This window comes from Vicia villosa, linkage group LG1 (genome assembly GCF_029867415.1).
Source record: "Vicia villosa cultivar HV-30 ecotype Madison, WI linkage group LG1, Vvil1.0, whole genome shotgun sequence".
Lineage (NCBI taxonomy): Eukaryota > Viridiplantae > Streptophyta > Magnoliopsida > Fabales > Fabaceae > Vicia > Vicia villosa.
This window is the reverse complement of record NC_081180.1, coordinates 76,043,337-76,115,425: the sequence shown is the minus strand read 5'-3', so window position 1 is coordinate 76,115,425 and position 72,089 is coordinate 76,043,337. Positions and strand designations below refer to the sequence as shown.

The window sequence follows — 72,089 nt, the reverse complement described above, 5'->3', positions numbered from 1 at the left end:
CATCAGCCCAAAAGTACTTAGGTTAGCTCATCTCACTTATCATAGTCCTTGCCAATTCTTCCAAAACACAAATTTTACGCTCTAAAACACCGTTTTGTTGTGGAGTCCTAGAACATGAGAAGTTATGAGCAATCACATTTTATGTGCAAATTTTTTGAAATTGATGATTAACGAATTCACCACCATGATCACTACAGATAGTGATGATTTTCAAGTCAAAAACATTTTGGACAGTCTTAGCAAAATTAACAAAAGTCTCAAATGTTTCATCCTTATGGGCTAAAAATAACGTCCAATTGAATCTAGAATAGTCATCAACAATTACAAATCCTTATTAGTTTCCTCCTAAACTTCTTATCCTCAAAGGGCTAAACAAGTCTAGATGGAGAAGCTCAAGAGATTTTGATGTCGAAACAACCTTTTTCGATTTAAACGACACTCTTGTTTGGTTTCCCATTTGGCAAGCATCACGTAGTTTGTCTTTTAAAAACTTCACTTTTGGAAGACCAATTACTAGATTCTTGGATGCTATTTTATTTAGCAAGTAAAAATGCACTTGACTTAAGCGTCTATGCTATAACCAAGAATCTTCACCCTTGGCTATTAAACACTTATTTCCATGCACTCTTAAACAATCCTAGAACCCTTAAACACAAGGTCCTTCATTTCCTTACACTCAATTGACATGAAGGGATGGTCTTTTGACTAAGTTAAATCGACTCCAAAAGTTTTGTGAATATGGTAGACGACAACGATCCAAAGGGAGTGTATAATCAAGCACTTATTTTCAAAGGTTGCTAGGGTGAGAATATGGACATTAAAAGGTCTAAAAAGGGGGAGTGGTTGAGTAGACTAAATCCCTTTTAGACAATTTCAAAAACATTTTAGGTCTCATGTACGAAATCATAGATTTTTTAAAAAGGCGCAGAAGCAAAACTTAAAGTGAGAGAGTTTGGAAGCATCTAAATGAAACATTCCATATGAATTGTAAGTGATATTCTAGAAGCATTTGATTGTTTCAAAAGCAAGTCAATCACAAGGCTACACAAGTAGTTTTGCATCAAAGCTATTTTAAAACTCATAGCTTATAGATTCTATCAATGGACAACTTAATCCAATGATTCTTCACATGCACAATAATTCTGCTATAAATGTTCGTATGTAGCTATCAACCCTTTAATCCTACCGATTTCTTATTTTGAGCGATTGTCATAGCTAAGTATTTATTGGACAACTCCTAACTTTGTTTGCGAGCAATCTTTCTTCAAATCCACCAAGAATGGACAACTTCCAATCCTGCCTTACAGACAATTGATATTTGATCTCTCCAAAGTCTTTCATGGATTATATTGAAACACTCTTCTTGATGAATATCAATGATACCAAACTGGATTCAAGAAATGATATTTGCACTTGTTACAAACAACAAACTTCATACAAAACATTAGATAATCTAATGCACCATTAGTCTCCTTCAATCAAGAGGTTGTTTGTTAAAGAATAAGAGAAAATATCATGGTGTAAAGAAGAACCCACTAAGAAGAGAAGACAAAGCAAAACACTCACTGTCTCTATGGGTCACACCATAGGTTTCTCACACTTACACACTTTCATCAAAGAAAAAATTTATTTATATGAAATGTGAAAAACGGGTTTTTGAAGCAATTATTCAAATCAAGTGAAAACCATGATTCAAATCAAATTTGGACTCTTGAACTTGTTGATTCAAATCAAATGAAAATTATGATTCAAATAAATTTGGGCAGGGGAAAAATGAAGTTTAAAAAGGGAAATTGATTCAAATTAATATATGTACTTGATTCGCATCACGTGAGATTGTGATTCGAATCATGCCTATTTTATGATTTGAATCAATTCCACCAGAGATTTTTCCCATATTTCACACAGCTCATGATTCAAATCATATATTCTTCTTGATTTTAATCAATAAACTTATATTTCAATTTTGATAATCTTACTTGTGATTCAAGCTATGCTTGTGGAAAAGACAAGATAGCAATCTCATGGCCTCAAAAACCAAATACTAACAAGGATAAAAGTATATTTATTTCATGAAATAAAGAGGGTCTCATTGCCCCGTCCTCCTTTTTTAAGGGGCGGGGCAAGGTTTTAGGCCGACACCCTCAATAATGTCCGCTCCATCCCGTCCCTTTTTCCGCGAGCTTTTGCGTGGCGGCCTAAATGGGACGGGCATGGCCGTTTTTCACCCCTAGATCACAAGATGCAGTTTTAACAATCACCCCTATATAAACCGACTATAAGTCACATAAGTGTATTCTTCTCGTTTACACTTGCATAATTCCACCTCTCTCAAACACTCACTTGAGCCTTGAAGTGCAAACATTTTCGATACCCTTTTTGTTGATCACCCGATGCCTCTAAACCTCTATCATAAAATAGTTTCTTATCCTATTGATTTGTATTTCAGTTACTTTGATTTGTCACATTTGTAAATGTTTTATTATTTTACACTATTAACTTGAATGTTACGAGTTTATTCACATATTATCCTTTTCAGTTTAAAAATGTTGAATTTATATATTTTCCAACATATTCTATCAACTTGTATGAATATAATTTTTTTTTTTTAAATTGAACATGGTTAATAGGCAAGATGACTTCAGGCCCAACCCAACCAACTAGAGAAAATGGGCTTTAACGAAAAGATACGAAGGTTGAACCACAAACCCTTTACCGTTTCCAACCATAAACACACCGTATTCATAGGGAACCTTCCTATACAAAATCACTCATCAACTTTCCCAGAAACAAAAAAAACTCCATTTATTATTTCTTCTCCAACACGCTTTCCCCAAATTCATCATTATACGACTCTTTCAACCTTTCACACTTTTCCTTTTTCTCATAAATAGAAACAAAGAAAAAAAAGATCACGATGTTGCGGTGATCATAAACGATGGTCAGTTTTGAATCCGTTATGGAACCTTCGGATTCAGCGATTGCGTCGCCTCTTTCTGCCATAGCCGACGCTTTTGAAGAGCTCGTCGAAAAGGTTAAGGATTTTAAGAACGGTTCCTCCGATCATATTCGATTGGATACTTTCTGCGAAATCGCTTCTCTTGTTACCGTTCTTTTTCGTTGTCTTGGTCTTGCTTTCAAATTCGCTGAAATGGAATACGTTTCCAAGGTATTTATATATCATTCATCTAATCCATCGTAATTGTGATGTATTAATTTTATGGTTGAATGATGTTGATCATCGTAAAGCTTTGATCCTAATATTGTGGAGTATAATATTCAAATATGTCTGGAAAAAATTGTGTCCGTGTCTAAAACTGACCTTGTCAATTGTAATTATGTTTAATTAATTAATTTTTTCAAGTTATTATCGGTGTCTGTGTAGTATTTTCGGTTTTTGTGCTTCATAGGTTAATTGTTAGGAGTACTTATATATGTCTGATGTGATGCAACCAAATTAAGGTTGTTGGAGATATCAACAGCTTAGTAATGAGGACATTATCATGTTTTGTTTGATTTTGAAAATTTTCAACTAGTAATAGTTTATTATGTTTTTTTTTGGGTTTTTCTTCTAATGATGATTGTTATGATCAGCTACATGGACTAGTGGAAGCATCAAAGAAGTATGAGATGCTACAAGATATAATTGACCATGATGTGGCTAATGACACGGTGAAAACTTCAGGAAGCTATTCGCGTAATCTACGCAGAGTTCGGCAGGGTCTTGATCTCGTTAGAGCGATATTCGAACAGCTTTTGTCAACAAGGTAAGGAATTCTGTTTATACATGTATGATGTATCTTTTCTTGTCTTTTGATGAATTATCCATGTTTTTTGTTTACTTTTCTGTTGAAGGTGGTTGCTTTAAGTTGCTGAGATAGTAGTTTTTTTTTAACATTTTCAGTGATAGTTCTCTGAAAGGAGTGGCTTCAACAGCATATGGAGAGGTTTGTGCGCCGTATCACTCTTGGACAGTCAGAACGGCTGTATATGCTGGGATGTATACACTTCCAACGAGAGACCAATTGTTTGTGAAGCTCAATGAAACAGGTAACTTGCATTTTTTGTTATGTTCAGTAGATATCAAATTATACATATAACGTATTATGTTGGTTGCTCTTATTCAAATTGGCATTGCAATATAAGAAGCATAAATCAACCTTAATACTAACATGTGAGGAGACATAGTCGACATCTTAGTTTAAGATGTCATCCTAATTCTAACATGTGAACAACTAGATGGTTAATATATATTTTGAGGAAAACCTAAAAAAACTATAAGAAAAGTTATTAAAAAAATCTCGAGATTAACTATTTGGATAGAAGCATGGTTCTGGATAAAATATTACTGCGGAAGTTGATCCATGTAGCTGATAAGGCTTGGTTGTTATTGTTGTTGTTGAATTGTTTCATTGGGCCAAAAAAAATTATCTACTTTATTTGTGGTGTGAAACAAATGTGAACTCTTTTCTGAACAAAAAACAAAGGATTTTAGTCTTAAGCAAATTGGGGACCATTCACATTACCATTTAGATGTTATCTTATTGTTTCAATCCTTCTTCATCTTACATAGACCTAAGCTTTTATTTAATATAAATGTTGTTGCAGAGCAAACAGCGGAAAAGAAGATGAGAAGGTACATTAGTGCCTCACTTCCAGTTATAGAATACATTGATAAACTATACCTTTCTCGAAGTATTGTATTGGACTGGTGAGTTCGTGTAGCAGGCTGTGATGTGCTCCATTAGTATAACAAAACTATTAATCAGTTTTTTGGTGCGGCTATTTGGAGAAAGGGAGACACCCCCATAAAAAGAGGAAAAATTAGGATTTTTACTAAAATGATGGTTAGCATTGATTTACTGTTTTCTTTTTGTATATACATAATTTACTTAGAGGACAGAAACAGTGATTTTTTAATTCTCTTGAAAGAGAAAATAAATGAAATGTGGAAAGGTTATTTAGTGCCTTATTACTTGGAAATATCCCTTTTGTTGACTTCAAGATCACAATTGTTTGCTATTTCATATATACCTTTGTAACCCAAACTCACCCTCTTGATCAGTGATGGTTGAAGAAGGGTTCTGCAAGATGTCCAACGAGTAAGGATCCTCTCCATTTCTCAAAAGAAATGAAAGTGTCCATTACTATAGTTTTAATGTAAATAAAAAATATATTTGCACGTAATTTTTAAAAGTTGTGACATTAATTACACATTTATACATTAAAACTATATTAATGGATATCTCCATTTGTTTTGAGAAATTGAGAGGATCTTTACTCATGTCCAACTCCTTTGCACTTAGAAAAATATGTTTATTTGCCCTTCCAGATATGAAATTCCAAGAGTTTTGTCCAAGTAAAATTGTTACTCTAGAATTTGAATTACTCAGGTCACGAGCTCCCCCGAACGTCTCTGATCTGATTAGGTGATAAATTTCTTTCTAAATAAATATGTCATACACTTTTTAACAACTATGGTAATTGCACAAAGCTCCCTAACATAAGAGGGTTTCAAAAGCGATTTGAGCAATGTTAGTCCAAACCAAGGCATCCTTGTTAATAAGTTCTAATAATGGGACTTCAATGCCCGCACAACTAATAAATCCATGTGAGCATGAAAAGTGAAACTAGTGTTGCAATAAAAATTGAAATACTGATTTTTACAAGAAATTGAAATCTATGAATTCAAATACGACTTCGACACTGATACGGTGACATCAGTAATAATTTTAAAAAATGAATAAATTAAAGGTAATCACTAGTGTCGGTGCAAGTGTCTGATGCTGACACAGACACAAACACATATTTTTAGAGGTCGGTACTTCATAGATTCAAATACTAAGGACGAGTGGAGAAATGTGTTGGAATGATGTGATGATCTATGGTGAGATACCATGGAAAGGTATGTATGGTAGTGTATTTATTATGGGTACACTAATAAAGACCATGTTTGCGTTATGGAGCACAAGAAAGTTTTTTTATTTTTTGAGTGAAGGTCCATTTTAGTCCCTCACAAAAAATACAGAAGACAGATTAGTCCCTGAGAAAAAAATCCTTATTAAATCCTTACGAAATTTAACTGAGTCATGTTAGTCCCCAACTAATATTTTTTTAAACCGGTTTTTTTTCTTACTTTTGAAACGTAACTGGATTGCCAATGAAGACCCATTTTAGTCCCTTACAAAAAAGAGAGAGTCCAAATTAGTCCCTAAGAAAAAAAATCCATATTTAATCTCTTACAAAATTTAATTGAGCCATGTTAGTCCCTCTTTTAATATTTTTTTCAAAGAATTTTTTCCTATTTTTAAACCGTGACTGGACTTGACAAGATAGATCTGCTTTCAGAAATTGGAAACTCAGACAAGATAAACCAATTTTCTTCCAACACATCATGTGTATTATTTTCGCCACAAGTATTATTTACAAAAGGAAAAAATTAGCCTAAATCACCCCAGTAGCAGAACTTAACATTCTTAAAAGATCATTAACAACTGAAATAATAACAACACATAATACACAAGAATACATAACAAGAAAAATCGTAGTCATCCATCCATAAGCCTGATAATAAACCCAACAAAAAAAAACATCGTGGTATTGCGATGATTTATCTACAATCCATTCACAAATAATTTCAAATCGACTGTCGTAAAATAGGAGTTTAGTCACAGTTTAAAAATAGGAAAAAATCGTTTGAAAAATATTAAAAGAGAGACTAACATGGCTCAGTTAAATTTTGTAAGAGATTAAATAAAGATTTTTTCAGGGACTAATTTGGACTCTCCCTTTTTTGTGAGGGACTAAAATGGATCTTCACTGGCAGTCCAGTCACGGCTCAAAAGTAAAAAAAAAACCCGGTTTGAAAAAAATATTTGTAGAGAGACTAACATGACTCGGTTAAATTTTGTAAGGGATTTAATAGGGATTTTTTTTCTCAGGGACTAATCTGTCTTCTGCAGTTTTTGTGAGGGACTAAAATAGACCTTCACTTTTATTTTTTTTATTTTGACATTTAAAGAGTCGATGTCTTTACCCAGCTGCCTAGTTAGGTATTTATGGATGTGAACATCTCATTGAGGATTCAGTGGAGAGACGGATTCTAATGCCTGTACAACATACATGTTTCTTATATTTGACATTAAAACATACAAGATACATGTTTCCTATATTTGACATTAAAACATACAACATACATGTTTCCTAGATTTGACTTTAGAGAAATGACAAGGATGCGTTTTATATTGGAAGTGAGATCAATCCAATAGATACTTAAGTTATCTTTTGAGGGAATATTGTTCAACTCATTTAACACATGGCTTAACATATCCTTTCACGAGATGCATCATGGAGGAAGTGGGTTGAACTTGATCACATGCTCGTCATCTGACCTCGTCGCTTACTATCTAGGTATTCCTAATGTTATTTAAAAGTCTAAGAGTTTGGTCTATTCAAGGTCGTTCGAGAAAGACAATTAGTCGAGGAAGAAGACGAGTTTGAAAAAAAATAATGTGTCTCTTTCAAAGAAAGAGGATCCTACAGTTTTTGAGCAAGACACCCATCTTATTAATGGCCAAGATATAACCGTTCTTAAGGAGAGCGAACCTATTCCACCTAATAATTAGATATGATTGATTGTACTTTGAATATTTGTATAATGGCGTCCATTTTGAGGTTTTTTTATGCAATCGTGCCCCTTATGGGCCTTTTGACTCATTGAACCACACCCTTTCGAGTTTTTTTTTTTTTACTTATGCAATCATGCCTCTTTTGATAGATTTTTAATTTATGCAATTTTTACTATTTCAACAAGAAACATCTGGCGTTTTGTTTGTCTTTTAGTTTTCTTGCATTATTTGAATTAATTTAAGAGTTTCATAGTTCCAAGCGAGCTTATGCTTGAAATAATACTTCGGAAGGAAATTCTTTTCACTACACGAATGCATGCTTCTAAGGGTATGATGTTTCCATGAAGGGTACAATGATACTTGAGAGGGTGCAACGATACTCTAGAAGATGCAATGATACTTTGGAGGGCACAACAATAATGTGAAGGTTGCAATATATCTTCATTTCTTGACAAACTGTGATCTTAGTAAATAAGATGTCTCATTAAAAGTCTATGAACTTGTAGGGCAAAAAATGTCACCCTATTTCTTTTATTGATAAGTTGAGCAAAAAATACAAATTGTGGTGGCATGAATCATCACTATATTAACTATAAAAAAACAAACTAGTTGTAATAATGCCTCTAATTAACTGAGTTACAGGACTTGGGGATGGGGTTACCATCCAATTCTTCCAACTTATAGGTGCCATGTGTCAACCTTTCTTGTATTATGTAAGGTTCTTCTCAGTTGGGGAGTATGCTTCCAATTATGGTGGGTGTTATGACTTGTGTGAGCACCAAGTCGTCTTCCTTCACGTCCTTTGGAACTATTTAGGAGTCGTATCTTCTTGCATCTCTTTGCATTGATGTATAATCTTGAATATTAGCAATCTTGTGTGCTTGTTGAGTACTTATCAATCGCGTTTGAGATATGTTTCATTTTCTTCCTAGGAAATTTTTTTTCGCCGCCACGTGGACATATAAAATTCTACTGGTAATATTGTGTTGGCGCAATATACCATCTTGAATGGCGTTTCTTCAGTGGAGTAATATAGTGTAATACGATACGACCATAAAACCTGTGGCTTTCACCAAAGATATTTTTAATCCCAATTGGGGGAGAGGGGAAACATAGGAGAGATATAAATAATATGTCAACAATATAATAACAATAATTTAGAAAATAGGAATACCCATGCAGCTCTTCAAACCATATGCCTTTTGTCTCATCGAGCTTTTTTTTTTATTTCGAAGAGAATGACCTTGTTGGTAGAGTCAACTTGTCCTTTGGCTTTGGGATCTATAATAGAAACAAATTTTATTTGAATTTCGAGTTGGTGATAAAACCTGACCACGATAAAGTTGTCAAACTAGGTTCTCTTTTCCGAGACAATGCATTTCTTCCAAAAAAAGCACCTTACTATGTCTGTCACGATCTTAGATAACGCCTTCACCTCAATCCACTTGATGAGATAACCGCATCCACAAGTACGAATTTTAGTCGCCCTTATGTTAAAGGGAAATGACTGAGAATGTTCATGCCCCACTGGTATCATGGCCAATGTGAGGTTACATAATGTATAATCTCTACCAGGGAGTAATGTAGGTTCAAGTGTCTTTGGAATTTGTCACATTTGTTGACGTAGTCGACATAGTCCTTCATCATGATTGGCCAGTAATATTCAACCCTCAATAGTTTGTGAGCCATAATCCTCCCTCTGATGTGACTTCTAGAGATGACTTTGTGTACCTCTATCTACACCAGGGCGGTTTCACTGCCACCCAAGCATCTAAGCATTGGGGTGACCATTCCCATCTTGTACAATTTTCATCAGATCTTAGTATATTTTGCTGGAAACTTTCTTATATTCTCCTCTTCGTCTTTGTTTGTAGGCAATTTTTCGTTCTTCAAGTATTAAACAAAGAGTGTCATCCAACTCTCGGTGCCTATAACATACACATCATTTACTATTTTCTTAGGCCAATGTTTCTTGTATAAACATCTTGTTATGATTGAGCTTCTTAGTAATCGCAAGCATGGACAATAGAATAACTCTTGAGTTTTCTTCTCTAGGTACATATATTACTTCAAAAACTTAAAGTGTTTGAATAATTCTTATACCTTTTGGAGGTATTTTAAACACTATGTATCTTTTACATGATAATTTCATGCAACCTGACTCATCACTCATTGAGAATCTCTTTGATCTCCAAGGTTGGACATGCCAAACTCTCTTGCCAAGGCCATGCCTGCAATCAAAGCCTTATATTTTGTCTGATTATTGCTAGCTTTGTACTCAAACCTTAAAGATTATTTTATAAAGATGTTTTCTGGGCCTTGTAATATAACTCTTGATCCACTTCCTTTTAGTTTGGATGCACCTTCCACTTACATGATCCATACATAGGACTTTCTTGCGGGTTGAAGAGCTGAACTCGACCCAGAAACCGTCCAACACTTGGAATTTTATCTCGCCTCTAGAGAGGAAGTGTGTGCCATACTCTAACAATTCGAAAAACCAAGAAATCATTCTTATTTCCAAACTTGGCTTCTTCAATACTTGGAAAACTGGATAGTTCATTTTTATTACAAATTTGTGCCCCTAAAAATAAGGCCTCAATTTTCTTTCAGTAATCACCACTGCCAATGATGGTCTCTATATATTTTGGTATCTTAACTCAACTTCCTTAAAATTTCACCAACCAAGGGATTTTTAATGTGGTGAAACTCTCACAAAAAAAAGGATTGAGTACTCACGGCCTATACGTTCGATATTTTATGAAAGAGTTGATCCACGTAAAACTTGACCACTTAGGGATTGAGTATGATGAAACTCACCTAAGAGGTATCAAGCATAAATACTCTACACATTGGACTCTCTTGAAAAGAAGTTGGTTTACATTAAACCCTCCCACCAAGGTATTTATTATGATGAATTTCTCCATAAGAGGAATTTATCATGTATCGTCTAAACCTCGAAATAACGCATAATTTTATATAAAACTCTCATCTTAAAAACATTGCTAAAAGGTGTAATAAGACAAAAATGAAGAATAAAAGGAGGAAGTATGATTTGATAAATATTAATGGAAATTGGATTCTTTGCATAATAATATGACTTTTTACACAACATTCTCTACAATGCAACATTATCATAATATATGTTTTACACTGTAAAAAATGAAATTACATCAACAAAAAATGGCATATTTGAATGAGATTCCTTTAACAAAAGGAAATTAAACAAGTTTTTCATTAATAGTGGACTTAAGATAAAATACTTCTGAAAGGTCCACATTTGAAAACATAACACACTTATTTGATATCCAAGTCAAAACTATCTTGAAACTTCACAACTCCATCTAGCTTTAGGCCATCAATTTCAATAGTTTTTTTCCCCACATGTCATCATGGCTACAACCAAGATTTCTTTATGAGTATTAACTTGTATGAATTTCTCCTTCAAGGATGCAAACTCTCTCAAGTTCTACCATTGTCTCGCTCATATCTTTACCCAACTTAGCACGAGTAAAGTAACCAATTCCACCTTAAGGTTCTTCATGATTTTCTCCGCCTTGGCCTACATATCTTTAAATTTTTTGAAGACCAACTTTATTTTTTACTTTCTGGCATTAAGTTCATCACGGATAGTAAGCAACTATCATCACACAAGCCTTATTCAAACCCAACTTATAGCCTCATGCCTGAGAGGTTCTGGACTGTTGATATACTCTTAAGCATTTCACTTATAGACTTTGTGCTTGGGGGATGTGGACAAACATAAAAGTAAAATTATGAATTCAATCAAAACCTTTATTAAAAACATATGTCTCATTCTAAATCTTGTAGTCCATGATCCAATCCCAAGTATGCAGGTATCTAGAAACATGTTCTCACCTTAATAAACATGTATTCCTATTCAATTAATGCCTCAATAAACATGTCTATTACGAGGGGGCTACTAACTGCCATTCGTTAAAGATGGTCTCCTTATAGGCTATGACCGAGATAATAATTACTTCCATAATATGAATATGTGATTTAACATAATCATGATCATCCACTAGATATCTTAAACACTAAATAGTCAGAGATCTGATAATAACATATCGCTAGCAGGACTCACCATTCAATAACCTAACAAGAATAGGATTGCGTTTGTATTTTATGATTATATTGGATTTATTTCTTTGGTGGTCAACAAATGTAATTGAAAAACACTTTCAAAATTATTATGTGCCACCATTTATGGTAGTTGAAGAAAGAAAGCTTTATTTGGGGTTCAATTTAGGTTAGTTTACAAGGTTGACTGACTCAATCCCCATTAGTGGTAAAAATCATAATAAGTTTGGTGTAATAGGTCAAAAGTCGTTAGCCACGGTACCTCATAACTAATTATAACCACTTAATGGTAAAGAAAATAAATCCACTAAAAATTTACCAAGGCCCAAGAATAGTGGAACTTGTGGACATAAATAGGAACATTGAGGTTCTTAACCATTTTCCTACTATAAATTGAAATAAGTAGGCTGACTTAGTTGGTAAGTCTAATTCCTTAATGACTTTATTTTGGACAAAATTATGGGTATTCCCGATATCTATAAAGTTTGACATAAGCTTGTTTTGAATATAACCCGACAATATTAAATTTAAGCAATAAAGTGTCTATTAGGGCATTAAGTCATATTTGAGACGATTTGAAATCTAAGTTAGGTTCTTTTTCCCTGTAAAGGTTTTTGTCACTAGAGGTTAGGTTCAAATTAGTATTGTCTTTCGTGGGTGATGCTTAGTCAGGTTCAAGAATTAAGAGGTGAAACTCTTGTTTGTAGTGGGGTTAGGTACAAGTTTGTTGTCACAATTATAACACAAACCATTAGCTCAATTTTCTTGTAATTATGCTTACTAAACAAATCACATGAAAAGGTGATGTAGGCTTTACTTTATTGGTCGTATTGTTGGAGTCTCCTCGCTTATCTTCTTCTTTGTATGATGAGACGTACCTGCAAAAAAACTTTTATGCGTAAGTTAGAGAATCTGCTAGCAAAAAACATAACAATGAATTAATTGCATGCTTGGGGGACTTTTATTTATACAATTATTAGAATCTAATTTGCTTAAGGAGGTTTATATCCCTATTGAGGCGATCTCAAAGATCGTTGATGGATAAGTGTAGGCTAGTCAACACATCTGACTCAAAGACCATGATATATATTGAGTTAGATTGATTAGGTCCGCCCCATTACAAAAGCTCCAAAACCCTTTGAATGTTTTAGTAGGTAACACACCTAAGAAATATTAAGTGTGACAAATTTAAACAAAAAAAAGGTTTGAAAATATCCGAGTTGAGAGGATTCATTGATGTGAACATATTATTGGAAGTCTAAGAGATATGTTAGGATACCATGTCAAGGGTTCACGTGAGTTTGAAATTTGTGACATGACATGTGTTTGCCATATTAAAGATATGATTATTAGGGATGACAAGTTGACAACAGGTTGGGTCGGGTGCGGGTTTCACACTACCCAAACCCGCATCCGAAATCAAAACTCGAACCCGAACCCAAACCCATATATTGTTCGGGTGACAAAATAACACCCACGCCCACACCCGTTGGGTTCGGGTTTTTTTACCCTAACCCGAACCCGCGACAAAATACATAAAATATATATTTTCTACAATTTTCCAACAACTTTCCACAATATATATATATATATATATATATATATATATATATATATATATATATATATATATATATATATAAACGAGTGTGATTTCGGGTTTCGAGTGCGGGTTTCACACTACTCAAATCTGCACCCAAATCCACACCCAATCCACTCAGGTTTTCACCCGTTGATTCGGATTTGGGTGCGGGTGGATCCCGCAGGTGCGGGTTTGTTTGCCATCCCTAAATTGATTATCGATCAATTAAAATAACTCTAAATAAAAATAAAATCCAACATATTCAATGATCATTTAAAAGAGAAGACAAAATCCTAACTATCAAAATATGAAAAATCAAATAAAATTCAAAGGAATCAATAATAAATTAATTAAGAGAATATAAAACTCTAACAATAAAAATCTTGGTCAGAAAAAAAGAAGAGTAGAACTTGAATTTAGAAACTCTTGAAGGCTTAAACATAAAATCGCACAAGTGATAAGTGAAGTGACTTCAAAGTTCTAACAAATTAAGACAATTTCATAAAGAGGATTCAATAATCTTTTTAACATTTTTTACAGCTTAAATAAAAATAACTCTCTTTAGATCTATATTTAAACTCCGATTCATTTGAGAGTGTTGATTATAATAAACTAGGTTTGTAACCAAAAAAACAAGCTCATCAATATTATAAAGTTGTATCTATCGACCATAATAAATAAACAAAACCTTTACATCGGTGAGATCGTTGAACAACAAGCACTACTTGTATATAGAGAGAACTTAAAAGACTAACCACTTCATAGCTACCCCTCAGGCCTCAACTCCCCCTCGTCGTCTCCGCCCCTCTCGTAAGTCATTCCATTCAATTTTCACTCTCATTTTCCAAAATGAACGCACATTCCACTTCGATAATCTCCATGGCTTCTCCATCTCCGTCTCTCCGCACCTCAACTTCCCTCCCTTTCTCCACTCTCATCCTCCCCCGCACCTCCTCCCTTCGCCGCCGTCCCTTCAAAATCCAAGCCAAGATCCGCGAAATCTTCATGCCCGCACTCAGTTCTACCATGACCGAGGGTAAAATCGTCTCGTGGATCAAATCCGAAGGCGACACTCTCTCCAAAGGTGATAGTGTTGTTGTTGTTGAATCAGATAAAGCTGATATGGATGTTGAAACTTTCTATGATGGAATTCTTGCTGCTATTGTTGTTTCCGAAGGTGAAACTGCTCCAGTAGGTGCTCCGATTGGTTTGCTCGCTGAAACTGCTGAAGATATCGCTGAAGCTCAAGCTAAGGCCAAATCCGTCAAATCCGGTTCTGGTTCTGGTTCTTCTCCTTCTCCTCCTCCTGAAGTACCGGACACTCCTCCGGTGGTTTCTTCTCAGTCTCCTCCCCCGCCGCCACCACCGATTAAGGCTGTTTCTGATGGTCCGAAGAAAATTACCGCCACACCTCAGGCGAAGAAGCTTGCGAAACAACATAAAGTTGACATTGCTTCAGTAAACGGGACTGGTCCGTTTGGGAGGATTACTCCGGCTGATGTGGAGGCTGCTGCAGGGATTGTGCCGTCAAAGAGTAATGCACCTTCGGTGGTAGCTTCTGCTCCGGTGGCGTCGGAGAAGCCGAAAGCTGGTTCTTCTTCTGCTGCACCGGCTGCGTTGCCGGGTTCGAGTAATGTTGCTTTTACTACTATGCAATCTGCTGTTGCTAAGAATATGGTGGAGAGTTTATCTGTGCCGACTTTCCGTGTTGGATATCCGGTTACGACGGATGCTCTTGATGCTCTATATGAGAAGGTATAAATTTGAATTTTGAAATTTGGTATATGATGATAATTATGATGATGACATTGTTTGATTTTGAAATTCGATATGAAGATTATAATGGCATTGTTTTATTTGGAAATTTGATGAATGCTGTTGATGACACTGGCATTGTTTGATTTTGAAATTTGATATATGATGATACTGGCATTGTCTGATTTTGAAATTTGATATATGATGATTATGGTAATGATGATAGTGGCATTGTTTGATTTTGAAATTTGATATATAATGATGACGGTAATGATGATGATAATGGCATGGTTTGATTTTGAAGTTTGATATATGCTGTTGACGGTGATGATGATGATGATGATGATGATGATGATGATGATAATGGCATTGTTTGATTTAGAAATTTTAGTGATGTATGGTTGAAATTGAGCATTATTGTGTTGGGACTTTGAAATGTGATGTTGAATTATTTATGTTCAGGTGAAACCTAAGGGTGTTACTATGACTGCTATATTGGCCAAAGCTGCTGCCATGGCACTTGTTCAGCATCCAGTTGTCAATGCTACCTGCAAAGACGGCAAGAACTTTCACTATAACAGTAACATTAATGTTGCTGTTGCCGTGGCAATCAATGGTGGTTTGATAACCCCAGTTCTTCAAGATGCTGATAAGGTCTGAATTTGGATTTGTTTGTCTGTTTATGTTTTTGTTCAATTTCATTGGTTGATTGTTTTGTTGTTGTCTTGTAGTTGGACTTGTATCTGTTGTCCCAAAAATGGAAAGAACTAGTTGCAAAGGCTCGTTCAAAGCAATTGCAACCTCATGAGTATAATTCAGGTTTGTTTATTGTTGTTGTTGTTGGCAATTCGATTTCTATGTTACTTGAATGTTCTAACCCGATATTATTTGTGCCTGGTTGGTTAAATGCAGGAACTTTCACGCTTTCCAACTTGGGTATGTTTGGAGTTGACAGGTTTGATGCCATTCTTCCACCAGGCCAGGTTAGTGATTATTTCAAGGATTTTGATTTATCATCTTCCTTATTTGTTAAATTGAGAGATTATCTGCCTAATTTTCTAGTAGTTTGAACCTTATTTTTGGGGAGGTTAAACATTTTTTCGTTTTTTTCAGGGGGCTATCATGGCTGTCGGAGCATCAAAGCCTACTGTTCTGGCTGATGCAGATGGATTCTTCAGGGTGAAAAATAAAATGCTGGTGAGTTATATAGTATATTCTTTTCTTTCTGTTTACGCATTCATGATTCGAACAAAAGATAAAACCCGGGTTAACATAAGCAAAAACTTCTGTCATTGCACCATGGTCATCATATGAATGCATAAACCTTAGAAAGTTAGAATACATTTGCATTTTGGCACACTAGCAATATAATTTTCAGAAGGGTTAACTGTTGTAGGGTCATAGCCTAAACTTTAGATTATATCTGGGTGGTGTTATGCTTTAGGAACGTATTTTTCTGCAGAATTATTTTCCTGGCTCTTTTTAAACATTCACCATAAGCGCACCCTTTCTATTTTCTATTTCCTGAATTTCTGATATTCAACGAGGAAACTCACCCATAAGCGCACCCTTTGTATTTTCTATTTCCTGAATTTCTGATTCCTTCTCCTCTTACCCAAATCAACCGAAGTTTTTAATATCCAGAATGCTTTTGTTCTTATCTGGCCTAGATCATATAGTCTTTCTCTCTTGATGAAAGTATTATCGAAACTTTTCACACTCTGTCTTGAGCTTTTTTTATTGATAGGGTTCACAGGAACCTTATTTCAGATAGCTCGATTGATTCCTAGGGGCTAAAGTGCATTTTAAAATACCACATAGGCTGATTTTGTAGTTTAACATATTTCTTCTGCTAAGTTTTCCTGGGCACGGTAAACAACTGGACCTGTTTCTTATATTCATTGTCGCATACTCGCATAGGACCTACAACCACGACTTCCTCTGTAATGTTTTGTTTTTGTTTTTCCTTTTGAAAAAAAAAATCTATACACCTGATTCTCTGCAAACAAATTCCACTGCCGTGTTTGGGGTGTGAACCAAGAAACCAACAATTGGGAATGTCTCCAAACCATCATTTTGAGTGCAGTGTTATTTCCTTCATAGTCAGTTAAATGGATATCCCCTTTTAGCAGATATTGTAGAGAAACACACTTTCTTTTGTTTATTTTTTATAGCATTTTTTGTTTGTTTATGATATAATCTTAGTTGTAGAATTAAGAAAATAAATAATGGAAAAGTTAGAGTAAAGTTAGAGATATGTCAATAAGCCTTTGAATCAATTTCTACCTCACTTTGGTGATAAAAGGTAGAAAATATTTTTCTTTCTTCATCTGGTATGCATCATATATCATGAATCATAAGAAGCACAATGACAAATACTCGTTCTGATGGTTCTCTTATGTCGTTTTTGATACGAACTATATGGAATCATTTTTTTTTAAATTTCCCAGGGTCAAATTAATTGATTCTTAACTTTCCTTTTTTAGGTGAATGTAACAGCTGATCACCGAATAATTTATGGGGCTGACCTGGCTGCCTTCCTTCAGACATTCTCTAAAATCATTGAAAACCCAGAAAGCCTAACATTATAGTCATTCCTCACTGAGAGATATATTTAGTTATACGAGACAGTGTTTCTTGAGAAGCTGTTTGCTCATTTCTTAAACTTTTTGTACTTTCTCTTTAGACTTTCTTTTTTTGTTATACTTTACTAGACTTAAACTTTGTGCTTTTTTCATTGCACTTTCTTTTTGCACAAGATTGCAATACAAACTTATAAGTTAGAGACCACAATTTAATTTTCTACTAATAAGTTCAAGTGTTTGGTGTTTAGATAAGAATATACCACAATTTTCTACTGGAAATATATTTCCGATATGCATTCCCACACACATATAATTCATTCGTTTTTGAGATTTACCCTATTTTCCGGTAAAATTTATTCTGAAAATGCACTTCGAGTATAAATCGGAAATGTAATTTCAGTTCCTAATAAACAATAACATAATCTCTTGTTACCTGGCGCCTTTATTATCATATTATCCAAATTTATTGTTTTTATTGGGAATTATTAAAAGGGAACAAAACTTAAAAGCTAGTCCACGAAACACAATTCTCTCTATTCGCTTCATCGTTTTCCTTTTCCTTTCTTCATTTCAAGCTTTTATTTTTCAACAAAAATCCAAACAATATAAAACAAAAGTTAAGCCACAAAATATTAGGATAATTTCTTTCCTGACCCCCTATGGGGTGATTCCCAGCGAAAACTCCTAAATACCCCTACTTCGGACTTCGGAAATGCATTTCTGAAGTAAATATTTTTCTAGATTTTTCTAGAGTTCGGAAATGCATCTCTGAAAAAAATTGAGATTTTGGTTATTTCATATATGCATCTCCGAAACACCAAAAAAATAGAGATTTTGATTAATCAGATATGTATATCCGAAAATATCCCAAAAATTATTTTTTTTGGGATATTTGATTAATTCATATATTATTAAATTGATATAATTTATAAGTTATAAATAATAATAATGATAATTATCCTGTTGATATTTCTATTCTAATTTCAATTAAAATTAATAAATAAATTTCATATTAATAATTACTAAAACTATAACTAATACACAATAATTATGATTATATAAAAAATTAATTATTCAGCAAAATTTTAAAATAAAATAAATCAAATAAGAATAAAATTATTTATTATTTTATTCATATTTTAATATAAATTTCAAATTACATAGTTTTTCAAAATAATAAATAAAAATAAAAAATAAAAAATTATTTTAATAATTAATTATGATAAAAAATCATTTTTCATTTAGTTTAAAGAAATTAAAAGAAAATTTTGTCTTAATTTTATTTAATGAATAAATAAATTATATATTTAATTTTATATAATTCAAAATTTACTTATGAAATTAGAATATTTTTAATTTATATAAGTTAGTAAAATAATTATTAACTTTAAAATCGATTAAGAAATTTTGAAAATTAAAATAATTTTATATAAGTTAGAGTGTTTTTAATTTATATTTGTTTATAAAATATTTTTTTATAACTATAAAATTGTTTTTGAAAATTAGTTTATAAAATAATTTTTGTCTCATAAAAAAAATAGAAAATAAATATCTTTATTATTATTATTATTTTTTTTTTTTATAAAAATAAAATGTTAGTTTAAATATTATTAGATTAATATTATTATTATTATTATATTTGATTATAATGATATATATTTAATAATTTATTCTAATTAACACAATTAATTATACTATTAATTGTATTGATTCACCTTGATTTTAATTTCTTAATAATTATTGATTTTTTTTGGAAATGCATATCCGAAACAATTCAAGACTAATGCATCTCCGAAGGCACCTCTCTCTCTAAAAAAAAATGTTGATTTCGGAAATGCATCTCCGAGAACACTTTTTTATTGGTGTTTTCGGAAATACATCTCCGAAAACTTTATTTTTGGTATTTTCGGAAGTGCACTTCCGAAATCAACTTTTTTTTTAGTGAGGGGTGCCTTCAGAGATGCATATTCGAAATATAGAGACATTCTGGAGATTTTGACACGGGAGACCAAAAAAATTAGGGGTCAATAAAAAAATTCTCAATATTAGACTCGTTTCTCTCCTCTCTTTCCCACTCGCTTTTCTTTGTTTTTCTCACTCGAATCCTATGCTTTTCAATATCCGATTCCGCCATGAATGAGCTAGCTCAACGAAAACATACAAACACAAAACCCTTTTCAATACTATTTTTTGGTTGTATATGTTATTGTTTATTAGGAGCCGATAATACATTTCTAGCTTTATTCAGATGTGCATTTCCAGTTTTATCCTATAGGATATAGGATAGAATAAGAGATGCTCTAATATATTAGGTCAATTTATTATTTGTTAGATATATGTTGTACATTAGAGGTGGCAAAACGGGCCGCCCGCTCCGCCCGCCGTCCGCCCCGTCTTATGTCCGCCAAAAAGTGAGCAGGACGGGCATGCCCGCCAAGTTAAATGGGCATAAAAGTCATGCCCTCCCCGCCAAGATGGCGGGTTGGCGGGCGGTGGGCTTACCCGCATATTTTTATTTATATATATTTTTAATAGATTAATAGGCTTTTTTACCTTTTAATTAAACTTTTCACTTATTTTTTAAAACAATTTTTTATAAAAGCAACTTTTTAACAAATTTACTTAAAAAATATTACATATATATTTATAAATAAATGTATAAAATAAACCATCAAGAATTGCAATTACTAGAATTAACTAAAAAAAGAGTGAGTTTTGAAGGAGGGGCGGGTATGGCGGGCGACAGGTTTTGGCGGGGCGGGCTTTGGCGAGCGGCGGGCCTAAATTCCCAACCCAACCCGCCATTTTTGGCTGGTGCGCGGGCCGGCCCGACGGGCCACGACCCATTTTGCCACCCCTATTGTATATTACCTCTGACTTATTATTTTAAAGTATTATAATAATTTTAGGGTTAATAGTTGTTTACCCCCCTATAATATGAGCGTGTTTCGGTTTACCCGCTACCGTTGCCAAAGGCAGGTTTTGGCAACGTTTTTTTTGAAAAAACCGTTGCCAAAAGGTAGGGAGGGGGGAAAGCAAAATTCGCTAACATTACAGGGGGTTGAATTACTATTAACCCATAATTTTAATATTAATTAAAAATTATAATTTGTAATTTCAACATTCAAAAATTATTTTAAATTAAACGGTTTTAAATTGAATTGTGAAGATACATTCAACTCTTCAGAAAAAAAATTGAATTGGATTGGATCAGAATTTTTAATTAGTCTTTTAAAATTAAATAGTAAATAATTTTACTTTTGAATTAGATGGTTCTTTTCCCTTAAAACTGAGCTAAACTGCATCGTAAATGTCCTAATTATTATGCAAAACTCACAGGATCCGTATTTGTTAGGGAAAAGAATAACTAGCCTAGAGTTCGAGGACTAGGAATCTCCTTAGAATAACGAGAGAAATTGTGATATATATATATATATATATATATATATATATATATATATATATATATATATATATATATATATATATATATATATATATATTTCATGACACAGACTTGTCTCAATTAAAGCAGCTAAACATTGTTTAAAATCTTTACATCTATCAATATAAGCTTATCTATGTTTGATAAAGATTTATTAGATGCTCTCCAATTAACCATTCATACCAATGGTTACAATTTCAAACCTGGTAGTGAAATTATGGCTATATGTTAAGGGTTTATTACAAAGTTCTTACCACTTTAAACCCTAAAGCTAAACAAATATCGTTTCCAGGAACTACTACTTTAGTTCAAACTAATTTGCTAACATCTAATGTTGCAACTAATAGGTTGCTAAAATGGGATGAAATTAATTTTCCAGAAACCTGGAACCTTCCTCGGGCCATTAAACCGGAACCTATCCTTAATAAGGATGTTGATCAAATAATCCAGTGTAGTGAAGGAGATTTAGAGATAAATTTTAGCTCTAAAAGAATTATTAGAATACCTAGATCTATGTTTGGAAGACATTCTGTGAATTCTATAAATGAATTTTACTCTGCTCCTAGTCAATTAGCTAGACCCTCAACTTCTCAATTAAGAGAAGAAATAGAAGTCGTTGAAAATATAAGACTTAGCAAAAATAAAATTCCCCATGGTATATATCAAAAACCAAATCCTCCTAGAGTAGAATCACCTACTCCCTCAGATATGGACTTCCCGTTATAATGTTAGATTATTCTCCAGGTAGTAATCTAAGAAACCTTGTCAATAACGAGTTTTAGCATGAAAGGTACACCCAATTTATGAATGGAATATTGATGGATTAAATGACAAGCAAATCGTGGATACAATACATAGAATAATTATGTATTCAACTTTTTGTAAACAACATGAAAATTCTAACAGAGATATTGCCTCCTTCATATCAACTGGATTTGTTGGTCAATTAAGAGGCTGGTGGGATCATTATCTCACTGAAAGTCAGAAAAAAGATATTCTTCACCATAAGAAAAATTTTAAGTCCGAAGCTCCTGGAATCGGATTAAGTGGTATTGCCACCACATGTGAAGAAGATGCGGTTTATACATTGTGTCTCTCTATCCTTCAACATTTTGTTGGAACCAATATCCCTGTTGGAGAAAAACTTCAAACTCTACTTCAGAATCTAAGATATCTTTCTCTTACACATTTTAGATGGTATAAAGATACCTTTTTGTCTAGAGTTTACCAATTAACCCTAATTCTATCCACTGGAAAGTCAAATTTATTGATGGTTTACCCCATTTCTTTTCTGAAAAGGTTAGAAATTCTTTAAGAAGTAAAAATGATGGGATAAATATTAATTACCCTGAAAGAAGTTCTAACCATAATTTCTTTTTCCGATTCATTAGGATATTTTCTCTGAAAGAAGTTCTTTAAATTTCCCATAGACATTTGTTGGGAGCTTTGCTCTTTGACTTTATTATTTTGGTCTTCAGCTATAGCTGCTTGAATTAGAATAATTTTATTATGGATTTCTTCAGATTTGAAATATCAATATATTGAAGACGTTTGATTAATGACTCAGCTAAACCATTTTGTGTATGTACATAAGGAACAAGATGTTCCACAGTAATTCCAATTGACATGAAATATTTATTAAATGATACATATGTAAATTCACCATCATTTCCAAGTCTAATTTTCTTTATACCATAATCAGAAAATTGAGCTCTAAGTTTAAGTATTTGTGCAAGAAATTTTGCAAATGCCATATCACGACTTAACAATAAACATACATATGACCATCTACTAGATGCATAAATTAATACCATGAAACACCTGAATGGTATTGGCGGTGGGTGGATTGGTCCACACATATATTGTAACACCCCATTTTTACCCGACAAATATATATAAATCAGAGTTTCAAAATTTCTCAATAAACAAATGAGGCGTCACATAATCAAAACAAAACAAATCAACTCGTCGCATAAAGCGGATACATAACACCTTTGAAACAGAATAACTTATTTTATTAAAACACAGCGGAATCACTTAAACAAGTATTCAATAAAATATCTTCAGTTATTTTATCATTTTGTTCCACCAAGATAACACAATTAAACAGCAACGTCATGAATGACATAAATCGTTTCCCCCAGAGTGCTACGTATCAGAGCGACAACCGACTCGAGTAACGACAACTAAATCTTCATACTTGAATACCTGCACGTTACCAATATAAAGGCAACGGCGAAACAAGAGAAAGGGGTGAGATATCAAATCATATAAGTGGGCGTATGATAATTTGCATACTAGGATTCAGACATATAAAATCATTACATCGCAAGTATCAACAGTTACCATACACATCATACTTCCACAGTTCATTAATCTCACATACTTTTCATCGTACAACAAGTCATAATCATGTAAATAGTATCATCCAATAAATTTCACATATTTAAGTATGCACGAAGTTCAATCGTATAATACTCACAGGATTCAATACTATTATTCCAAATATATACACAATTCATCATTATCACATATTCACACATTCAACCAATTATGTATCCAAACATCACCAATTTCAATTATCACATCTCATGTACACATAAAAATCACATAAATGCATATATTCAAACATCACATGACCTCAATGTGACTCAATGCAAGACATGTGACGCTATGCATGTGGTACCCAATGTGGACCCAAAGTTCCACCGCTTCCGATTCATATAGAATCTAGCCACACTTCAGATCCGGACAAGATCGAAGCCACCAAATGTAAACATATAGTTTACCGCTTTCCGAATTCACTCTAGAATCCAAGCCGCTTCCGATCCGGACAAGATCAAAGCTACTACGCATGTTTCCAATTAAGGATCAACGTAATCTACGTCTATTTCCATTCAAGGATCACCGTCTAATACCATGTGAACCCACAGTTTTACCGCTTCCACAATAAAGCCGACTATGCTATGAATGAATGTACAATTAACAACAATATATACAATTAAGATTATCTCTTCAATCTTAACTTACCGCATACCACAATAATCCAACTCTATGAATTATCCACCAATTGTACACAATATTCACAACACATAGATATTATTCACATATAAAAGGCCAATTAATCCATTACGATTCACAAAATCCAATTAACACTAGTAACCATACTATCTCATGTTAATTCTCATTTTGCCAATTATATATGAACATACACTTTTAAAATCAAGCAATTAATCATTAAAATTAATGCTATCCAACTACTCACATAGAATCAATATCAAAACAACATCATTGGCATAGCAATATATATTTCTCAACATACATATTCAAGCCAAAACACAATTACGGATAAATTCTCAAAATATCGTACTTTACCGACAAACCTAATAGTTGGTCTAATTCCAAATTATATTCCAATCAATTAAACACATTGAAATTAATTCAACTATTAATTTAATCAACCAATTAATAATCACACTATATTAATTTAATTCACTTCAATTTCTACTCCATTTCTAATTTCTAGCATTCTATTGCTCAAAACCATTTTAATTGAAAAGAATATCGCGCTAGCTTTCTAACGCCTCGAACGGAGACTCAAACGGAGTTACGGTTCAAAAGATATGAATTGTTAAAGTTCCAATGAAAAAAACAAACACCGACGTTATACACTGACAACTCTAAACATGTCAGAATTACTCAAAACAAATAAAAATATGACTCTTAATAATTCAAAACAACTCTAACAACTTATTGTCGACTCTAACAACTCTATTGACAACTCTAACAACTCTATTGACAATTCTATTAAATTATTATAATTTATTTATAAAGAATATTTAAACCAAACACAATTTCAGTCGATTTGTAAAATATCACAATTTCAACAAAATAACACCACCATGTTAATCTACTAATTAAACTTAGCTACTACGTAAATTTTTATCAAATTCCGAACAACTAATTATACCGTTTAATTCCGCTATTCGGTCAATGGGACTGTTTTGAGTACATATGTTCTTGCTACTGTTTCTACTCTACCTTATATATATATCGCTACAGTACAACATAACATGGAATTTTATTTTCATTATGCTACTTATTGTTTTCTCGATACACTATGAAACAAAGTGAGATAAACTATGGTATTTTTATAATTAAAAGTAAAAACAAGAAATGAAAACAAATGTCGTTTTCACAAACCAAACAAGCTGTTAAGTCTTAGCAATAAAATAATTCACTGTAGAGTTTTAAAGGACATGCCTTCCAAACATTTTGAACTACATGATACGAAGACACTGAAGGCTATATGATTAAACCATTTCAAGGTCAATTGGATAATCTAGACTCCTGGAGAAACATTGGTAATTTCCTCATTTATTATTCGGTGTTGCATGACATTATCATATATATACATGACTCAAGAATTAATTAGTTTCATGAATCCAACAATTAAACAAGGCTACAGTACCATCATCAGTTCATATTCATGAAGAACAAATTCCAACAGTTCATATAAACATAAGAATCTAATTCCAATTTCCAGCAACTATCAACACAAGTTAATGCAGTAATTTACACACCCAATTCCCCTACATACAAGATTTCATAAGCCCCACTATAGGAAGAGAACCCCACCCTTACTTTATCAATAGAAGCAACTCAATGGGTCTCTAATTGCATCTTTACTTGACACCATGAATGAAAAATCTTCAAGCTTCTTCTTCTTCTTCTCCATAGTCTTGCCTCTTTCTCTTCTATTCTTGTTTCTTCATTATGACAACTCCCTCTTTCCCAAATCTCTAAAACCCTAATATAAAACCAATTGGGCTTAGTGTTTAAATCCTGAAAATTATATCTCGTACCCCTACATTTATCCCAATACCCCTACAATTTTAAAAAAATCCCAATTTTGTCCTTATTAAATTTTTAACTTTTCTTGTTTGTTTTTTATTTTTCCATTTTTACTGTATGTACGGACGAAAACATGCAGAATTCTAGTGAGTAAAATCCAAAACCGGACAACCCAGGGATGGGTGTTCCGGTTCCTTTTTTTTTCAATTTTACTGAACCGGATATCTCAAAATTGGGTGTTCCGGTTTGTTACTTTTTACTAACCGGATATCCCCTATGTGGGTATTCCGGTTCTTTTTTTTCAATTTTTTTTCCGTACAAAAATCTTCATACAAATACATGAATTTATTAATATAATATATAAAATTGCAAAAGTTGGAAAGGGATCGAAGAGCAATAACGAACCTGAGACGAGATTTACCCCAAGGCTGACTATAAGCTCTTCTACAAAATCTCTTCCTCTGAATACTTCACTCCATATTTCTCTCCAATCTTTCTATATATCTACAACACAATAAATAAATAAAAAATTTAAAAAAACTGTCAATAATTAAAATTAAAAAGAATAAAAGAATTGAATAGTGTGAAATTGGAAGAGAAAGAACCTGAGCCATAGGCTGAGAAGGAAGAACAAGAGTCCCAACAGCATCAACAAATTAAAAAAATTAAAAAAAAAATGAAAAAAAAGGTAACAAACCGGAACACCCAATTCTGGGATATCCGGTTCAGTAAAATTGAAAAAAAAAGGAACCGGAACACCCACCCCTGGGTTGTCCGGTTTTGGATTTTACTCACCAGAATTCTGCATGTTTTCGTCCGTACATACAGTAAAAATGGAAAAATAAAAAATAAAAAAGAAAAGTTAAAAATTTAATAAGGACAAAATTGGGATTTTTTTTAAAATTGTAGGGGTATTGGGATAAATGTAGGGGTACGGGGTATAATTTTCTTAAATCCTCTCTTTATTTAATATTCTCCAAAATCAATTTAGGCCCAATAAGAGATATAACTCAAATAATCAATTATATCACTTATAATAATAATTCCTTCAATATAATAATTCCGACTTATAAATAATATTATTCTTAATATTATTTTCCGACTATCCGACTTTAATTTAATAATTCCAAATATGCCCTTAATATAATATCGGCCATCCAAATTCCACTAAATCCATATTTAAATCCTTCAATAATTTAATTAACCAATTTAATTAAATTCGGGGTGTTACATATATATCCTTGAATTCTTTCAAGAAATGCAGGTGATTATGTCTGAATCTTGTCTGATGAATGCTTTATTATTAGTTTTCCAAGAGATTAAGCTTCACATGGTCTATCTTCTTTGGTAAGTTTTAAATTTTTCAATGGATGACCATGTGTACTTTCAACTATTTTACGCATCATTATTGAACCAGGAAGACCTAAATGGTCATGCCATAAAGTCACAATTTTGGGATCTTATTTTACTACTAAATTGCATTCAATTTCATGTATATATGTATAATGTAATCTAGAAGGCAATATTGGTAGTTTTTCTAAAGTTTTCTTCTTTCCCAAAACATTAGAAGTAATATTAATTTCTTTCACATTACCTTCAGTTAAAGTTTCAGTATCATATCCTTGACGATATATGTTATTAAAACTCAACAAATTTGTCTTTTGATTTTAGAGAGTATAAAGCATTACTAATGACAAATTTTGTTCTATTTGGTAATATGAACATAGCATTACATGTTGCTTCTATCAAATCAGTTGGACCTGAGATTGTATTTATTATACCATTGGTAGGTTTTATATCAGTAAAATATTACTTACTTTTGAGGATCGTGCGGGTAGTTCCACTTCCGGAATGCAAATGTCTTTGATATTTTCCATGTCTAGCCTTCTTAAAAATAGAAATAAGATCAAAGAGAGTGTAAATCAATAAGACACATTCATCATTATATATAAAGCAAATATTACACAACCTACACACTCTTAAATAAACCCAAAGTAAAAATATAAAAGTAATATAATTACACCATAAATTATTCAAATACATATTTTTAAATAGTTACTTAATTTCTTTCACCTCCCTCAAAATAGGTATTATCATTTATGGGTTCAATCTCATTAAAATTAACTTCTTTTCTTTTTTCCTCTACGAATGCCATTTGTCTTTTACACAAATGCTCTGGTGTTCTACACACCTTAGATCAATGGCCTTTCTTCCTCATCTGTAGCATACATCCTCATAATTCCTCGAGGGACCTTCTTATATATACTTACCCCTTCCTCGGCGATTCTAATTATTTTGGTCATATCTGGGAGATCTATAATTATTCATACGACCTCGTCCACGTCCTCTACCATGAAAATGGTTTCGACCGTGGAAAAAATTCCGACCATGATATCCTCCTCGACTGTGGCTATCAAAACGAGCAAGACCATTATTACCATTAGAACAAACATGACCACCACGTCTCTTAAGACTATTAAAGCCACCATGTCCACGATTAAAGGTTGTGGCATTAATTTCAGGATATGTTATCGTTCCTGTGGGTTGTGACTGGTGATTGTTTATACAAAGTTTGTTATTTTGTTTTGCCACTAGAAGGACTGCGACTAAATTAGAATACTCAGCAAATTTCCTCATTCTATGTTGTTGTTGCAATAATACATGGGATCCATGGAAAGTTGAAAAAAAATTAACTTTTCGTTTTCAGTTATAATTGTGCCACAAAATTCTAACTTTGTTATAATCTGGTGAACAGCAAAGTTATATGAAACAACACTTTTATAATCTTGGAACCTTAACTTGTTCCACTGATCCATTAATGAGGGTAACATGACTTTCTTCCGATGTCCAATTCTATCTTTAAATTTGTCCCACAAATCTTGGGATTTTTCGAATTTGAGTGTTTTGTTTGCAATCCATCATCAAGATGGTGTTTGATTATTCTATTCACTTTTGACTTTTTCTTTGCCATTTCATCTGGGTCGTCTGTTGATTTTCCATAATTTTCTCCTTCAAGGATTTTGTTAAGTCCCTCACATGTAAGGTACTCTATTAAATTGTTGTTCCAAGTTATGAAGTTGTCTCCAGTTATGTTTAGAATTTTGAATTGATGCTTAAGATTTGACGTGATTATATCTATAATTCATATTAACACAATCAATATCTAACGCATAAACCAAAAAGAATCAATAGATTTAATAACAACGATTACAAAAACCATGACCATGTTTTATTCACAAATCTTTATTAATAAATCAAGCTAAGACTAAAAACCACCAAATCTAAATCAAGCTAAGACTAGTAATGGTAAAATAATAAATATCATTAATACTACAAAATCTTTACCTAAATCTTCATGCTTGATAATACCGATAAGGAACAAAATAATGACAAGTAGAGTGATGAATAAAAGAAGGAATTTAGCCATTTGAAGAAGATGTATAAATATTTTGAGAATGGTGTAAAAGTAATGAAAGAAGTTAAAGTATTTATAGATGTAATTTTGAAAATTTGTCGTTGTATTACCGTTGGGGAAAAGGAAAAAGAAAAAGGTTAAGTGTGATAAAAAAATATCTAGCCAAATTTTAAGTGTGTTAAATATCATCTAACCGTTATAAGTGTTATAAATAATTATAAAATATAACATATAAGGTAAATGAACACATATGATAAAAAAAATAGTATATGCATATGAGGTTTTAGACCTCCACTATATATAAAAGTTAGTATTTGCATATGGGTTTTAAACCTCCACTAAATATAAAAGTTAGTAACTTCATATGAGGTTTTAAACCTCCATTAAATATAAAGGTTAGTAACAACATATGAGATTTTAAACTTCCACTAAATATAAAGGTTAATGACTATATATGGATTTTTAAACCTCCACTAAATATAAAAGTTAGTAGCTGATAGGGATGACAATGTGTAGGATTTGCGCAGGATAATATTTTTCTTATCCGCGGTTTGAAAAATTTCTCGTATCCAAGCCCATACCCACATGGGCACCAATATTTATACCCGTACCCGTACTCTATGGGTACCTCAATACACGTGTCAGTATTCGTTTACCCGCATTAGTAGTAAAATTAAATTAATTAATTACAAAGAGAAATGTTTCTTTGTGCGAATTAGTATGAAACAAAACCGAAGAATGAATTATATCTCCTAATCTAATTATAATATCAAACTAAAAGAAAACGAGGAAAAAAGTAGAATGGTAACACTTATGTCTTTCAAGATAATTTTTGCCAATGAAGGTATTTATACTAGTAGAAATATTACTATTATACTAAGTAAATAATTGGTATTACTATTTTATCTTTTGACAAATTATAAATCACCAATAATTTATCATTGTTATTTTAAGTTTGACAATTTAGATTAATATTTTTAAATAATAATAATTTTCTTAATTATTATAACAAAATGAAATATATTTGATCTGAAAAACCTTTATATTGATTAATCAAATGAACAAAAGTTATTGACGGGAAATAGCATAAAATCCACCTTCTTTTTAAATTATACATCTTTTGTATTCTAGTATTTTCTAATATCTTTCTTATAATTGAGGAGACTTCTTTCTAAAATCTACTCTTATAATACTTATTACAACTAGACTTGAAATTGCTTTAAGGATAAAAGAGTTGTATTTATTATTTTGAGATAACAATGGAACCATATAAATATGATACCTGTATTTATCTCATATATGTGAATATTTGTCAGATATTCATTAATTTAGAGATATCATCAGAGATATTTATGAATATTATTTTTTATTTTTTTGTAATAATATAATTAATTAAATTTTATTATCCTTTTTACAGAAAAACATTTCCAAATTTAACACATAATAATAAAAAATAAATCACATTCATTTTATTTCTTCTTTTATCTAATAGTTATATGATTCAATAAAATAATAGTAATTTCATATTTAACATAATCATAGTAATAATTTTAGATTAAACAAATTAATGTTTAAATAATTTTGATAATTATTAACAGATACAAATACTCACGGATATAGTATTATCAGATCTGTATCCAAGCCCGTAAAAAATAGATAACTAAATATTCATTTATTTTACTTATGAATACCTATTAAATTATTTAACTCGTATCCGTCACGAGTTTTACCCATAGATACTTAAAGATGAATTTTTTTATCATCCCTAAATTGGATGACTTCGAAAAAAGGAAATTAAACTTATCAAAAATATTCTCATATAAAAAAAAAGTTGAATTCACGATCTTTTGATATATTAACCAACTAATTATCAACTGAGACAATCTTCAATGATAAATATTTACATTTAAATGAAATGTTAGGCTATATTGCTTTTATGATAAATATTTAATATAAAAAAAAGAAAATATTTTTTCATATTTTATTTCAGCTTAAAATATTGAAGAGAACGAGTTTTTTCTACTCATCCAAAATGTAAAAATAATTAAAACAAAAAATAATTCTATGTAAAAATATCAATTTAAGTTATTGAATAAGAGGATTATTAATATAAAAATAAAAAAAATATTTAAAAAAAATATTTTTAAGGGATTGAAATTGAAGTCTCTTTCGATTAATTTTTTTAGGTTGGATAGCAAACTTAAAAGCATCAAAGGTGTTAAGAACACTCCATAAATCTTATAGGTGAGTGAGAAATATGAAAGAGAAAAAAAACTTTTATGGCGAAAAATTTATGAGAGAACAAAAACTTATTAGTATTTTTATACAATGGGACAAATACAATATGTGTTCAACACAAAATACATGCATGGTAAAAAATTAAAGATATATGATTTTAATAGGTGACATATAAAATACATGCATAGAAAGAAAATGAAAGAGACGTGATTTTAAAAGATGGCATAGAAGAAAATGAAAGAAAAATGATTTTAGAAAGTGACACCTAATGTTATAATTGAAATGGCACATAAAATTACATGGCATGTAAAATGTTGTCAAAACTTACATGTACGTTCGAAAGTAGCCTAACCGAAAGAGTTTGTTGAACAGAGGCGTGGCTTAATGATTTAATTGTAAATTGAAAAATATAATAACGACAAGTAAATTTATGAGTATGAATCCCTCTTTTACTTTTACTATTTGTTCACAAAATGTCCTAAATATTAAAAGAGAATATTTTATTATTATAGTAAATTATTAAAATCAATTTTTTTCACCACTAATATTTGTTGAAATTAAATTCAAGTATTTGAACAATTCTTTATCGCTACACAGTGACAATGAAGAAAACAAGAAAGAAAGTTTGAGAAAAAAAATGGTTAGGGTTTACAAAAATTTAAAGGAAGAAGATGATGATTGTGGAAAACCTCTTATTCACTTGCAACTGCAAATTATGTAAATACTCAACTTATTACAAAATAGGGGTTACTCCCTCTATTTATAGTTTTAGGTTTGTTTTCTCCCTAAGTCAAAGCCCAACACATAAAAGCCCAAAATACCTATTTTAGACTCAAGTCGAAATACTGTGTTGCTTCGACACTTCGACAACTACATACAACTCGATAGACTAAGCTTTTCGACACATATTATGTCAAGTAACATGCTGCTTCGACACATCTTGTGCCAAACAACATGTTGCTTCGAAGATTATCCTTCCCTTTAGTTACCTGCTCTCGAAGATAATGAAACCTCATTTTGATGTGTTTGCTTGGTTCATGTGATATCGGATTCTTCGCCGAATTGATAGCTGACATGCTGTCGATATTCATGGTAACTGCTCCATGATCTTCTGCTGTAATCTCTTCTACCAAATTCACCATCCATGTTGCTTGACATGTACAAAGAGAAGCAACTATGTACTCTGCTTCACACGACGATAGTGCCACTACTGGTTCTTTTCTCGAACTCCAAGCAACTGGTGCTCCACCTAGCATAAACACATAATCAGCTGTGAATTTTCGATTCTCAACATCACTACACTAACTTGAGTCAGTGTAACTGATCCGCTGTCGCGCGCAGATCAAAAACGAGTATTTTTAAAACTGTAGTTTAGCAACAATGACTCGAGTAGCGTATCGCAAGGATTCTTGTATTATTATTAACTAATTAAAAATCGAATTGGGGGCTTATGGTTTTAGAATAAATTTATAAAACAGAGTGAAAATTAATTAAAATAAGTGATTATATAAATAAGCTAAAACGACAATTCTACTGAATCGGTTACCGACTTATCACTTGTTCAATAAACTTCAATCCCCTAAGCGGATTCTATTCCCCTACCGATTACAACACCAATTAACAAGCGAAATTGACATTATAAGGTTTCATTCCTATTTTCCGAATAAAGCAAATGAATTAAGCACAACCACGAATTAAGCAAACGTGATTCTAACATACACATTTTAACGATTAAGCAACGATAAAGTTTGATAAAAGTCAAAGAACATAAATCAATCGGTATAAATCAATAATATTCTATATAACTCGAATTAAGCAAACAAGACATATAGATTAATATCGAAAAGGAAAAGAAATTGAATTAAAGATTAAAAACCTCAAAGTATTGGAAACCGTAACATGCAGAAATTGCCTTCGGGGATTAGTTCCCCATCATTCGTACAAAGCTTTCAAAATTATTTCGTGAAAAGTAAAAAGTCAGAAAATGAACAGTACAGCCAGCCCTAGGTAAATGGGAGAAACAAGAATTCGGGTCATAACCCAACTGGGTCAAACAGACATAACCCAGGCCCAAAACTAACGATCCAAAACTAAATAAAACTAATGTTGCAGCTTCAAATGAAATTCTTGTAAATATGCGCTCCGAATCTGACTTTGACTTCAACATGAAAGTTGTAGCTCTTTCTCTTAGCTTTCTGGAGATTATTAGAACGCGTCAGTCGGATTCTCAAAGCTCCTGTTATGACCGTTTTAGTGCAGACTACTAATGCTAAAAATAAAGTGCGAAAATGAAATTAAACCAAAAATAAACTAAATTAGAAAAACATTATAAAATATAAAAATAAGCAAAGCAAACCATAGAAATGCCTAAGTACAAACATAAAGGAACGTGCATCAAAATGCACTGATCGGTAACCCGCTAATTTACATTATTTTCCTTCATCAGCTGAAGGAAATAGAATGTCATAGTCGAGAGTTCCTTTCAGATACCTTAGTATCCTCTTCATTGCTGCTAGATGTGATACCTTTGAATTTTGCATCAATCTACTCATCATACCTACACTGTATGCTAGATCAAGCCTTGTGTGACAAAGGTAACGTTATGACCCAATAAGTCTTCTATAATGGATTGGGTCGACATCATCTTCATCTGATTCTTTCGACTGTTGCAGTCTTGGTTCTGCAGGTGTCGATGTTGAGTTGCATTCTTCCATCTCAAGTCTCTTGAGAATTTTGTTTACATATCTTCTTTTATGCATCATTAACCATCTACTTCTCTTGTTGAATTCGATGCCAAGGAAATATGAAATTTCGCCTAGATCAGACATTTCGAACTCCTTGCTAAGATCATCTTTGAAATCTTTGATCTTTTTCTTGTAGCTACCTGTTATCAACAAGTTATAGAGATATGGTATAATCAATTCGCTCTTGCTTCTTCTTACATATACTCCATTCTCAGTTGTGCACTTCACATATTCCTCCCCCTTAAGAAATTGTCGATCTTCTTATTCCAAGCTCTTGGAGCTTGCTTAAGTCCATACAAGGCTTTATGCAGCCTGTACACCTTTTTCTCTTTGCCATGTTGATCGGAAAAATAGCAAGTGTACTATTTTGCCTCTGTAGTAATAAAGGGAAAATTCCCCGAATATCGATCTCAAGGACTGCGTGATATTATAGAGTTAGTAGGAATTCAATTAAACAAAAAGCCTTGGGGTTTTGGTTTTTATGAGTACGAATTAAATTGCAAATAAACTTAAAAAGGTTGATTTAGCCAAATATGAGTAACATGCCAGGGTAGGTGTGTGCATTAACATGTAACAATTCTGAACCCTTGTTTCATTAACAAAATTCAACTTATCAATTACCGGTTCTTAAGGGTATTTGCTCCTAAGTCCTTAGTGGGCAAACCTTTGAACATTGAAATCCTAATCCCAAAGTCCTTCAAAATTAGTGATCAAATCAAGTATTATTATAATCAAGAACAATCCGGTTACTATAGGGTATCCCTAGTCCTAGGTGATATCTATTATAGTATAATGGTATAAAAACCCTAACAATGGATGTCAATCCTAATTGTCAGTCATAAATCAATCCAGTTGGTCCGACGAGGAAAGCATTAAAAACCTTATACCATTAAATTGAACATGAAAGAGAAATATGTTATTGAAATTCGGAATTCAAAATCATCACAATTGTTAATCAGGGACACCCTCTAGCATTGGGGGGTTTAGCTACTCATATCATCCAAAGAAATTACAAAGATATCAAATAAAGACATAACAATAGAGATGATGAACTTTGATCTTCAATGGCTTCCGCTCATGAGAGTTCCCTGTTCTTCTCCAATTGCATAGGCTTCCTTTCTCAATCCTCCAATTCTCCGTGTGGCAAAAAGATCCCTAATTCATCTTGAAAACCCTCCTAAATAGTGCAGACTCACTTAAGTTGGTTGTAAATCCCAAAAACACCCTCGCAGGCAAACCACTGAACAAAATCACAAAAATCACTGAAATCAGTGTCAAACCCAACACGGGCCGTGTTGAGTAACACGGGCACCCGTGTTGGTCCCCTGTCATATTTCTTTTTCTTATTAAGCCCCAAGACGTGCAACACGGGCCGTGTTGTGCAACACGGGCACCCGTGTTGCTTCACTGTTTTTCCATTCTTCTTGCGCCCTCTTCCTGACACGGCCCGTGTTGTGCAACACGGCCACCCGTGTCAGGCCTCCTGTAGCATGTTTTTGAAATTCCTTCGAAACTCCGAGTTTTGCACTGATTCAGTTCAATTTATCCATATGATCCTGAAAACATTAAAACATACAACCAAAGCATAAAATGACGAATAAAGAAATAAAACACTCAATAGCATAACTTAAAAATACTTAAAAACAACGGAAAATATATGTGTGAAAACTACTGATCACATGTTTCACAAAATCAACTGGTTGTGAAACATAGACTTCTTCATTTAAGGTGTCATTCAGGAATACACATTTAACATCCATCTGACACATGTTCCAATTGTTATTGCTTTCCAGACCAATAACTAACCAGATTGTTTCGATCCTGGTAACAGGTGCAAAAACTTCATTGAAGTTGGTCCCTTCCTTCTGAAGAAATCCTATTGCCAAAAGCCTTGCCTTGTGTCGAGTCACTTCCCCTTTGGGATTACACTTCACCTGTTATACCCACTTCACATCAATTGCCTTCTTGCCTTGAGGCAATTCGACAAGTGACCAAGTGTTGTTGTCTTCGATGGACTTCAGTTCCTCATTCATTGTGTTCATCCACTACGAATCCTTCAATGCCTCAACTGCATTGACGGGTTTGATATCTGCGTAGAAAGCGTAATGTACCGGCTCACCGTCATCATTGACCATATTATCTAATGTAATCATACATTCTTGCAACCTTGCAGACATGTGTCTAGTTCTTTGAGGTCTGCTTGGATTTGCATCACCTATAACTTCCTCTTGTCGAACTTCTTCTCTTTCGACTTTAATGACTGGTTCTTCACAAAAGATTCTCACTTAATCATTCTTGACATTATTAGTCCAATCCCATTCTTTAATATCATTTATGATCATGTCCCTCTTAATCACTACTTGCTTATTCACTGGGTCGAACAACTTGTATCTTCCAATCGAATGATATGCTATTAGGATCATTTGACTTAACTTGTCATCAAGTTTTCTTCTCAACTGATCTGGCACATGTTTATGTGCTATAGATCCAAATACCTTCAGATGACTCAAGCTCGGCTTCACACCAGACCAACATTCTTCTGGCGTAATTCCTTCTTGCTTCTTTGTTGAACATCTATTCAATATATATGTTGCAGTCGACACAACTTCACCCCAAAACTCATTAGGTAAATGCTTTCCTTTCAACATGCTTCTCACCATATTCATGATGGTTCGATTCTTCCTTTATGTAGTTCCATTATGTTGTGGAGTGTAGGGTGGCACCACCTCTTGCACAATCCCTTCTTTCTGAAATAACATGTCGAAGTCTTTCGACACATATTCTCCTCCACCGTCAGTTCTTAAAATATTGAGCTTTTGCCCACTTTTCCTTTCAACCATAGATTTAAACTTGCAAAGTACCTCAATCCCGTCACATTTCTTCTTCATCAGGTAAGTCCATAATTTTCTACTAAAATCATTTATGAATGTGACAAGTATTTATTACCTCCATTCAAATCCATCTGGATTGAACCACATACATTAGAGTATATGACTTCAAGAATTTCCTTTGACTTGCTTCCTACTTTCTTGTTAGAGCTATTCTTGTGTTGCTTTTCCTGCACACACACTTCTCTCGGAATGTCAATCTCTGATAACCGTGAAGCTGAGATGGCATAGTCGATAATGCCATGTTCATTCATCTCTACTAGATGCATTCGTAAGGCACTTATGCTTCATCACATTGAGTTCAATCTTGAAGGTTCTATTATGAGACATATGAGCCTTCAATATTAACCTTCCACTTGCGTCAATGACTCTCATCGTCTTGTCTTTGATTGACACTTTATGGTTCCTTTCGACAAACTTCCCTATACTAAGCAAGTTGCTCTTCATGCCTGGTATGTAGAACACATTGGAAATTACTTACCTCTTGCCATATTTCCTCATTATCATAACATCTCCAATACCTTTAACTTCTAGAGTATCGTTATTTGTGAATTTCACCATGTTCTTTATTGAGGGCTTTATGTTAACAAACCAATCTTTTCTTCCAAACAAGTGTGATGAGCATCCTGAGTCCAAGTACCATTGGTCCTTGAATCTCTCTTCATCTCTTTTTGTTACCATTAACATCATCTCTTCTTCTTCATTTTTTGCAAACTTTGCATCACTTTTTTATTCATATGCTTTTTTGGACAGTCACTAGAATAATGACCATACTTTTGACAATTGAAACACTGAATGTGACTTTTGTCAGGCTTTCAACCACTTCCTCTTCCTCTACTTGGAGCACCACCTACTTGGTTGCTTTGGTATGCGTGCTTTCTCTGATTCGACCAGCTTCCTTCTTGGTGATTTCGACCAGTCAAATTGTTGTAGCCTCATATGCCTTTGTTGCCATTCTAACTTCCTTTACCTTTCTTTTCTTTTTCTGATTGAGCCTGCAGTGCCACATCACTCTTGATTTTGCCTATAGCTCTTTCAACCATTCTTTGTTCATGAGATTCAAGCGTCCCTTAAAGCTCTTCTTTTGTCAATTTCGAAAAAATCTTTCTATTCTTCTATGGCTACCACTATGTGGTCGAACTTAGGAGCCAAAGATCTCAAGATCTTTGCAACAATTTATCTTGATGTCAACACTTCTCCATATACCTTGATTTGATTCACCAATTTCGTAACTCTAGTGAAGAAATCAGTTATTCTTTCACTTTCTTCTATTTGAAGTAATTCATACATTCTTTAGTGAGTTTGCAACCTCGCCTCTTTCACCTTTTCTGCACCACCAAAAGACTTTTCAAGAATCTCCCAAGCTTCTTTTGCATATTCAACATCATTAACCTTTTCAAAATTATCTAGACTCAAACATTGATGAATTATAAAGATAACTTCATAATTCTTCTTCTTCAATTCTTTGTGTGCAACTTCTTGTTCATATGTCGCGTCTTCTGCAAGCGGTTCTAACCCTTCTTTCACAAGATCCCAAAAATCTTGACAGCAGAAGACAACCTTCATCTGCTTGCATCAATTATCATAGTTGTCTACTTTCAGAATTTGAAGACTCGCCGGAAAATGCTCATTCGGATGATTCATTACCATCGTGATTTTATTGCCTTGAATCGTTCAACCGAAGCTCTAGATACTACATGTTGGAATTAAACTCAAACCTTTGAGTAATTCCTTATCGCTACACAATGACAATGAAGGAAACAAGAAAGAAATTTTAGAAAGAAAAGGGTTAGGGTTTACAAAAATTTAAAGGACGAAGATGATGATTTTCTAAAGAGTTTCTTTCCGCCCACAAACTGTGGAAAACGTGATGCAACTACAAATTATATGAATACTCAAGTTATTACAAAATAGGGGTTACTCCCTCTATTTATAGTTTTAGGTTTGCTTTCTCCCTAAACCAAAGCCCAAAACATAAATGCCCAAAATACCTATTTTAGACCCAAGTCGAAAGACTGTGTGAAGCTAATTGCTTCGACACTTCGACAACTACATACAATTTGACAGGCTAAGATTTTCGACACAAAGAATTACAATTTAACGATATTCGACCTGCTGGACAAATTAATCCGATTTGAGGATCAGTTTTGACATTAAATAGTTTCAACTCTCTCGATCACACTTACAGGAGGATGGAACGATAAACCTTGATTTTTTAGACAGAGTATTGTTATCTAAAACATGAATGAATCCTAATATCAAGAATTGATAATTCAATATTCCTAAATCAATCTCCTAACAAATAATTATTGGAATTAAAATTTATTTACCGGTAAAAATTTATAATCTAATTTCATTTCATAATTGACAAGAAGATAAAAAACACTGTACACAAAGATAATTAAATACTACTTGACATTCAAATATATGAAGTTGGACTTATAAATACATAGTTCAAATCAATTCAAAAAGGTTCATGAGGGAGTTATCTACTCATTGAAATTAATAAATAAAATAAATAAAAATAGAGAACTTATGTCACACATAAGATTGCACGAAAGAGGGGATCAACATCATCTATTATCTATTATCTATATATAACGAAACAATTCGTGATCTTCCTATTTTATCCTTTCTATTCAAAATATTTACACTACATAAAAGACTAATGGGTAATTCACAAATGTACTAATTAATTTATCATATCAAGCATTTTAGCAATTTGGTGCATTCTAGCAATTTGGTTGAAGGGGAGAGTGTCGAGAGGAAGAGAGGGAGTTGTTTGGTTGGCTACAACTTGGTGCATATGGAAAGTAAGAAATGACAGAATTTTCAACAATGAGGAAGAAATCGAGATCGAGTACCCCTAATACTGATTGTGAAATACAATGTTGCTTATAAAAAAAAAACATTCTAGCAATTCTATTATCTATATATAAAAAAAAAAACAATTGCATAATCTTTCTATTTTATCCTTTCTATTTAAAATATTCACACTATATAAAAGACTAATGGGTAATTCACAAATGTACCAAATAATTCATCATACCAAACATTCTAAAATTTTATCTTTTCTCCTCTTATTTCACTCATTTTCAAATCTCTCTTACATTTCTTTTTCTCACTTTCATTTTAATTTTTTTCTCTGTTTATTTTTAATCACTAAAAATACTAATAATCTATTTTTTATTTTAATAAAATTAAAAAAATCATTTATCTCACGGGTCACTATCAACACAATATCTATTTTATTTTAATCAATCGTTGCCTTAATTTGAGAGACAAAATCCTTATTTTTAAATATTAATTTTTTAAAAAAATTTCATTAAGTAAATCATTTTAAATTTTGCATTTGTATCTAAATACATTTTATATCGCATCAACTAAATTTTTATCTCATGAGTCATTATCAGCACAATATCTATTTTATTTTAATTAACAACTACCTTTATTTAAAATAAAAAATTTATTTTGAAATGTTAAATTTTCATTTTTTTTTCTCCATCTCACAAGTCAATTTATATATGATTATTTAATATAATTGAGAGTATATAATTATTATTCATTTATAATTAAGTCAATGAAAACTAGTTTGATACAATATCAAATAAATTTATTCGTAGGGAACACTACGAATAGCTTACTAGTTTGAATCACTAAATTAGGCCTTTGAATGTTATGTCAATGAAAACTAGGATTCTCAAAGTATATCACTTTATTCACATCAAAGTATTAACGTCTAGTTTTTCGCTGGATTTTAGATGGCAGCTAAATATATTAGCCATAAACATTCATTTATTATTTTATACAAAAACACCATTATAAAATTTAATAGAATTTTATCTATTTTATTTCTTCAAAGCCCCTCTCCCAAATTCTTCACTTGTTCAAATTCGTAAACAGTGATATGATAATATATCTATATATATTCAACTACTGATTAATATATATATATATATATATATATATATATATATATATATATATATATATATATATATATATATATATATATATATATATATATATATATATATATATATATATATATATATATATCAATGCAGACTTAAGGAAGAGACTACTTTCCATCTTTTTTTTTAAATGTAGATTCGCTGTGAATATTTGGACGTGGTTATCGGAAGTTATTAATACAAGAATTATTATTTCCCACCCAGCCGACCTTTGGAAGCTATGTGACAGGAACTGGAGTCCGCAATGTAAGATAGTGATTCAGGCCCTTATTATCAATACTGTTCATACTATTTGGAATTGTAGAAACATGCTAAGATTTCAGAATACCGCAACAACTTGGAGAAACGCGATTACTCACATCAAAGCCCATGTACAGCTTGCCGGCACCTGGACTAATCACACTTTCCGGAACTCCTCGGATAATTTCAGGATTTTGAAACTGTTTGATATTCCAGTTCATCCCCCTCGCACTACTTTGATCAAAGAAATTTTCTGGACTCCCCCGCTTGAAAATTGGGTGAAAGTTACTACTAATGGAGCAGCAAATAACGTTTCCTCAGCTTGCGGTGGTATTTTCCGTAGCAGTACAGGCGATTTTATTGTCGGGTTTTCTGAAAACTTAGGCCTCCATAATGCGTTTTATGCTGAAATCTCTGGAGCTATGCGAGCTATTGAAGTGGCGCAACAACACCAATGGCAACTTTTATGGTTAGAAACAGATTCTACCCTGGTAGTTAAAGCATTTAACAACCAAGCTTCCATCCCTTGGACTCTTAGAAATAGATGGCATAACTGCATGGCTTATACGAAACATATTAATTTTTTGGTTACACATGTGTATAGGGAGGCCAATTCGTGTGCTGATTTGTTGGCTAATGAAGGGCTTTCGGTAGATGGTTACCAGTCCTTCATTAATATTCCGCAAAAGTTATTGTCTAGCGTGATTTCCAACAAGTTAGGTCGGCCTAACTTTAGAATTACAGCTTTTGAGTGAGGGTTTGGTCTGGTCCCCCCTCCTTTTTTGTAATCCTTTCTTTTACTTCTATGATATTTAACTTTATATAAAATATATATATATATATATATATATATATAACTGTAATACAGTGGGAGAACTGACTTTTTAGAAATATCGCGGATAGCAAGAGTCGTCACCGACTTTTATTTTATCCAATATATAGAAAGGTTAAAAGAACAGGAAAGACCTTTTAAAAAGATTTTGAGTTCGGGGGGTAGGTTATACAAAGGGAAGGTGTAAGCACCCTTTGTATCCATGGTTATCCATGGGCTCTTAATTGCTTAGCTCACTTTGTTTTCAAAACGTTTGAAGTGTAGTGTGTGAATAGTAAAAAACTTTGTTAAGGACTTTAGTTTGTAAATAAGCGTAGCCTTGTTTTGAAAGTATTTAAAAAAATAGTGTGAAAAAAAGATTTTTTGAATTTAAATCAGAGTAAGCAATTAGTAGCAACTACCCTAATTTTAAGATTTCTGTTCTTTCAGCTTTTCAGTTTGAAATGGCTATCCATACCATAAAGAGGGTAGGAAGTCCTTTCATTGGATGTTAAAGGTCATCGAGGAAATATCGTTCACCATAAAATTGTCCCTACCAGATGGAGGTAGGTAGTCTATATGGAAGGATAGAATAGTCATTATTCTTTAGGCAACCAGCGAGGATACCTTAGCAATTGTGTTAATCATCATTTAACCGAGGCAACATCGAGGTACAAGATCATTTTTCTGTTAAGGCAACATCGAAGGGACATATGATCTTATGATGATTTATGAACTGAGAGCGACATTTGCTTAGGTATCCTCGTATTCGAGGGACTTGACTATTTTGATCGAAAGGCAGCATAAGAGGGGTTACCATTAAAGGTGTGTGTGTGCACCAATCACGTGATTATATTCAGATATTTTATCTTGTAAAAATTAATGATTCTACGTTCAGTTTATAAGTTATCACTCCCTAGGATTACTAACCACGCAGTTAAAATAAAGGCAGAATTAAAAGTTCCTACGCTATTATAATAAACACCTGTAGTGCAGAAAAATAAAGGCGGGAATTAAAAGGCAGAAAAATAAAACCCTAAACTATTACATGGCTTTGGGGCAGATACAAAAATCAGGCAAATAATAAAAACGTAATAAAGGGCAAGCCCCAAATGGGGGAACAAGTTAACCACAGTTAATAGAATAAATAAGGCAAGGCAAAAAGGCAAACAAAAGGTATTTAGAAAAGAGGGTAAACAAACCCTGGGTTTTTAGAAAAAGTTTTTGAAAAAAGAAAGTAAACAAAATTAAAGATAAAAAGAAAAGGTTAAAAAAAATGACTCTGAGTTAATGGACAACACCTACCTAAGACCCCTATGGTTACCTAGGGGTTTTAATTTAATCGAGGTTAGACAAACCCTAAAAATTAACTATTAGTTTAAATCTAATTAATTTTAAAATCGACTAATCCTAATTAAATAAACCCTAATTACTCTAATTAATTATTAACCTAAAATATTTAACATACTTAATTAACTACAACCTAAATTACCTAGTTAATTTTACCCTAAAACTATTATTTTAATTAATCACCTAATCATACAAAGGATGTTAGTTAATTTATCTAATCATTCCAAATTATAAATTAAAATAAATAAAGAAAAGAAAATAATAAAACAAACAACAAAGGAGAAGAAACAAATCTGGGCGTGGATCTAGTGTTACTGGCTTGCGAGGGTCCATGTTGGACTGCGTTTCCCAAGGCGCTTGGATATGGACTTGATGGGATCCAAAGGTCGAGCGCTGAGGGTGCATGGTAACTTGGGCGAGTGCGTGGGTACTGGATTTGCCTGCAAGGTTAAACAAGAAATTGAACAAAAAATAATGCAGGAGGCAGGGTTCGAACCCGTGCCCTTGCCTATTGAAATCCTTGCACGCTTCCCTCTGCCGCTACACTATTTTTTTATGGTTGATAATTAAACAACCAATAAATAATATATTAACAAAAACTCATGCAAAAATTTGAAACGGAATTCGCGCGCCCCAAGCTTCTTCATCCCCGTTCTCAGACTCGTTTTCAAACCAGGTTTTTACCTACGGATGTACTGTTGGTACAGCTTCTACCTACGGATGTCACGCGTAGCCATATGTTTTGGTCATCAGAACCTACAAATCATCAGCAATAAATGCAAACAAACGGTTCAGACCAATCATAGATCATCTCACGAATCCATTAGACCTGGTAATTTGACCAGAAATCGCTCTTAACTAAAATCCCCTTTTCTGAGGAATATGAACCCTAATCATGGTGGATCTTCATACCTGCTGTATAAATCAAATTAAAACATCCAAGTAGCTTGCAAACATCATCACAAATACAGATATACAATCAAAATCAATTAAAAATACATGTAGGTATAAAATCGAACTTGAACATGAGCCAACCAACATGAACGTGATTTTTATGTTTGGGAGCGTTCTGGTTGATTGGGACGGGCTGAAATCTTTCAGAGAATATCGATGGAGCAATTGGAACCCTTAGAATGGCTTAAATCCTTTGAAATCCTGATCTGCAAGTCTCTTGAAGGCCACAGATTTTTTGTGTTTGAATCGTGTTCTTGAGGCTCTCCAATACTTCAAAACTTTTCCTTTGATCATCAGGGTTAATGTATATATGTAGTAGAAGAATTAGGTCAAGTGATTGCAATCAAATATGTGCCAATTATGATGATTGAGTTTTTGATTTGGAATTAGTTCAAAATTTGCTTTTTTTGGATCAATCTTGCTCAATCTCTGGCCAATCAAATATTTTCGAAATTGGCATCCTTCGATCAGCATCTTGGACCTCAAGGAACCTGGATTTACAGCTTGCATTCATCAATTTGATTTTTTTGGTATTTTATTTTAATTAAATTGAATTAATCCAAAAATAAATAAAAGCAAGGCGTTAAAATGGGCTTTAGAAGCCTTTGGAAATATTAGAAATAAGTTTGAGTCCAAGAAACATAGGCCTATTTGAAAAATTTCCACGTTTGGTCAATATTTCCTTCACGCACTTTCTTCAAAATTGCCAACTTTAATAAGTCTTAACTCTTTCAATATTTATCATATGAAGGTGTTCTAGGACTTTTTGGAAAGATCAAGATGTACTCTACAATCCGCTTTGGAACATATTTTGCATTTGGAGATTTTATTTTGATGATATGGCTCCTGACAAAAAACAGCTTTTTGCGAGCTTCTAGAATGACCTGTAATGTTTTGGCTTATATCTCTCAAATGAAGCATTTCTAGCCTTGGCTTTAGAGATATAAAGTTGTAGAAAATAAAATTTCATTCAAAATGGGCTTTGATTGGGAAATTTATGATGTTCCATGTGAAAGTTATGGCTGGTCAAAGTTTAGTTGACTTTCTCCTACAAAACCCTAATTTAGAAACTATGATTTTTGTTGATTTCTGAGCTTTCCTTGATGAATCATGATCAATTCTTGACCATATTATGGATGTTACTTCAAAGTAAGGATGTTGACCAAAAATCAGGAGTTTTGATTGTGATTTGACCATAGTTGACTTTTAGGTCAAACTGGTCGACTGTTGACCATTTGAACTTTTGTCTGGGCAATCTTGTGAATCAGAGCTTGAAACTTGATGTGAGGATTCTTTGAGGCATATGAGAGGCCATGGGATCCATTTGAGGTCTTAGAACTTGATTTGATCTAGAGGAAAGCAAAACCCTAGTTGTTGGTTGATTGCTTAAGAGATAAGTAAGTGTGTCCAATTCTTGCATATGCTTGAGTAACTGAAGATCACATGAGTCAAGATATATTGAAATATGATGGGAAAATTTTGAGGTATGACAATAACCTTAATAATTCTCAGGCCCAGTCTTATGCAGGATAAACAGATTTTACAGCATAGGCTCCAAATTTTAAAAAATTTAATCTTTTTCACATTATTATCAAATAAACATTAAAAAATGTTATAAAAAATTTAATAAATTAAAAAAATTATATGATGAAAATCTAATACATTAAAAAAATGAGATTAATCAAAGTTAAAATAATTATAATTAAATCTTTTTTATTAATATATAATTAGATTTTTTATGTTGATTGGACCGGTCCTGATAATTCTTAATAATTAATCCATAATATTCCTTTCTATATTGAATACTTATTTACAATAAACTCTAATAATATCCTTTATATGTTTACATAGTCTAATACACCCTCATAATCGAAACAAGAGGTGGACGAATGTTGAGACTAACCCTAAAGTCGTCAAAAAGTTGTAGCGAAAGACCAGTCGTGAAAATATCGACAACTTGATAACGAGAAGAAACATATAATACACGCACCTAACCGAGAGCAACTTTTTTTCGCACAAAATGTATATCCATTCTGATGTGTTTGTTGCGTTAATGTTGGACTGGATTGTCAGACAAGTACGCGACACTGAGATTATCATAATAGATTAATGAAATATGGCACACCGTTTAGGCCATTCGAAAGCATATGTCTTAAATTCTCTACACCGGGACAATTTTCTTATATGTAATAAGTTCAAAACAATTTCTTTTGTCATTCTTGTCCACTTGAGAAACAAATAAAATTACTTTTTTCTAATTCTTTATCTTATATTGTAACCTTTTGATATTGTCCATAGGGATGTTTGGACATCACTTGTTCTTAGTTCAGAAGGACACCATTATTACGCGTTATTTTTAGACGATTTCACAGATTTCTATGGAGTTTTCCATTACAAAATAAGTCTCAAGTTCATTCTATGTTTCTCCAATTTTATGCTTTTAATCATTTTGTGGGACGATCTTAATGGTGGTCTCGTTGAAGCGGGCGAGGTAGTCCCTCAACGATTCTAACGGACCTTGGTGTAAGTTAAACATACTGGTAGTGAACATCTTCTTGTGGCGGCTGGCAACGAACTGGTATACCAGATTATTTACCAATTCTTGGTAAATGTTAATTGCGGCACGAAATAAACCCATATACCATCAAAGGGCTCCTTCTCTAAAAGTACTAGATAGTAGCTTACATTTTAGAGATTTAAGAGCTCCTATCATGACCTTCTGCGTATTGATGGAGGAAAAGTGTTTATATGGATCGTCGCGTCCATCAAACTTAGATAAGAAAAGAGGGTTAAAACCTTTAGAGACAGGCTCCCTGCATATCTCGTTTGAGAGTGGTTAGGGGTCCAACAATTCCATTTCCTTTGGGATGTTGGGGTCTTGTTGGTGCTGTCTGATGCTTTGGTTGGCATCTTCCAACATTAGTTTATGATGGCGTAATTCGTCCATGGTGACACGCATCTCCTCCAGGGCATCGGCATCACCGTAACCGCTAGTGCCTTCTAGCGTTGGGGTAGAGCTCTCCTATTAATCATAGTTGAAGGTGGCTAAACGTATGAGTGAAGAGTGGCAGTAGGAAGGATGATGTTGATAAAAGAAGTTGTGGCCCCATGTTAGTTTTATCGGAGCTCCACGATGGGCCCCATTGTACTGGTCAAAAAGTACAAGTGTGCATGTTCCCCCTAAAGGGACAGGGAGACTCAGATGTCTGTGCAGTGGCATGCTTACGTGAGGTGAGAGGCTCTGCTGATGACCGATGATGCTTGGGAGCAAGCATGTAACCACTACCGGTAGTATACTTTAGATGACAATTAGCGTGGTGCTCATTGAGATGTAGAGAATGAGTATTACTTGAGCCTTGTCCTCTTATTGAGAGGAGATGCATTTTATAGAGGACGTTTGGACCTAGGGTTTGAATCACCATTAATGGTGTCAACTGATCCCCCCTTCTACAAAGGGATTATTGAATATCCATATTTTAGGAGTTAATGATGACTCATTCCTTCTTGACCTACACGTTAGAGTTTCCTTTGAACGGATCTCCGATCATCGCTCATGTGACACACTTCTTGGGCGAAGGCGCCTTGATTTAAGGCATACGCAAATATAACATATTTTATATATATATATATTAAAAAATAAATTACAGTTAATTTTTTACTTATTTTAATATAAATATTTGTTTGTTTTCTAATTTAACAATAAAATCTTTGAAAAATTTTAAATATGGTTGAGAACTTAAAATAATATATTTCATAATTAGTTAATTTTATTTTAAGAAATGAAGGTAATAGATACAGTATAGGTATGAGTGCTTAGATAGCTGTAAAATTCGAATATAAGTACAAAGATTAATGTGCACGTAAGCATAAATTTAAATATAAGATTTTTTTCAAATCGTAAATATGAGATATTATATAATTATATTCATATCATGTCATTTGTGATCTCTATCTTCAAAGAGTTTTTGAAATTTTAAGAAAAAAAAAATGTTGAAATTATTACAACTTATTTGTTTAAGTTCTATACTTATAATATGGTTGATAAAAATAGTGGTTGACTGATAAATTAATTGATAGCTTATAGCTGATGGCGGATAGTTTATAGTTTCTAATAGATGGTTGAGACGGATAGCTGATAAGTTAATTGAAGTGTTTGATAAAATTAGTGGTTCAACTAATATATAAATGTAAAATGATATAAAAAAATATTTAATACATAATTATTTCATTTTAAATTAAAATAAATTATAAATGATAAATTTTAAATTTTAAATTTTAAAACACTATTTAAAATAGGGTTTATAAAATAAGCTAGCAAAATAAACTATAAATTTGTGATGAAAAGACGGTTACTAAACACGTCTAAATTGTTATTTGAGCTTATAAACGGTAAATTATAAACTATAATTTGAGAAATCTGTCTTAGCAAACATACTCTTAGCTTATAAGATTTTAAGTAGTTCTAAGATTATACTAAATTTTTAATGTGTTGTGATTTAGACCTATAATTTATACATATTAATGAGGGAAATTCTCAACTCACCTTTTTGTTAATTTTAAGGACTTTTCAAAATTTTCAATTTTAACCTGCAAATGATTTTTGTAAATATCTAAACTACTAAAGTGATTGGTATGATGTCTCATTTTCATGTTCACAATATTAGCGATGAATTTTAACATAGTTGTTTTTAAGTTAGAGTGCAACACCTATAAACTATCGGATTGAGCAATCTTGTAGATGATCAAAAGAGTAATCGCGATTCAAAACAATTTATGATCCATAATTATGTTAAAAATAAAAAACAGTATGAACAGAAGAGTGTGTTTGGACTTTGGTATATTCATAAAAAGCACTGTATTTTGCCGTGGTGAAGTTGAAAACTGACTTTTGAAGGTAGAATACTTAGAATTTCAATAAATGCATACTGTCAGTGAAATGGACCACTACTAGATGGAGCCAATTCTTTGACTTTAGTTACATACACACCCCATGACTTACACTAGTGGATGAATCAATGGATCCAATGCTATTAGTATTAATCTTCTGCATGATAAATAATAATAATAATAATAATAATAATAATAATAATAATAATAATAATAATAATAATAATAATAATTACTAATTTGTTGAATTACTCACTTTGAATCATTCTTGTAAAGAAAAAAACAATCAAACACTGTGTCACTATGTGGGGCCATCTTAACATACTCATCATAAAATAAAAAAGCCATTTTCACTTTTTTTGCAATTCTCATTTTTCTGCCAACCCCACCAGCACCAACAAGTGATGAAATTGTTCTATCAACTCAAGATGAGACTCAACTTGCAAACTCAGTAAAAAAAACATAGAAATTTCTTCAAGAAGTATGGCTTTTAAGGACTGTTCTAAAAGAAGGGAGGTTCAGAAATCGGCGGCTGGTATAAAAGTCTCAAAGAGTTTTCCTCTTTCTAGTCTTGCATCTTTGGAGTCTTTGTCCTTGCCACTGGTATGTGTAGCTTTGAATTGAACCCTTAAGTAATTTATTTTCAGTTTTGAAGTGATTGTGATTTTTGATAAAGAATTGTGAGCACAGGTGCAAGAGGTTGTTCTTTCTGCTGATATGAAATGTGAGAACTGCCAGAAGAGAGTTTCTGATATTATTACAAAGATGAATGGTAAGCTTGTTTGTTAAAATTCCTTCATGTAAAGTTATCCTTTGATTTTGTTGAAATATTGTATAGCTAAATGTTTTGAACATGATTGTGAAATTGTTGATTGGTTTTAATTAATGTTCTATAGAAAGAATCCTTTAGTTAAATCCAATTTCATTTCCTCTATTTGCTTTGTTTGCAAGAAGAGGTTAGAGAAGAGAGAGGGGGAAAAGAGCAGTGGTCCTTAGTGTTTTTGTTTTTGTTGCCTTGCCACTTTATTATATAATGACTTTTGCATGTGTTTTTGGCTGCAAGTCAGACGAATAATATAGGGTCAAGTGCTAGTACATATAGAACTTGTTTGGATTAATGGAATAGGTTGGAATAGAGTTGGAAGTAGTAGAACAGAATGAAGTGTCATAGAATTGTGGTTGAGTAATCAATTATTGATGAGTCAAGTTAGACACTGTGATGGTGTTGATGTTACTATTTCTTTTGTAAGCTTCTAATACAATGCTCTCCTATCTTTGATTTTTCAGCAGAAACTGAGTCCATAGTGGTGAATGTATTGGAAAAGAAAGTGATACTTACTTTTAGAATATCATCAACAAGACATGTTGGTAAAGTAATCTCACACAAAGTAGTTACACCTAAAGTTGCCATTATCAAACGGATATGCCGGTCATCCAATGGTTAGAAAGGAAGCACATGTGCATAAGATTCTATAGATTGAGTTGATAATGTACAGCACATAGTTTTTGGAGTATTCATGATTGAATTTGTTTTGTGATTGTTTTCTCAACATGGATATTCACAAATAGAGATGAAGGGATTTTATTGAATTTTTGTGTTTGAATAAATTCTTAGTTTATAGAGATGAGAAACACATTTAACTCATTTCAACATAATGCAATATTTGGTAGCTTTTCTTACACTTTGAGAATAAGAATTAATATGATGCTTCAATTGTTTAGTGATGCTTTAGGTAAAAGCAATGCAAATCTTAGGCATCAAGGGATGCTTACCCAAGCAATGATCCTCGGCTCTGCTCTCATGTGAGTGTTAATGAAGTTGAAGCATAACAGTATTAGAGTATTCTAAACATAAAGATCTGAACCACCATTTGAGTCACTTTTATCAGACTTGTGCAACAACTAATCCTCTTGGAATTTTAGAAGATGCCAAGAAGTCAAGACTTGTCAGCTATACCCTAATTAGAAGAGCCAAAATTGGTTGGACACTCTAACTAGGGCAGTCTCAATTTTTAAAAGGTCCCGGGTAAATGAGTCATGGTTCAACCATGACAAAATAATTAGAGGTCTTATTTAATCTTATTTTAATAGTGAAAAATATTTATGAATTCTTATTTAATTACGATTTAATCGTAAAATTTTTGAGACCCAACGCTAATCCGTCTTACACACCATAAAAAACAGTCTAACTCTACCAAATAAAATTATTTTTATTTAGAATGATCTAGAATAAATGTTTATGAATTTTTCCCGATAACCAGATTTCTTGACAAAAAGGGAGATATTGCCAACTTTAAGCAGCAAAAATAGAAGTTTTTTATGATGCATAGAAAAAATTCAAATTACATTTAAAGAAATGCCTTGACATAATCTAGATAATATGATTAAATGCATGTGATTGCACAAGGCTTGAGTGCTCAAACTCGTATGCATTTAGATGCTTTGGTTTGAGGTACAATAAGAAACAAATATAAAGTAGAAAGATGAAGCGAAGGAGTTAATTGAAAATATTTCCCATCACAGATATAGTATGCTCAATGATAGGGGTTTTATAAAGAAGAAAATGTGTTATTACATTTTATTGCCAAAATTTTATAGACAACATGTTAAATAATACTAGTATGTCTTAAATTAGTGTGAGACATCGTGTCTCTGTTTGACTCGGGCGCGCGTGCTCTATCTGCTTGAATATTGTCTCGACACTTTATTCAACTTGTTTCTTTTTTAGTTAATCATAAGTGTGATTAAAAGCGCGTTATTGGAAAAATCCTTTTAATCTGAATTGTTTAGTAAAGATTCTGGAATATCTTAAATCTTTCTTTAAAAAATTAATTAGATTTGATTTTGTAAATATTCAAATTTGGCTTTTAATGAAGACGATTGAAATTGTGCTTTTTATATTCAACTAATTTTTGTTAAAACCTTAATGGGAATTTCGGTTGAATTATGATTTCTATTTAAGGAAGATGATTCTCTTTGTTTGAAGACTTTCCTCTTGAAACTTTTATAGCGTCGTATTCTCTTTCCATTGAGTCTTTGTTTTTGTTTGTAATACTCTATTCTTAAGTGTTTTTCTTAATTGAGAAGGATAGAGTATTTGGTTTGTAATTGAGATTTACCATGCCATGTATAATAGTTATCTTGGAAACACTTGGGAGAGTGTTTCAGTGAAAGTGATGAGTCTTAGATTGAGGGGAGTTTGTGTCGAAATTCAGGAGAGTCTTAGGAAAAAGACACTAGACTTGGAGAGTTCGGATGATACCGTTTGATTAGTGAATTTTATTTCATTAGGTCAATGCCCTCCAGACGTAGGTGATATTGCACAAAACTATGTTAACAATTATATGTGTTATTTATAATTGTATTATTATTTTTCACCTTTTGTATATCGAATTGTCTCACACATTATCAAACATTATGTGTGACACCTTGTCATTGATCGAACAAAAATTTAGTTAGCATCAGAGGAGGTACCATGTTCTGATTAGGTGAGCTCTAGGGTTTTCTCTATATTTTGTTCAAGATGGACAATGCCAAAGAAAAATGATTTGTTAATTGACCATCAAATCTCGATGGTACAAATTATGACTATTGGAAGGCTCGCATGGTTATTTTTCTTAAGTCAATGTACAACAAGACTTGGAAAGCAATCATAAAATGATGAACTCCTCCTAAAATCATAATGTGGAAAAAATGCATCAAGGAATATATGTGCTTACAAAGTACTCGAAGAAAAAGTGTCAATACAATCAATATCTAGCAAGGGTCCTAAATCCTCTTCAAAAAAAGATGTGAAAGCTCGCCATGTCTTGTCTGCCCGTTTAAGTGGTCCAAGTACTGTAAAAATAAAGAAATAGTTTAAAAATACTAAGGCAACTCACGCACACACTAAAAAACATTTTTATCAAAAGAAAACAATTTCAAAAATGCCTTAAAGTTGTATTAGATGACCTAAGAGCTGAAGAAATGGCTTAAGAGAAAATTTTGGCATATTTAATCAGTTGAGCGTTTTGTGTAATCAATTAGATTAGTCCAAACTTACGCCCCAAGATTTTTTATTAGTTCCTTAATAATGTGCAACGACTCTATATCTAATCCTTCCTATTTGGGCAACATAAATTGTTTTATTTAACGTTTCTAATCGGTTAGATAATTAATCCAGCCCATGGATCGTTTCCTTTTTGGATGATTTTAACTACTATATAAATGGGCGACTCCCTCACTTGAAATCACGCAACTTTCCAACATTTTCTTATTTGTTTGGAATTTTTCTCTCTACTTTTCTCCTTCTCCCACTAGAAATTAGTTTCTTCACTTTTGGTTGCCTTAGTACTTCAGAGTAAAATTTTATTTGTGAGGAGAATAATTTTGTAAGTGGTTGTGTCGATCGTTTATATTCTTAAGGATGTGATACCTGTAAGAGATTGAGTTTTGATTCTTAAGATAAATCATAAATCTCTGTTATTGGTTTATTAGGATTTGCCAAAAAAATGTTCTCAAGAAAACCTCTTGGGGATAATACTAGGTCAACATTCGGCCAAAGTTGGATAATTCTTTGGCGCAATCTTTCTATCCTTACTCTCTTTATTTTTCCGCAATTTATTTTTGTTACTTTGCTTCTCCTACTCTTACTCAATAAAACTTTACTAACAGATCTTAATTGAGAAAGGCAAAATTAATCACGTTTTTAAATACCATGATTTACCCCTCCCTATTGTTCTTGAGGTCACTTATTCAACAAGTGGAATCAGAGTCTAACTTCTATTAAGGACTAATCGACTCAAGAGGAATGATGACTTCAAGTTATTCACTAAACAAACCTCGATCCTTTAATGGAAGAGGGTATGAGTTGTGGAAAGAGAAAATGAAATTCTTCATAGAAGGAATAAATAATGGTATTTGCAATGTTGTGAAAGAAGGATCATTTGTTCTTACATGCACTATTGATGGTTTTGTAGAAAACAAACCTGCAAAGGATTGGTCCAAAGAGTATAAAGAGAATGTGCAACATGGTTTGAAAACTAACAATATCATCACCACTACACTCGGTCTTGATGAATTTTTGCGAGCTTTTCACTGCGAAACTGCGAAAGAAATGTGGGACATCCTCCAAGTTACCCATGAAGCCCCTAATAAGGTAAAGAGTGAAAGGTTGGGCGCATTAACCCATGAGTATGAACTTTTCAAAATGAAACTTAAAGCAAACAGAAATCAAATGCAAGCACGGTTCACTCATATCGTAAGTCATATGTGGACTATGGGAAAACATTCTCCGATGAAGAATTTGTCATAAAAGTTCTTATATGTTTAAATCGCATTTGGCAAACAAAATTCATTGTGATTTGTTAATCCAAGAATTTAGAGACTATGGAGACACACACTCAGTTTGGTAAATTGCGAGACATGAAATGGAGCTCAAAAGATTCACCATAAATGAAGAAGAAAACAAGAAAATTAAAAGTCTAGCACTCAATATAGTAGAATCCACCTCTGATGATGATGTGGATCCAGTAGTAAAAAACTTCAAAAGTTTATGAAGAAAGAGAAAAAGGAAGCAGAAGAGCAAGAAAAAGATGGAGAAATATCATTTGTTCCTGCATGTTATAACTGCAGAAATAAAGAACATATCAAACCAAACTGCTATCTACTCAAATGGGCAAATCATAATCCAAAAAGAGATCAAAAGAAGAAGAAAGTATATGTCGCATGGGGAGATAAGAGTCCTCAGATGATGAAGAAGAAAAATCCAACATACATCTAATGACAAAACATCGAGATGATGAAGTAACCTCTAAATTTTCTTACAAAGATTTATTTAAACCATGTAAGAAACTATCTAAAGAAACAACCAAACTGAAAAAAATCATTTCAACTTCAAATAATAGAATCTCTCTTCTTAAAAACAAAAATAAAACCCTAGAAAAATAATTAAAACATTTTAAAGAAAAAGAAGAAAATCCAAGGCGAAATTCTTCCACTTCAAAAAGTGACACATGTAATGATTGTAACATCTTAAAAGAGGAAGTCTGCGACCTTTAAAAAACTCTCGCCAAGTTTACCAATAGAATATAAAACTTAGAAGTAATACTAGGTACTCAAAGAGCTTCTTATAATAAAGATGGATTAGGGTATTAACCAACTAATAACAACAGGAGTTTAGATAATATTTGTAAAACCATAACAACATCTCACTGCACAAGTTTTAAGTGCAACTAGTGTAAGAAAGAAGGTCACCTAGAAAAATTATGTTACTTAAAGAAAAGTCATGAAAGCAAAGAAGGACATTTCCCTAATTAGTTCCCCGAACTACAAAAAGCTCTGACTTCCATTAGTCTGTCTGTCCTTTTTAATTCAATTCAATTTTCCCTCCTAACACAAAGGAGAAACTTTCCCAATTAAGCAACAAACACAAACCCATAGACATAGAGAAGGTTCCCGTAGAGTACTACAGATATGTAGGGTGCTTAAAACCTTCCTTATGTATAACCGACCTCCCGGACTCCAGAATTTCTAGTCTAGGTGAATCCCCACACTTAGCAAACTCCTAGGGTTTATTTGAGATCTTTTCCCCCTTCCTCTTTGTAGAATAATTAAAAAGTTCGTGTGTTATCGTAGGAAGAACTGAAAAAAATTCATCCCACAAGCGGGCGCTTCTCTCCTTCCAAATTTCACGTGAAGGGTCTAGCGTGTCGTCCTCCCAAGTGAAACGGGGAGGTAAAAAAACGACACCACACATGTACTTCAACCGGGGCAACCCCAATTTCACTAGTCTATGGCATGGAAGCAGTATTACCGATTGAAGTTCAGATTCCATCTCTGAGGATCATGAAGGATGTAGAGTTAGATGAAGATGAATGGATCCAGACTCGACTAGACCAGATAAACCTGATTGATGAAAAGAGACTTGTGGTTGTTTGTCATGGGCAGTTATATCATAAGCGTATGATCAAGGCATTCAACAAAAGAGTCAAGCAACAAGCATACCAGACTGGTGATTTGGTAATAAAGCGCATCATTCTACCACAAGGTGATTCTAGGGGCAAGTGGACTCCCACCTATGAGGCACCATTCGTAATCAAGAAGATATTCTCTGGAGGAGCAATGATACTCACTACTATGGACGGCGAGGACTTTCCACACCCTGTGAATGCAGACATAGTTGTAACTCAGTTTTTCGAACTGACTCCTTCCTCTTTTTTTTTTTTTTTGAGATTTCCGCAGAGCAAAAATGTTTGTTTGCGGATTTTTTGTTGTTGTTTGCAAGAGTCGCCACCGACTTTTATTTTATCCAAATAGGAAAGGCATAAAAGAACAGGAAAGACCTTTTGACAGATTTTGGGTTCGGGGGGTTGGTTATACAAAGGGAAGGTTTTAAGCACCCTTTGTATCCATGGTTATCCATGGGCTCTTAATTTTGCTTAGATCACTTTTGTCTTGTTTGATTTTGTTTGCTTGAAAAGTGGGTGTGGGTGTGTGTTGAAAAATGGTTTTGACTTTGTAATAATCCTTGGCGGATGTATACAAATATCATTTTTTGAATGGTTGTTTTGACAACGAGGTATGAAAAGTATTTGAACTTTTGATTTGAAAAACCTTGTAATGATCCTTGGCGGATGCTTACAAAGTTTTATCTTTTGAAATTTGTTTTGTGAAAACAGTGATTGAAAGTTTGGTTGAAAACCATTTTGAAATTGATTTGAAAATAGAAGAAGTGAAGATGGACAATAGGTCACATAGGTCTTTGAAGAGTTTCACCGGGAATAATGCCCTTCAAGTAGGGGTGTGCATGGTTGGTTATTTTCAAAAACCAAACCATAACCATTTTAAAACCATTTAAATGGTTTGGATTTATAACCATAACCATATTTTAATCAAAACTGGTTATAAATTTGGTTATGATTATATAACCGGTTTTTTTAAAAAATCCAATTTTAAAAATTATTTTTTCCGAAAATATTTTTTTCAAAAAAAAAATAATATTTTGAGAATTAAAATATTTGGATTTGGATAATAACCGGATTATAACCGAATCTAAAATAATTTAACCGGTTAATAACCATTTAATTATATCCGGATTATATGAATGGATAACCAAACCATTAATAACTAAACCGGTTAATAACCGTTCAATTATATCAGGATATTTAAAAGTGGTTTAGGTTTGGTTATGGATTTGGACATCAAAACCGGATATTTTGCACACCCCTACCTTCAAATACCAGATGAAAGTTTTGAAAATAGATGAGAAGTTTTGAAAATACGTTGCTTGAAAATGAAGGTGTTGGGGCTTATACTCAGGGAGAGGCCCAATTGAAATGGATTTGTTTGAGCAAGCAATTTAGGAGTTATCTACCCTCAATTTGTAAGATCTTTCCTGTGCGTTGGCAAAATGGACAAAGAGAAAATAGCGGAAACATAAATAATATGTCCAAATGGACAAAGAGAAAATGACATAAACATAAATAATACGTCCAAATGGACAAAGAGAAAATAACAGAAGCACAAATAATACGTCCAAATGGACAAAGAGAAAATAACATAAACATAAATAATATGTCCAAATGGACAAAGAGAAAATAACAGAAACATAAATAATATGTCCAAATGGACAAAGAGAAAATAACAGAAACATAAATAATACGTCCAAATGGACAAAGAGAAAATAACAGAAACATAAATAATACGTCCAAATGGACAAAGAGAAAATAACAGAAACATAAATAATACGTCCAAATGGACAAAAAGAAAATAACATAAACATAAATAATACGTCCAAATGGACAAAGAGAAAATAACAGAAACATAAATAATAAATGATAAAATAAAGCATAAAGTAAGAAATATAAAGAACAATATAATAAAATGCAAAAATTAAAGTCAATTGTTAGTACGTTAGCACGTGAATCATCTTGAAGCTAGTCAAGTATATCCACGATGTTAGTGAAGATCGATGGTGAGTGAATGATGATCTCGGATTTAAAGTTAATGAAAATTTATCAGAAGCATGATAGAATCATAGCGACTACACGATAAATTTCCAAAAGTCTTAAATCAACTACATACAATCTCTGCCATATTTGATCTTTTATTCCGATTCGGGACAAAGAAAAAGATAAGAAATAAAATCAAATAATATACAAAAATAATTATAAAAACAAATTAAACCTAATTCATTTTTTTTGTGATTTTTTAGAATTGATTTTAAGTTAATTAACAAGCTAATTAAACAAATAATTAAACTAACAAGAAAAATATTATTTTTTATGTCAAAAATTAGATTATAAAAATATAAACCTAAATCTAGAAGGAAAATATTTTTGAAGTTTTTTGATTGGTTGAAAATAATTAAAAAGCAATAATTACATAATTACTAATTAATTAAGCAAAATAAATTAATTCTGAAAAGAAATAAAATATTTTTATATTAAAAATTAAATAAACATTTTATCAACTTAAAACTAAAATTAAAACTTTTTTTTTTGAGAAATTGAAAATATGCATAAATATGGAGTTTTTAATTCATTAACTCCTAACACTACTACAGGTTACAAACTACATTGTACTTACTCTATAATATCCCAAGAGTGGAATAGAGTGATTGGAATTGATGGAAAGTGGCTATTTGAATGAGCCTTGATTTTTACAAGTTTATTGAAACTTTTGGAAAATATAAAATTCTTAAGCTATGGCTTTATGGTATTTGTTGTTGTTGTTCTTTGTTGGTCCTCCCTTTTTGGCTCTCTCCTTGAATGAAGAAAATGAAGCTCTATTTATAGGTAAAAGTTTTGATATGGAAGCCTTGCAAGTGGAATTTGTCATGATTGATTTTGTGGAAAAAATATGATAATGGAATATTTTCAATGAGTGCATTTCTTAACCATGGTTAAAACACTCAAGTATTATTCTCTCCAATCTTGCAATATTATCTTTAAGCATCTTGAATGGTCATTGCTTGCATCACATGAAGCTTCCTTGCATTATCCTTGAATTATCTTTGAATTATCTCACTTTAATTGAATTTTAAATAAATAAAATTCAATAAAAAATGAAATAAAAATGTTAGGAACCATGAATAGGTTTTTAATGCCCTTAGCCATATTAGAATCAATATTGAATCACAAAAGAATTGGCCTTTTTGGAAAAAAATCAAGTTTTGGTCATTACTTGTTTCATGCATTTTTCCAAAAAAGGTCAACTTCATCAAGGCATGTCTCCCTCAATTTTGATCCTATGAAAGTGTTCTCGTACTTTTTGGAAAGCCCGAGATGTCCTCTACAAGCCACTTTGGAAGCTTTTTTGCATTTGGAGAAGTTATCTTGATGATATGGGCTTTGACAAAAAAACTGCTTTTTGTTGACTTTCAAAATGACTTGTAATGTTTTGGCTTATATCTCTTATGCGAAAGCATTTCTTGACCTTGGGCCCAACATCAAAGTTGTAGAGAATTGAATTTCCTTGAGATTGAGCTTTGGTTGGAATTTTTCTGATAAATCAGGTGAGAGTTATGGCTAGTCAAAGTTCAGTTGACTTTTAGGTCAAAAACCCTAATTTTGCAATTTTGAGTTTTGTTGATTTCTGAACTTTTCTTGATGAATTATGGTCAATCCTTGATCAAATAGTGAATATTACTTCCAATAATTGATGTTGACCAAAAATCTTGATTTTTGACTGCAGTTGACTTTTTTCATATGAACTGCAGTTTTGTGATCTTTCAATGAATCAAGGTCTTCTCCTCAATTGAATGACATGAATGGACTATAATGTTGATTTGAAGGCCTTTGAATCATAATTTGAGTCTTGGAATCATCTCCTGATTAAAAGTCAATCCTCTGGTGAAATTAGGTCAAAACCCTAATTTGGCGCTTCGGGCGATCTTGAGAGTTGTTTGCCTTAAACTGAGCCATCCTTGGACTTGAATATTGATTGAAGGAACCTTTGAATCTTAAGAGAATGTTGAACCTCTTGTGGGCCTCAAAACCCTAATTTCTCCAGCTTTCTCTTGATCATTATCCTATTTTTGACACACAAGCAACAAACTTTTTTTCTTTTATATTTTTTTGTTAGTAAATAAAATATGCATGATGGTAAATGATATTGATAATGATCATAACACTTAGAAAATGATGTGATCTTAGAGGTCAAAAATTGGGGTATGACAATAGTCAACAAAATACTACGCATAAATGAGACCCGCTAGGTCGACGTACCTAGGCAAAAGTAAGGGCATCCCGGCGAACCAAAAAGGTTCGGGCAAAAATTAGGGACATATATAAAAAAAATGCACACCCGGCAAGTTGAAAACCCGAAAGGGCGACTTGGGCAAAAAAGGGTATCCTGGTAGGCTGAAAACCTGAAAGGGCGACCTAGGCAAAAGTTAAGGATTAAAGCGTACGACTATGTCTCGTTCAGATCACTCATCATTCAGTTTTATTAGCAATATCAAGTTCAAAGGGCACAGACCGATTCAATCACCTTTCTCCAACAAGCGAGGGATGAGATGCTTGAAGACATAATGGCAATAGCAGAATTGAAACTCAATAGGATCATTTTCACATAGCTATCTTTCTTTATGTTTTTACTTTGTATATTTTCAAAAAAAACACACAATGTTGTTCTCTTGTCATTTTTGCCTATTCCATGCTCTTTCTTAATACAAGTCATTTTCTTTTCTACTCTCCTGAGTATTTCTTTCCTTGTTTGAATACGTAAACGTCCAATGGTGATCTTGAATGAACATATGCATATGAACATGATTAGCATTTATCTTTTTCTTTATATTTGTACACTTGCAAAAGACAGGAAAGGCAATTAGGCAATGTTTAAGTAATCCAGAAGTTCTCCCTCAGAGTCAATAATACGGAGGAATCCCCGCAGAGTAATCACTAAAAGCTCTCTTTCCAACAGAAATTCAGTTCCCCAACAAAGTTTACATCTTCGACACTGCCGATTCGCCGATACTTATCTATTCTCCAAACAGGAATATTCATCTCCATTATCCCCAGTCAGGGTACATCAAAATCAAGCATTCGAATTGCTTTCATCCCCAGCAGAGTCGCCAGTTCTGTAATACGGTGGGAGAACTGACTTTATTTAAATGTGCGGATAGCAAGAGTCGCCGCCGACTTTTATTTTATCCAATTTATAGAAAGGCTAAAAGAACAGAAAAAAACCTTTTTCAAAGAGATTGAGTTCGGGGGCTAAGTTATACAAAGGGAAGGTGTAAGCATCCTTTGTATCCATGGTTATCCATGGGCTCTTAATTGCTTAGCTCACTTTTTCTTTTCAAAATGTTTGAAGTGTCGTGTGTGAATAGGAAAAGATTCGTTAAGGACTTTAGCTTGTAAATAAGCGTAGCCTTGTTTTGAATAGATTTGAAAATAAGTAGGAAAAAAAGATTTTGAATTTGAATTTGAATTGAACATCCAATGAAAAGACTTCCTACCCTCTTATGGTATGGATAGCCTTTTCAAACTGAAAAGCTAAAAGAACGATTTTTCAAACTTAGGGTAGGTAACTTTTAATTGCTTTCTCAATTCAAATTCAAATTCAAAATCTTTTTTTCCTACTTATTTTCAAATCTATTCAAAACAAGGCTACACTTATTTACAAGCTAAAGTCCTTAACGAATATTTTCCTATTCACACACGACACTTCAAATATTTTGAAAACAAAAAGTGAGTTAAGCAATTAAGAGCCCATGGATAACCATGGATACAAAGGGTGCTTACACCTTCCCTTTGTATAACTTACCCCCCGAACTCAATCTCGTTCAAAAAGGTTTTTTCTGTTCTTTTAGCCTTTCTATAAATTGGATAAAATAAAAGTCGGTGGCGACTCTTGCTATCCGCACATTTAAATAAAGTCAGTTCTCCCAACGTATTACAGGTCGCATTTGGTAATTCTCCGCTTTTGATTGATTCAACATGCCGGTTGTGCGGTAATGATTGTTCAAATTTGTACGGAGAAAGGTACTTGTTTATCGCTTTCTATAGCATAACATGTTTAGGAGACTTTTCATTTGTACAAATTTCATATTACTCATTCTTTTTGCATAACTTGCTCATGACTTGAATCACAATTAGTTTTCTCTTTTTACCATAAATGTGAGGTGGCTTTCCATTGTGTACATATGCGAGTGACCGACATTTCTTGTTTTAACTGGATATTATTATGTTTAATCTTTCGTTTGTATTGATTTTGTGAATGCACGAAAGTGATCAAGGCACTTGTTTGATTTTGAGCACAACTACCATAGCCAAATATCAATTCACCTTGTGAGTGTGTGACCATTAGTAACCCTTTTTTAGCCTTTTTGTCAATATCCATATTGTTTTTGCTTAATGCTTGTCTATGAGCGTTTGATTTTCATTTGTGTATGGATGTTTGATTCTTTGTTTTCTTGACCTTCATCTATGATGTTTGGTTGGATTTTTACCTTGTCTTAGAAAGTAGGGAGTATTCACTTGATATTGTGGTTGGATTTAAGTTGGGGAGAGGATATTTTCCTCTTTATGATGTGATTGGTATGAGGTTGTGGAAAGAAAAGAAAAAGAAAAAGAAAAAAAAAAGAATGTGAGAAAGAAAGCATAGAAAAAGAAAGAAAGAAAAAAAGAAAAAGTTTAAAAAAGAAAATAAAAAAAAGAGTTGAATAAGATTTGTGCTAATAAGTATTGTATTTGGTGTGAAACTTGTGATGAAGATAAAAGTTGGATTAAAATTCCTTTGTTTGAAACTTTGTGGAAGTAATTACTCCTTTAGGTTTAGGCAAGTTTTTGTTTCGATTAGTTTTAGAACTTATCACTTGTTTGTTAACCGAGCCACATTACAACCTTTAAAGCCCTTGTGATTCGTGTCATTGCATTTTCGACACTGTTTGTGGAGGAAAGCATAATTTTGTCTTTTGTTTGCAAGTTTGTCGTGTGTGTGTCAAAGTCCTCACCTTTCGGTGTTTTTCATCTACCGATGAATTTTTGCTAGGCGTGATTCGTGATTGAGTTTGTTTTGTTTTAGAATGTTTTGTATGATTTTTGTACTTAGGATTCTTTTCATTTTCATGTTGTCGTTGTAGGATTGTGATAAGTATTTACTTTGTTCGTACGTTTTTTTTAACCGAACAATTGTTTCGTTTTTCCAAATCTTGTTGATTCTTGATTCTTTGGATTTTTACTTTTGCGATTTGAGTGTTTGGCCTTGTTTGAGGACAAACAGATTCAAGTTCGGGAGAGTTTGATAAGTGCCAAAATGTAGTTATTTTGTGTATGTAAATAGTGGAACTTATCGATACTTTTTGTTAATACCGTTTGAATAATTCCCCGTTTTGTGTATATTTGTATCGTTTGTGTTTTAATATGTTTTCGTGTAAATATGTACCGTTTGATAGTTTTGTTGTCTTTTTGTAGGTATTTTTGCATTTTCGGCGCCTCGAGGAATAAAGTGTCGAAGACACGGCTGCAGACGCGTTTTGAAGAAATAAAGTTGTGGTTTTGGTGTAGCTCGCGTCGCGCCGGATTAGGGCGCGTCGCGCGCTGTAAGAGCAAAAGAATAAATTTTTGGCAGAACCGAGGGCGCATCGCGCCGGATTCGGGCTCGTCGCGCACTTGGGCGATTTGGTACATTTAGTACAGGGCGCGTCACGCCAACTTTGGGCACGTTGCGCCTACTGCGAAATTCTGTTTTTGTATAAATAGTTCAACTTTGTGTTTTTAGGTATTGATCACCTCTTCTTGGACAAAATTCAGCTTTGCGAAATTCTGTTTTTGTATAAATACATTCGCACTCCGCTGCTCGATCTTTGGAGTCTTACGATTGGGAATGGAGGGGAAATAACAAGCTCTTAAGAAAAGAAAATCAAAGAGTTTGGTTTGTGTTTTAAAAAATGCATGAGGAAAACCTAAGCTAAAGGGGGAAAGCTTGCTACCTATTTTATCATACAAAGGGTACAAGTCTAAACTAAGCTAGCAACCTACGGGGAGGAGCGAAAGCACACAAGAATATCACACAAACGAGCTTCTCTCGTAAAGCAAACAAAACTACCGGCGCAGGCCGAGTAGTAGAAAAACGGTCCCGCCATAGCCAAGGGGAGCAGATCACCCGAGTCAACCAAGCATTAGACCTTGCAAAAATGATCGGGCCATAGACAAGAGGAGCGAGTCCCTCTCAGCAACCAATCCGTCACGGGTCCAAAAGGAAAACGGTGCATGCATTCACCGAGCATCAACGTCGGTCAAAGTGAGCTATAGGAAATGCGGGGGTCCGATTGCATGAACCTTTTTCCTGACATACTCGATAACAAGATCTTGTGCTAGTTCATAAGCAAGCAACGCGTAGCGTGCGCTTACCGAACGGACTCGATGAGACTGGGCGGGGGTTGATTGCTAACCCTTTCCGCATGCCTTCCATGAGGACTTAACGAAGTGCCTTTAAAGGTCTTATTACACCGTGACTCCCTGCCGCAAAGCACAAATATAAACACACCAACAAAAATAGAGCCTCTTTCAAGGACTTGGCCAGATGAATGCCTAAGTCCTACTTCTCATGTTATAGGATGATGCGGAAAAACGATAAAGTGCAAGAAAATATAAAATGAAACGGGATCAATATCGAACAAATTATGATCCGTAAACTGCAGCAGAATAAGAAAGAAAACCAGAGATCCCGCAAGCGAGCTAGCAAAAGCAACAGGCAAAGAATCAGCACACTGATTAGACTCGGAGTCAACAAGAATCGGCGCCGTGAAAATAAATCACGCGTCGATATGTGCGTCGAGCACAAACGTACTATACACCTGCAAGGGAACATGAAATCCAGACAATACAGATATAAAAGTGATGTGCGCGTCTCATGGTCGAGAACGCGAATCGGGAAGAGATAATGTCGTGTCCCGCAAGTAAAGCGAAACACGAGAGAATAAGCGTCGATCGAGAGTTGCCTTCGGAATGCCTTGCATACTAGCACACAAGTTAGATATAACAAGACACCGCAATCGGAATTGCGTTATTGAATTATAAGCTAAACCGGAAATAGATAACGGAATAGAAAGTGAAAACATAGCGAAAGCAAACAAGAAGAAACATGGGATAGTATTCAAAAGCAAATCAAATATGTACACTAAAACTACGAAAGTCAAAACAAGTATTTACATGCACAACGGTACACCGAAACGGCGAAACCGGGTAAAAACGGTGAAAACTAAACTCGTCAGAATTAAGCCAAAATTTTATGGTAAGCTAAAAACATGTCAATGAATTCAAATGGGCGGTCGAAATTTATTAAATCGGCTCGGAAGCACGATTTCCGAAACGGGAAAGTGGCGGAAATGGTAAAAAAAGTCGGCCGAAACCGAAAATAAATCTCACCATCAGCTCCGGAAGCATTATTCTACTCAAGAAACATTGTTCACATTCGTAAAAATTCCAAACGGTCACGAAGATATGACATTTTCACTTAAAGCCGACACGTCGCGTTCATTTGTAAAATTGGGAGAAAAAGCAACAAACATGACATAGCAGAAAATTTATAGCACATATGATCACCTATTAGCATGCGTATAAGTTCTACTATCACCCTATATCGACACACAAACAAGTAGGCAAATCACTCAACAATTAGTTTCCAATTTTTATGTTTTTCATGAGTCAAATAACCACTTATGTACATAACACAAAAAGCGATCCAAAACCAATGGCAAGAACTCAAAAATTTTCTGGAATGATTACTCAAAACTGTATGAAGCTTTACACACGCGCACGGATTCACAAATGATGCCGGTTCAGACATTTTTCGCTTAAAAACCCGATTTTCGCACAAAAACCATAACAACCCAGACTTGACCTTAAAATGTCCAAAACCAAAATCCGTCGCGAGAAAAGTTTTGGAACGCCCCAAAACCCCCGGTTTCATGTAAAAAAGTCGGAAAACGGACTTACGGATCAAAAGTTATGGCAAAAAACAAGATTCTAGCACGTGTCGGACTTTAACAAGCATTTTGACAAACGCTTAGAGTGCATAGTTTTGAACAACACTTAATTTTCACCAATTATCATTAACAACACAAATTAATTTGATATCAAAATCAATTAACAACAAACATTCAACTCAATTTTTAATATCAACATCAATTTCCATAATTCAAGAACATAACAATTAAGTTCAAGAACAATTACCGAATTGGAGAATTAAACAAAGTGCGAAGTCGAATATGGATGCACCGTTGGAATCGTGAGGAGGAGACGGAGAGATCGCTCGGGAGAGAAGAGAGATCGGAGAAGATTTGAGAAAATTCCGGAAAATTGTTCTTCGCGTTCTTCGTGTTCTTGAGATTGTTTGAGGTTTTGAGTATTTTGTGGTTTTTGATCTTTGAGAGTTGAGAGAGAAATAGAGAAATGTTTGTGTGGATTTTGGGAGAATTGAAGTTATGAGAGAAAAAGAGGGAAAATGGTTTATATAGTGTGAGTGGTGAAATGTCAAAAACGCCCTTAATTATCTCTTTTTGGCTTGTTTTCGAGGAAATGTGACTCGGCGCGAAATTCCAAAACGAGACCAATGTCAACTCGAAGATGACTAAATTTGTGAATCGTAGCCGCAAAAATCGTCTCAATCCGATAAGCGATGAAGAAATCACGTGCGTCTGAATGACGAGAAACGCCGATTCATCTGGCGCGACTGTGCAGAATTTTGCGAGTACCGCTCAAAGAACTCGATAAAACTCCATCTTCGGCTCGAAATCTGAACAAGCATGTGTGACTATGAATTGAAGCTAACAAAATTTCCGACAGAATTCCGCCGGAATGGACTTCATACGATAAAAATCGAAGAAGTAAACTTGTCGCAACATACTCGAAAACGCACTTTTCACTGAAAAATCACGGCGCTCTTTAAAATGCTGGGCATTTTCTGTGCATAATTGGTCTTCGGTCCGAACATATGAAATTTCAAGAATAATGACACGGAGCTACAGTTAAAATCTCGAGCGAATCTGAAAAGCGAATCATGAGATATGAATTTTCTAAGGCCCAAAAACCTACATTCAGCACCATTTTCACTGCGAAAGCTCCAGTAATTTGTGAATTTGACAACCTTCCTCGTAGAATTTGTTTCTGAGCCAAACACAAAAGTTGTAGAGAACGTCAAAACAGTCTTGGTTACACGGGAACCAAGCTCATAACACCTTCCGACTAAGACTTATGAATTTCTTCGCATTTTCCTCGTATAAATCAATCTTCACGTCACATTTCCTTAAAACCATGAAAACTCTTTATTATTTTTCTTCTCTTTCCGAACGAAGAAATAAACGTCTTTGATAACTTATAGCTCAAATAAAGAGGGCAAATTTTGGGGTGCAACAGAACGACAGTTTTTTCTCTACCAATCTCTATGGACTACGATATAACCTATATCACCCGGTAATAAATAAGACCTATTACTTTTTGCTTGCCGCTTTACCGCTTCAGCATTATGTCCAATTGTTTAAGTTAGCTTGTACCCTAAGTTGGCTTGTAATTGGTATTTGTGGAAAAAAACACTAGTTTAATATGTTAGGTTTATTATAAATAACATATTAGTCTCTCATCATTGCATACTGCAAATCCTAATTTAGGATGAGAGGGTTATTTGTTATTCTTGTAATACTTGTAATATTGATTAAAGAGAAAGTAAAGAATAGCTGTTATAACCAATTCCTTGTTGTTCTTCTTGCTTTCCTATTGTGTTCCCTATTATACCGTGTTCGCATCCTTTTCACAACAAATTGGTGTGGTGAGCATGGAGAATATGCCTTCAACAAAGTATGTGGCGCTTGAAGATGAACGCCTTATTGGTCCAACAGAGTTGTTTGGATGCATTTAAGGGAGCGGCGACTATGGACGTTGCGTTAACAAAAAGAGAAAATACGGCCATGGTAGAGAAAGCCCACATCACAATTTTTTAGCCTTAGTGATAAGGTTCTTCGACAGGTGTCAAAGGAGACGACGACATGAGAGTTTTGGGTGAAACTTGAAAGTTTGTACATGACCAAATCGCTGGTAAATCGACTTTACCTGAAGCAAGCTTTGTATTTATTCAAGATGATTGCAGACAAAGTGTTGGCTAAGCAATTGGATACGTTCAACAAGCAGATTCTTGATCTTGAAAATATTCATATGAAGATCGATGACAAAGATCAAGCGCTGTTATTGTTGTGTGCTTTGCCTCGACCACATGCTCACTTCAAAGAAACTCTCTTATATGGAAGGGGGTCCTTGACCTTTGAAGAAGTTCAATCAGTCATGTATCCTAAGGACTTGAACAAACGAAAGGAGCATAAACTTTTGAGTGTTCGTGAAGGTTTGGCCGTTAAGGGAAACTTATTGCGAAGGGATGGTAAGTTCGACAAAAAGAAAGGCAAAAGTCAGAAGAAGTCTTCCAGTGGCAAAGCATCTGGTATTCGATGCTATCATTGTAAGAAGGAAGGTCACACAAGAAATGCTTGTCCTGAACGCCTGAAAGATCATGGAGGTAAGGATAATGGCAACGCATCCATTGTTCAAGATGATTTCGAATCATCTGATGTTCTTGTGGTTTCAAGCAGTGGCTCGAGTAAGGAGTGGATTATGGATTTAGGTTGCACTTGGCACATGACTCCAAACAAAGACTTGTTTGAGGAATTATGTGATTAAGATGGTGGATCTGTATTGCTGGGAAACAACAAAGCTTGCAAGATTGCAGGTGTTAAATCTGTGAGATTCAAGCTCCATGATGAGTCAATAAGGTTCTTGACTGAAGTTAATACTCCACTCTATCCAACAATGGTTACAAATATATACATTATGGTTAAATTTAGATAAAATTACACAAAAATTCAGGTTTTATAGTACCACTTGTACATTCCCATAGTGCTACACTTGAATCAGATGACAACAAGGAACTAGAAACAAGGGTGTCATTTCAAAGAGATCATTTAGTGTAAGGAACTATAAACAAGGGTAAAAATTCATATGTCCTAATTCTTATCTTGGAAAAAATCCAAAAAAAACTCTAACAAGAATGACAACTAAAAAAGTTTGTACAAACATTTAAAGTAATCTTCTTCACTAAATAGAACATCGAATTGGTGACAACTGATAACAATACAAAGAAACTACACTCATATCCAATTCTATAAACCACACCCATTTATTCTCCATCCATACATTAGCAAACAATCCACTAAGCTCACAAACAACCACCCCTGTTCTAAATGTAAAACTAACACATATTTTGGTTTGTAATTCTTAGTTAACATGCAAATCCAAACTCTGATGAAGAATTCATGAAAGACAAACACGAGATGGATGACCGAGTCGAAAAGAAATCCACCACGTAATTTAGTTATCCTATCAACTCCATCTTTCTTCAATTCATCTCATATTCCTTTCATGACTACTTCCATCTACTGAACTCTCAAGATTTTTCTAATCGCAACTTAATTCCACCATGTGTTTAAAATTAACTTAACCTACCCGTGATTCTTCTTATTCAACCCGTGATATCACCCTCAATCAAGCCGCATTTTAAGCTAGTGAGATGTAGCAAAATCTCTATTGTGTTCATTCCATTAATAATGTCATTGACCTTACCCTCTTAAGAAAAACTTGAGCAAATTTTCAGGACTTTAAAACACATAACACAGGGTATAATGCATACTTCTATATCGTTGAACAAATTTTTATTCTACTCTAAAACAACATATCTAACCACTCTTAAAATACAATTTCCTAAAAATTACTCAACACAAAAATGCCCTTATTATCATTTTAGCATGTAAATTCTACTAGATCTAAAAATCTAAATCCAATTTCACATATGTATAAATTAGGCAGACCCAATTCATTTCAAATTAGATTAACTCAAGAAAATTTTAAACAAATAATTGAGTTGAAAAAAATGAAAAAAAAGAAGAAAAACTATTCAAGTTTATAAATCAGCATTAGTAAAATGTGAATTTTATTAGATCTAAACTTAAATATTACATACTGTAGAATCTATTGGTATCAAATTAGATTAAACAGATCCATTTTATTTTAAATTAGGTTAATCAAAGGATTTTTTTTTATTTAAACACATCTTCATAAAAATAAATGAATCTATTGTAGCAAATCATATATAAAATATATAAAGTAAATGAATAATGTATATTTACATAAAATATAAAAATTTAGGACACACTTCAGTATATATATCTAACTCCACGCTTAATTAGAAGAATTTTTTTTTGAAGCTTTAGTTTAAAATTATTTAAGATTTTATTTATAAAAGAATATAGTAATTTATAAGAAACATTTTTATTGCCTAATGATCTTTCTAATTCTTTAATGTTTATTTTTTAAAATATCTCATAGCTATAATTAAATTTTAATTTAATCTTTTTAATATTTTGTATTTTTTATATTGTTTATAGATTTCAAAATCAAATCAAGAGGCACCTAGTTTTAGTCTTTTTAGAAAAAGATTTTATTATTATTAGATTTTTTTTTTAAGTTTTACGAACAAAAAAATTGGCCCCAAATGCTCATCGATAGTTATATCAAAACACTCAAAGCATTGACACGCTTGTAAGGCACGTGGGATTGTAGTTAGATGTAGGTCAAGTTCTGAATCTAATCCAATCCATTACAGAACCTCCGTGCGTGCCACAAACGTTCGCTGTTCTTCCGTACTAGCTTCATATTCAATCACAAAAACCTACAACCCTAACCCTAACCCTAATTCTCCCCTCCAATCATGGCCACCGATGGCCACGACTCTCGACGCAAGCATCACCGATCATCCTCTCCGGACGACCACGACAAATCCTCAAAGCGTCATAAGCACCGTCACCATCATAGCCACCGTCATCGCCATGGAAGCAAAAAACGCGACGAGGAGATTCAACACGATGGCGAGATTGTTGCCGCGGTTCCTTCTCCAAGTCCCGTTTCTGATCCTGCTCTGCATAATCATCCCCCTGACGATGATGTTGAGGAGGGAGAGATTCTTGATGACGAGCCTTTGGGCGGTGAGGTTGGAATTGGAAAGAAGCAGATTGAATCTGATGTTGAATCTGGGGAAATTGAGGTGAAAGGAGATCGAGATCTTCGATCTGAGAAGAAAAATCCGGTATGATACGATCGAATCGGATTGTTTATTATATTATCTTGTTCAATTTAAATCCTGTGTATTGCTACACGTGACATCTGTTTGGTTGCTGATAAAGCCGAGACCATTGAAATAGATTTCAAAGAAGTTTGTTTTGTTTTGGTTGTGAAAAATTTATTTATCTCAGCAGTATTAAAGATTTTTCAGTGTGTATCTCTTTATCTCGGGGACCAAACAGAGCACTGTGATTTTTTGTTTTGGGAATGTATAATGAGTTTTTTTATTCGTGAGAGCTTGTTAGAGTACCCTGTCAGTGTTTCATAGATATCTAAGAACCTGGTTGCACTGCATGACATAAGTGAAAGAAGTCTCTCTAGGCGTTTCAGTGAAGACTGGTGGCTTACAGTTAATTTGTAAGAGCTGGTTATGTGTTTTATAAATTTATTTTTGCATATATGTAATGATTTAATGCATTGTTTACTTTATTTAGCATTACTTAGTATTGTAATATTCAACACTTGAGCTCAATTAGTTCTCTATGCTGGT

General features: G+C 33.2%; 4 protein-coding genes across 7 annotated transcripts in view; all 4 read left to right on the top strand.

The window, feature by feature from the left end:
- Positions 1-2,740: 2,740 nt before the first annotated feature.
- Positions 2,741-4,983, top strand: LOC131609932 (ACD11 homolog protein-like). The gene is made up of 4 exons (XM_058881768.1): positions 2,741-3,169; positions 3,595-3,767; positions 3,905-4,050; positions 4,609-4,983. Exons 1-4 carry the CDS (start codon positions 2,939-2,941, stop codon positions 4,713-4,715), a joined length of 657 nt encoding a protein of 218 aa, XP_058737751.1. The 5' UTR covers positions 2,741-2,938; the 3' UTR covers positions 4,716-4,983.
- An 8,994-nt stretch (positions 4,984-13,977) lies between these two features.
- LOC131642623 (dihydrolipoyllysine-residue acetyltransferase component 4 of pyruvate dehydrogenase complex, chloroplastic-like) lies at positions 13,978-17,862 on the top strand. Its single transcript, XM_058912852.1, has 6 exons — positions 13,978-15,069; positions 15,532-15,723; positions 15,801-15,888; positions 15,982-16,052; positions 16,183-16,266; positions 17,556-17,862. The coding sequence occupies exons 1-6, from the start codon at positions 14,164-14,166 to the stop codon at positions 17,658-17,660; spliced, it is 1,446 nt and encodes a 481-aa protein (XP_058768835.1). The 5' UTR covers positions 13,978-14,163; the 3' UTR covers positions 17,661-17,862.
- A 31,969-nt stretch (positions 17,863-49,831) lies between these two features.
- Positions 49,832-51,134, top strand: LOC131609917 (uncharacterized). Of its 2 annotated transcripts, none has more exons than XM_058881756.1 (3): positions 49,832-50,057; positions 50,145-50,226; positions 50,745-51,134. In XM_058881756.1, exons 1-3 carry the CDS (start codon positions 49,938-49,940, stop codon positions 50,897-50,899), a joined length of 357 nt encoding a protein of 118 aa, XP_058737739.1. In that variant the 5' UTR covers positions 49,832-49,937; the 3' UTR covers positions 50,900-51,134. The 2 variants fall into 2 exon arrangements, with proteins under 2 accessions (XP_058737739.1, XP_058737732.1); XM_058881749.1 differs by having other exon boundaries at positions 50,742-51,134.
- A 19,864-nt stretch (positions 51,135-70,998) lies between these two features.
- The window catches only part of LOC131642608 (uncharacterized), an 11,253-nt gene continuing 10,162 nt past the window's right edge, over positions 70,999-72,089 (top strand). For all 3 annotated transcript variants that reach the window (XR_009295958.1, XR_009295959.1, XM_058912842.1), the window contains exon 1: positions 70,999-71,564. Coding sequence is in view for 1 of the 3 variants with exons in the window: in XM_058912842.1 (XP_058768825.1) it covers positions 71,190-71,564 (375 nt within the window). In the remaining 2 variants the exon portion in view is untranslated. The remainder of the gene's footprint in view (positions 71,565-72,089) is intronic.

Excerpts from the sequence above, each read along its gene's own strand:
- LOC131642623 (XM_058912852.1), top strand. The coding sequence starts at position 14,164 with ATGAACGCACATTCCACTTCGATAATCTCCATGGCTTCTCCATCTCCG. Across the intron at positions 15,724-15,800 it reads TTCTTCAAGATGCTGATAAG|TTGGACTTGTATCTGTTGTC; the intron begins GTCTGAATTTGG and ends GTTGTCTTGTAG. Across the intron at positions 16,267-17,555 it reads GGGTGAAAAATAAAATGCTG|GTGAATGTAACAGCTGATCA; the intron begins GTGAGTTATATA and ends TTCCTTTTTTAG.
- LOC131609917 (XM_058881749.1), top strand. The coding sequence starts at position 49,938 with ATGGCTTTTAAGGACTGTTCTAAAAGAAGGGAGGTTCAGAAATCGGCG. Across the intron at positions 50,058-50,144 it reads AGTCTTTGTCCTTGCCACTG|GTGCAAGAGGTTGTTCTTTC; the intron begins GTATGTGTAGCT and ends TTGTGAGCACAG. Across the intron at positions 50,227-50,741 it reads TATTATTACAAAGATGAATG|CAGAAACTGAGTCCATAGTG; the intron begins GTAAGCTTGTTT and ends TTGATTTTTCAG.
- LOC131609932 (XM_058881768.1), top strand. The coding sequence starts at position 2,939 with ATGGTCAGTTTTGAATCCGTTATGGAACCTTCGGATTCAGCGATTGCG. Across the intron at positions 3,170-3,594 it reads AAATGGAATACGTTTCCAAG|CTACATGGACTAGTGGAAGC; the intron begins GTATTTATATAT and ends TGTTATGATCAG. Across the intron at positions 4,051-4,608 it reads TGTGAAGCTCAATGAAACAG|AGCAAACAGCGGAAAAGAAG; the intron begins GTAACTTGCATT and ends ATGTTGTTGCAG.